At 46.0% G+C, this 71,448-nt stretch overlaps 1 protein-coding gene across 5 annotated transcripts; it reads left to right on the plus strand.

Annotated features, from left to right (window-relative positions):
* Nucleotides 1-8,165: 8,165 nt before the first annotated feature.
* Nucleotides 8,166-54,745, plus strand: LOC112230123 (axin-2). 5 transcript variants are annotated; one of them, XM_042310631.1, is made up of 11 exons: nt 8,166-8,616; nt 9,229-9,288; nt 33,364-34,294; nt 37,108-37,248; nt 40,561-40,663; nt 44,204-44,344; nt 45,054-45,469; nt 45,801-46,229; nt 46,479-46,574; nt 48,209-48,376; nt 52,872-54,745. In XM_042310631.1, the coding sequence occupies exons 3-11, from the start codon at nt 33,471-33,473 to the stop codon at nt 52,996-52,998; spliced, it is 2,445 nt and encodes an 814-aa protein (XP_042166565.1). In that variant the 5' UTR covers nt 8,166-8,616; nt 9,229-9,288; nt 33,364-33,470; the 3' UTR covers nt 52,999-54,745. The 5 variants fall into 5 exon arrangements, with proteins under 5 accessions (XP_042166565.1, XP_042166566.1, XP_042166564.1 ...); XM_042310632.1 differs by lacking the exons at nt 8,166-8,616; nt 9,229-9,288 and adding an exon at nt 31,233-31,345; XM_042310630.1 differs by lacking the exons at nt 8,166-8,616; nt 9,229-9,288 and adding an exon at nt 31,352-31,857.
* The last annotated feature ends 16,703 nt before the right edge of the window (nt 54,746-71,448 follow it).

Raw genomic sequence — 71,448 nt, forward strand, 5'->3', positions numbered from 1 at the left:
ATGCAAACATCAAAGGACAAAACGCTCCGAATGTACATTGTTGTTCCCAGTAACCACATGAAAAAGGAGAGAGGAGTGAGGAGACTGGGATCCCCCCCCCCTCTTCTCGACAGAAATAGGCAGCAACGGAGGATTGGGTTTGAAATAGGGAAAGATTGACTCTTTTATCTCTTCATTTCAAACGTCTTCCTCTTCTTTCTAACCACCTTCTTGATCTTAACGCCTGACCAGCTCTGCGACAAGGCAGAGGCCTCCTGTATGTTGTGTGTCAATCTTCCACAAACAGAGGAGCTGATGTGAGCAGAAAAAGCCACAGGGCCTATTAGGAGGAGGCTGATATTAGCTTCAACTAGTCATGTTCCCGACTCATTGTCATTAAACGAGCTCTGCGATGGGATTTGAACTTAGAGGAACACTTCAAGCTCTCTACGGCTCTACAGGCCGCAGACGTTCCACCCGTGTTGTAAAGAGGGCGCCGCTGCTAACCTGACACAACAGCCCCAACTTGTGCTTCTACTTAACAGAGGGCTTTAGCAGAGCTCGCCTTATCTTTACACAAGGACCACCCAGGAGTGACAAATCACTTCTCACCTTCAGTCGTTGTGTGTGTGTGTGTGTGTGTGTGTACGCATGTGTGGCCTAGGGTATGTGCAAGCTCATGTATGTGCGTGCCTAAACAACGGCAAGTGCGTATGACTGTGAGTCCCTAAGTAACTGCAAGCTTATGGAGTACGTGTGTGTCTGCATGTGTTTTATTTGTGTCACTGTCTACCTCCCACCATCTGGGACCTGTTTGGAGAGATTCTCTGTAAAACCCACAGTCACGCTGAGGAAGGATTACCACTGTGAAAGCAGCACCTGGAAGAAACTCTGCTCTCCTCTCTTCTCCTTGGCTCCTTCAGATGCTGAAAGAGGTTCTGGGTTCTCTGCTGGAGGCACAGGATTTGTGGCTGACCTACATGGGAGTCCTGGAGCGCTGTATCCTTCCATAAAAGCTACAAGCCACCATCTACCTAGCCAGCTTCCCCCCCCCCCCTCTACCACCAAGATAGATTCAAGTGTGGAATAAACTATTGTTGTGTTGTACTGTACATTTCTTGAACATTGAGTGACTTTTGAGATCGCTAGTGTTGTAATCCTATACAAGGCCCAGTTTTTTTCTTGACCACCTGACCTGACCAGGAAAAACACTGGGCCCTACAGATGTAGGATCTTAATTTGAGCCAGTTTGCTACAGCAGGACAATAATCCTGCAGCAACAGGAAATGTGAATTATTATGTGGATTCTAATTAATGGACATTTTTTGTCAGGGGAAATCAAGTCTAAAATGTTTGTGGAAATTACAAACTTCAGAAGCCTTTTTCAACCTCCAATGCACTACAAGTTTGAAATGCAACAGGGTGATCAAATTAAGATCCTACATCTGTAGTTATAGGTCATAACTCGATGCCCTGAGCTTTTCCCTGGTCAGGTCATATAGCCAGGAAAAACTCCAGGCCCTAATCATAGAGTATTTCCAGCTGTGATTGTCCCAAGAAATCCTGTTCTACTGGATGGAGGAACCCTGGTTGGGGAGCTGTGTTCGTATTGCCTGGCCTGGCCTGGGGTGTTGCCTCTGGGGCTGTGGCCTCTCCATGGTGGGTGGTGGATAGGGTGAACGCAGTGTGGCCTAGCATCCAGCGCTGTGTGCTGTAAGAAGGTGCTGAGTTATGCAGAGTTCCTGACCAACCCACACGGCTGGCTTATCGGACGTCACCATGCTACAGTTCAAAGGCAGGAACCGGGCCTCTCTCTGATCCATGTCTGAAACATGTATGTGTGTGTGCGTGTGCATGCATGCATGTGTATCTTTGTGTGTCGTCTTTGGACACACTGTCTCCACTAGCATGTACCACTGTCTCCACTATCATGTACCACTGTCGCCACACAGTCTCCGATATCATGTACCACTGTCTCCACACTGTCTCCACTATCATGTACCACTGTCTCCACTATCATTTACCACTGTCTCCACATTGTCTCCACTATCATTTACCACTGTCTCCACTATCATGTACCCACTGTCTCCACACTGTCTCCAAAATCCTATGCCACTATCTCTACACTGTCTCCACTATCATGTACCACTGTCTCCACACTGTATCCACTATCATGTTCCACAGCCTCCACTATATTGTACCACTGTCTCCACACTGTCCCACTATCACGTACCACTGTCTCCACACTGTATCCACTATCATGTTCCACAGCCTCCACTATATTGTACCACTGTCTCCACACTGTCCCACTATCACGTACCACTGTCTCCAGACTGTATCCACTATCATGTTCCACAGCCTCCACTATATTGTACCACTGTCTCCACTATCATTTACCACTGTCTCCGCACTGTCTCCACTATCATGTACCACTGTCTCCACACTGTCTCCACTATAATTTACCAGGGCCCTTAACCCTTCCACCCCTACCCCTCTGCCATCTTCCTCTCCACTGTTCCCCTCCTCCCCCAGCCCAGCCCTGCTCCTATTGACCTCTGTGGTGCCTGGTGTTGTCGGGGGGAGTCCACTGCCTCCTCCAGTTCTACTGTTAGAGTCAATGTCACTGTGTACTGTTAGAGTCAATGGGCAGTGTTGTTCTCTGCACCCTGACATTGGTATGGCACGCTCCTACTGTCATAATGAAAGAGAGAGGAGCATTGTGTGGCTGAAGTCATTATAGTCCCAGTTCTTCTGAAGGGAAGCTTGACTGCTGATACTGTTAGCTCTCTGGATACTGTGTAGGAGGAAGGTGTGTTTTTGAGGCTTATATTAGATAGAATGTACAGAGTTCTAACTTCAAATGTACTGTTTTAATTGCATAATGTCTGTGTATTACAGAACAAATGTGTGTATTTTTTGTTTTACTGTCCTTGAGGGACCAGAAGTCCCCCAAAGACTAGTAAAACTAGGACAAGTGGGGACATTTTGTCAGTCCCCACAAGGAAAAAGGCTTAGAATTAGGGTTAGGGGTTACTTTTAGGGTTAGGGTTAGGCTTAGAGGTTTGTGGTTAGGGTTAGGGTTAGGAAAATAGTTTTTGAATGGGAATCAATTGTTTGGTCCCCACATGGATAGTAAACCAAACGTGTGTGTGTGTGTGTGTGTGTGCGTGCGTGCGTGCAGGTGACTGCCCTTGTGTGTGGAGGCAGAGAGTTAAAAGTCAGTGTGTTTATGGAATTCAGTCTTTCCTGCGGGCCTATTTTTATGGCGCTGCCTTGTTTGTGTTGTCTTAATTAGTACGGGCCATGATTAGATCTTCACAGTAGCTAGAACAACCTCACGTAATTAAGGCTTTACTCGTAGAGCAAAAATAACCTTTGAAGATGGTAGACAAAACAGATGAATCCTTGAAAAAGGGCAGTTGCCCTTAAATCTATGCAATCTAGGTCTATTTGCCTCCGCTGTTGTTCTTCAGGCTGATTCAGTTGAAGGAGAATACTCATATGGAACATGTTGTGCTGTTTATCACAGACTACTTTGTGTCAAAGTTTAACAAGGACTCTCTCCTCCTCACCAGTGTCATGATCAAAGATATGATCAAGAGCCTCACATACAGTATATCGTTTGGTCATTGTGCTGCCACAGAATGAATTGTGAGCAAGGCCTCAAAAAAGCTTCATGTACCAGAACATAAATTAGGTGATAATATATGTATTATTATGATGTATGTTTCCTAATCTGTTGGTTTTTTGTTTTTACACATAAAAGACATTAGTAATGAATTCGGCGGGTGAACTGGGCGTAGCAGATGGTTAAAACAATGTTGTGAAACTCTTGTCCCTGACCTTCGCATTGTCTCTCGTTCACTCATCTCCACTGCAGACAAAAGTGTCCATAGAATCAAATGATAAGTACTGTGGACACATTTGAACCTTTATTTAACTAGGCAAGTCAGTTAACCCTCCTGTTGTGTTGGTTTCATGTTAATTCATTCTGTGTTCCCGGTCCAAAATGACCACCCCATTACAGCTGATTATAAATCCATAATAATACATATATTATCACCTAATGTTGTGTTAGATCTTTTTATCAACTTAAGTTCTTGTGAACATTACAAGTTTTTGAACTTCTATTTGCTATTTATGGCCTGTAGGCCTCATTGACCTGAGCTCATACAACTCGCTTTTGAGTTTAAAAAAAGCATAATGTATGGATTATTTTGACTATAACAAATACTCAGATGAAACATATTGTGCTGTTTATCACAGACTACTTTGTGTCAAAGTTTAACAAGGACTCTCTCCTCCTCACCAGTGTCATGATCAAAGATATGATCAAGAGCCTCACATACAGTATATTGTTTGGTCATTGTGTTGCCACAGAATGAATTGTGAGCAAGGCCTCAAAAAAGCTTTATATACCAGAGCTGCAAGAAAAGTTATATATTATTGAAACAATGCTGCGATTGTTTGTGAGAATGCCGACAGGTGTGGTTCCCGTGGGGGAAAGGTTCTATTGGGGAAAGGTTCCCGTGGGGTTGCCATGGAAGCCAAGAAGGTGTGTGTGTGTGTGTGTGTGTGTGTGTGTGTGTGTGTGTGTGTGTGCTCAAACACACATGCATGTGGGGGTCTGGGTGAGGAAGTGTGTCCATTTGATGAGTGGGCATGTTTCTGAACTCAATTTTAATTGTAGTCTCACCCATTCATTTCTAATGACCGGTCATTTTTGACCGGGAACACCACAGGTGTACAAAAGTTAAATAAAACACCCAAAATTGAATGAAAATCATCCAAATGTATTTTGTGTGTTCAGATGCCCTGTGTGGACAAAGTCCTGGAACCTTATGACAATCAGATTAAATTAACTACATTTTTCAGAGAGGAAACCCAGACGACGCTGGGGAAATTGTGCGCCACCCTATGGGACGCCCAATCACAAGTGGATGTAGCCTGGATTCGAACCAGGTACTGCGGTGACACCTCTTGCACTTAGACTGCTGCCCAACTCGGGAGCCCACATCCTTGGAGACAATTCCTCAGGGATTTACCATCGGTGTCGCACACACTTATTGAAGAGAAAATAATTCCCCCTCCCTTGTCAGGAAAGACTCCCGCTACTTTCATTCCATATGGAGAATTGTCCTAATTTCCCCTTCCTTTACCTCAAATCGAACACTTTAGAAGTCAAACCCGCCTTTTTTCGTTGCGTTTATCTCATGTGATTTGAGCTCTTTTGTGCTCTTCTGTGGCGACGTAAACGTTGTGAGCGATGTGACTTCTTCATATCCAGGGGAGAGGTGTCTGGCGAGGTTTTGTTACGTTCCCCGGTTTCTGAGAGTGGGCATATTCTTCCCCGCGGGTTCATTAGCATACATCAAGCCCCTGTCGTCAAACCGCAAAGTTAATTTGAATCTTCGTTCGGGAACGGTGTCTTTCAACAGGCAGCTGTCAGACACGTCAACCGCACGGCACACGGTAGAGAAGGAGGATAAGTTAAATCGAAGTACTCGCTCAAAGGCTATATTTAGATGACATGTCACTTTCTTTTTTCAAGAGAAGAAGCTCTTTCGAAGTCGTCAATACGGAGGGCTTTATCAGGAACCTAAAAAAAAGTTAGAACAATTGGAAAAGATGAAGTGATTTTCAGTTTTTTTTTTGCTTGAAAGACAGAAACGTGAGATTGTTCCCAAGTAGACAGGAGCGTTTAAGGGCCTCGCGTTTTGAGCCGCCCATCAGTCAAGGAGAAACGAGCAGCACCTCCCGATGTGGCGTCTGATCGTTAGGTGTCCTCAAAGTGTCTCAAAGTCTCTTTGTTATCGCTGAGCGCGGCGATTAAAGAGACGAATATAATTTATTCATCCTCGCCATTGAGGGAAAGAAAAAGGATTCAAGAGTTTGTGTTTCGTTTCCGTCAAATTCAGAGGCACCTTGATGAAGTCAGCTTTCTTTGTCAAGTTGTGTGGTGAGACGAGGCTGAAAGCTGTGGCCCATTTGAAAATGTACATTTTGGTGGGGGGGGCACTTTGAACGTTTTTTGGTAAGATAAGCGGTATTTAAACTTTTTTGTGGAACTTTGAATTGTAGGGCAGCAATACTGAGGAGAAAATACTACTAAAACACTGTTCCACTGTTTGTAGAGCAGATGAAGCACGCTAACACGTAACAATAGAACAAGAGAAATGACCTTGTAAGACTCTTATGTGTAAGTGTGTATATAGATAAATGTAAAAAATGGATTTCAGTGACGTGGACATTGTGGAAGAGTCAGCGTACACTGGATGGGTCTGGTTATCCTTTCAGTGTGGGACAAAAACATATTCATTTAAACCCCCCTTGAAGTCTGAAGTCTTGAAGTCTGATTCTTTAGCATCCTTGACAGTCTCAGTCCCATATGTTCCGACCTTTTACATTTCAAGATTACAATCCTGTTGTAAGGTTTCTTTTGGTGGTTGAAAAGTTATTTTCAAGCCGGGAAGTTTTGCCGTCTTCACTTTTCAACTGGCAAGATGAATATCGGTGGGACAAAGCAGAGAAGGGAAGGCTTTTGACTAGACTTCTAAGAGCCAGGAGCGAGTCCTGTCTTTCTTTTGCAATTCCCCATAACTGGCTGCCTCGCCTAGCTGCTGAAGAGACACTATATCAAATGCAAAGTGAGAAGTCAGTCTTTCAAGTTACATCAGTAGATCCTTGTGGAAATGCTCCTCTGCTATGCTTAGGTTTTTCAGAACTTTTTTCCATTTAAAAAGAGGAGATTGTTTCCTTTTCTCCATGTTTTTGGATGGTGGCTTATGAGCAGTTATGAGCAGTTATGAGCAGTTATGAGCAGGAAATGTTATAATAAGCCGTTATAAGCAGAAATTAAGTAAGTTATGAACAGAAAGTGTTATAACAATCAGTTATGACAAGTTATGAACGGGAAGTGTATGTTGTTTTTACTGTACTGCCATTAATGGACAGCACTCTTGTTTTAAAGAGGGATAAAGGCCTCTGTCTGTATCGTATAACCAAAGGACATTCACCTTAAAAAGTCCCTTGAATTAAGTGCAGTGGCTGTCATCCGATAGCTAGGTGTCAACAGAGAAATGGCAGATGTTGTAATAAGGAGATAACACGATTTAGCAACAAACCAAAAAACTTCAAGAGAAAACCACGATTAAGTGGATCTTTCTTGGGTATGGTCACATTTTTTTGTTTGAAGTATTTTGGTCAATGATAAGAAGCAAACCGTTCTTTCATAGAGACGCTAACTCGATTTGCCCCTGACACTTTCAAGTATCTCAGATCAGTTTAAAGACCGTCCAACCACATCAAGACTGCCTTTATTTCCCCCCAAATGCAGTATGGTTCCTGTTGAGAACTTGATGTCGGAACATTCTGTGTTAGATATTTTAAGTCTAAACAGTCCGTGTCTTGTGTTCACCAAGGTCGGGTGGCCAGTGGTTAACACTCTCAATAGCACTTTCCTGGGTTAGAATCTGGAAACAGCATGTAACTAGACCTCACTGCAAATAATCACCCCAGGCTCTTTCGATGTTCTTAGCCCGTTTGTTTACACATTGTAAATCGTGAACAGAAATGCTTGGACAGTGTGCGGCATGTATATTTCAAGGTTTGAACATTATATGGCATCTGAATTCCTGCCACATGACCGCAGGCTTTTGGTGCTTTTTCCTCTGAAGTCTTACTTAGATTCCTGAGGACAAAAAAAAAAAAAGAGGGATGTGTTCCGAGGTTTTGCAAAGAATGCATCTCCGACTGTTTCCCAGGGGGAATTTACTCAGAGCGCAATATATAGGCTCAGACATTGGCTTCTACACAAACTGTTGTGTCCACATAACTTTCTGACCCTTTTGAGGAAGTTTATGAATCCGTTTTGGCACCGTGCAGCAGCCAAACAGGCACACCGGTTCCCAACACTGGTATTCACCCCGGAATTCTCTCCCTTTGATCTGATGTCGGTTCTAGTTTCGTAATGTCTTCCTCTACTTCCTGTTTTACCGTCCAAAAGGCTAAGCCTCTTCAATAAGCGCAGCCCCGGTGATGTCATTATAGGTGACACCACCACCACCGCACCTGAGAGTATACTTGGCCATTACATCATCTCCGGGCTTCACTGAGCGCAACCCTGTGTGTGTGTGTGTGTGTGTGTGTGTGTGTGTGTGTGCGCCCGTGCGTGCATGCGTATGTGTCCCTCAGTGTCCTCCCCTGGTCTGTAGTATCACAGGGGGGGGACAAAAGAATCAAAAGCGTCCCATCACTCCATGCCCCCGGATAGTGTTACATGGTGTGTCGTGCCAAAACACAAGGGCATTGAACAGGAAGTCTATGAGAATCAAAGGACACCGAGGAGGGTAACAAACAAGGGGACTACCTTTGTACACTCTGACAGGAAGGTAGTGTGTAAGACAGGGGAGATTTGGGACTGGAAATATTCTAACCTGAAAGAAAAAAAATGCCAATCCCCCCCGAAAACTTGGCATTTCGTCAATGACCTTCTTCCAACTCCACATCAACACACACAAAACAAGTGACATCCTCTCTGTCGAGAGGCCAGGAAGATTTATATTGGGGAGAAAAGCAAGTAGGGTGACATTTTGAACCTTGGAGGATGATGGAGGCATTGAAAGGAAATATGATAAGGTATGCCTGTGGAATGTCTTTGAGAGTTGGCGCCTGGATCTGTTACTCATTTTGCATCCCAAACAGCACCCTAATCCCTATATAGTGCACTACTTTTGAGTGGAACCCATAGGGTTCTGGTCAAAGGTAGTGCACTATGTAGGGAATAGGGTGCTATTTGGGACACATCCCTCCGGGTTCCTAAATGTCTTTGTTGAACTCTGACTGCACTGGGCTGTGCATCCCTGATAATTAAGTGTTTGGTTGAAGCATTTAAACAAAATACTTATGCAAACCTCAAAGTATGTCACACACTATTGGGTTTTTGTGACACTGACACACGACTAATTGGATCAAAGAGTGGAACTGCAAACTTGCAGGGCCAGTAGAGCCAATTCACAGTAAAAGTCCAGTTCACAGTAAAAACAATGTCTCTTTCCCTGTCTATGTCTTCAATCTTTAGATCATGTCAACATCTAAGAGATTTTAGGCACTTAATACTAACCTTTACATTTTTGGAGTTAGTGAAGACATTTTGTGGCTGTAAACATAGAGTATATGGTACTACCCAGATATTACTATACTATGTACATATTGAGTAATACAATTACTAACTTCTGCATCTGGTTGCAGGTGGACTGTATCTAGAGGAGACTTTTGGAGAAGAGACTGCGGACCAACATACTGCCAGTGGTGAGTACCTGTTAACAAGTGATGCATCAAATCATCACAGATACAATTGGTGATACTGGCTAAAAAAGGCCAGTGACCAAGTCCCCATAGGACACCAATACTGACATCACACACACATTTTCAAACACACACACACACACACACACTCAACACACACGCACACACACACGCGCTCTAGAGTCCGAAGCCAGGCCAATCACTTCCCAGAAAGACACAATACAAAGAGAGGGGTGACCTTGCATGACCACACACACACACACACACACACACACACACACACACACACACACACACACACACACACACACAGTCTTGTATAACTAACCTTGTGGGGACATACAATTCAGTCCCATTCAAAATCCTATTTTCCCTAACCCTAAACCTAATCCTAGCTCCTAACCCTAACCCTAAAAGCAATCCTAGCTCCTAACCCTAACCCTAAAAGCAACCCTAGCTCCTAACCCTAACCCTAAAAGCAACCCTAGCTCCTAACCCTAACCCTAAAAGCAACCCTAGCTCCTAACCCTAAGCCTAATTCTAACCCTAACACTCATTCTAACATGCTGACCACACCACTCATGTCATGTGTGCTCGAGTTGCAAAATAAAATAAATGTACACATACATGTTATTCAATCATTGCATCCACACCGCTCGTGTGTGTCAATGAGTGTCCGCGTAGCCAGGCGCTAAAATAGAACTTGGTACTATTTGTGATGCTTGACACGCTGCAAGTCCTGCCTCTCCCATCTCCTCATTGGTTTGTAGGAGCATATACCCACGTGGGTGATTGAAAGATGAACTGAGGTACACACTCCAGTGGAGTGGAGGGATGGAGGGATATCTTCAACCACCAACTTACCATCCTGAGACAAGGCTGAGTATAGCCCACAAAGATCTCCGCTATGGCACAACGCAAGGGGGGGCGCCAACCCAGACAGGAAGATCTCGTCAGTGACTCAACCCACTCAAGTGAAGCACCCCTCCTAGGGACGGCATGGAAGAGCGCCAGTAAGCCAGTGACTCAGCCCCTGTAATAGGGTTAGAGGCAGAGAATCCCAGTGAAGAGAGGGGGACCCTGTGGGGGGGGACCCTCTCCTTGTTCTCTCACACCGTACTTTGGTGTGAAACGTGCAAATCAATCCCAGAACAACAGCAAAGGACCCTGTGAAGATGCTGGAGGAAACAGATACAAAGTATATATATCCACAGTAAAACGAGTCCTGTATCGACATAACGTGAAAGGCCGCTCAGCAAGGAAGAAGCCACTGCTCCAAAACCGCCATAAAAAAGCTAGACTATGGTTTGCAACTGCACATGGGGACAAAGATCATACTTTTTGGAGAAATGTCCTCTGGTCTGATGAAACAAAAATATAACTGTTTTGCCACAATGACCATCGTTATGTTTGGTGGAAAAAGGGGGATGCTTGCAAGCCGAAGAACACCATCCCAACCGTGAAGCAGCATCTTGTTGTGGGGGTGCTTTGCTGCAGGAGGGCCTGGTGCATTTCACAAAATAGATGGCATCATGAGAAAGGAAAATTATGTGGATATATTGAAGCAACATCTCAAGACATCAGTCAGGAAGTTAAAGCTTGGTTGTAAATGGGTCTTCCAAATGGACAATGACCCCAAGCATACTTCCAAAGTTGTGTCAAAATGGCTTAAGGACAACACAGTCAAGGTATTGGAGTGGCCATCACAAAGCCATGGCCTCAATCCTATAGAAGATTTGTGGGCAGAACTGAAAAAGCGTGTGCGAGCGAGGAGGCCTACAAACCTGACTCAGTTACACCAGCTCTGTCAGGAGGAATGGGCCAAAATTCACCCAACATATTGTGGGAAGCTGGTGGAAGGCTACCCGAAACATTTGACCCAAGTTAAACAATTTAAAAGGCAATGCTACCAAATACTAATTGAATGTATGTAAACTTCTGACCCACTGGAAATGTGATGAAAGAAATAAAAGATGAAATAAATCATTCTCTCTACTATTATTCTGACATTTCACATTCTTAAAATAAAGTGGTGATCCTAACGGACCTAAGTAAGACAGGTAATGTTTTACTAAGATTAAATGTCAGGAATTGTGAAAAACTGAGTTTAAATGTATTTGGCTAAGGTGTATGTAAACTTCTGACTTCAACTGTACATGTTTAATGCTTTTATACCAGTTCCAAAATGAATATAGTTGGTTCAGAGTTCGTTTTGATATTTCAACCTGCGTATCCTGATTGCATCTGGTGTGGGTGGACAAAATCAACAGGCGCTAGATCGCACACCCGCGGACAGACGAGCATGAGCAGCCTGGTGAGCATGTAAACCCCCTACATAGTATAAAGGGGGTGAACAAATTACAGTATTGACTTATTTGAACCCAGAGTGAGTATTTTCAACATTATGAGTCAATGAGCTCTAGTGTCTGAATTAAATCGGAGTGTACAATTATGCAGTCATTGCAGTGTAAATTCAACTAAATTCAGTGGAATTTTAACACCATTTTGAGTCAAATTAACTCTGAAAAGGTGACACTACCTGTATAGTAACTTTAACACTATGTAGACTGGGACCAAATGTTATCTGAAAGTGTTGAATAAAACTCTATAGGAGTTAAATTAACACTTTTATTTTCATTGTGTAGAAATAGCATATGACCTTGTGGGTACTAACAAATTGTCCCCAGTTGGTCAGTTTTATGTTTGTTTACTATTCTTAAGTCCCCACTAGTATAGTTAAACGTCAGCAGTCTTCACGCACACACGCACACACGCACACACGCACACACGCGCACACGCACACACACACACACACACACACACACTGGCTCCTCAACACTACAGCTGCTGTGGGGCGCTAAAGTGAGTTGGCCCAGTGTGATTGAAGGTCCAGCTGGTGGCCACCCTTTTGATCTTCTCCCTTTCATGAGAAAGACAAACAGCATCTCGTCGTCACTCACGCTGGCTGATTGATACATACACACACACACACACACACACTAATGGACGTCCTTTCTCACTGTAATCACTCAGCTAATGACCCGATTGAACTCTGAATGGAGCCTGACGAGGATGGTGAGAACAGAAGGTGGAGTCAGAGGGAGAAAGGGCCCAGCGAGGGATCAGAAGGGAGAATTTAGGGGGGACGGGATAGGGGGAGGGAGATCGGGGGGAGTGACCATGAACTTGGTTGGGAAAATGTTAGGCTGGATTTAAAACAAAGGATTCTGTTTCACATTTTCTTTTCTTTCACTGTTTGAAATAAGTATTTATCTTGCCATGGTTGCACAGGGTAGAGGTTAGCCTGAGTCTTGGGCCCAAATCAGTGTATCCTCGTGGTCCATTCCATCAACAAAGTGTTTCCCTTTATCACAACAGAAGAGTAGTTCTACCGACTGGCCAATAGCTCTACCTATAGCTCGTCATGATTTATGAGGTAATCGCCACCCTGGTGTTTGAAATAGAGACTCAAAACTATTGGCTTTTAAAAAAAAGTAATTGTGGGTATTTTTTCCCCTTTAGGCAAACAAGATAGTAAGACTGACAACAATGCTAGTGGAACAAGAGGGAGAGGAATGCTCAGCCGGATGCGAGCTTCCTGGGTATCCGCCTCCCTGGAGGCCATTGTGGGGCCTCTTGTTCCCTTGTGCCTCGTGCATTTCCAATGCATTTGTATTCCACTGGGTTTTGATGGAAGCCACTTCCCACTGCCCGTGCCCATGCTTGATCGTTGACCGAAAAATCACAAATGTTCTTATCCGCTTCTCAGCAGATGTTTTTTGTTCTCATTGGAAGTCGGCCTTTATGAAACATTTAGTTTGAAGTGTGAGGATTGTCCCAGTGTAAAAAGTTCACAGACAAGAAGGACAAGAGGGAAGGCCCTTTTAGAGTGGCTGGTGTCATATTCCTTGTGCCACAGGGGTCGAAGGGCTTGAGTTGGTCTGGGATGTTAGAATATAAGGTCTCTAAAAGGGTTATCCCGCTGTCCCCATAGGACAACCCTTTTAGGTTCCATGTAGAACCCTCTGTGGAAAAGGTTCTATATGGAACCCAAACTTGTTCTACCTGGAACCAAAGGGGTTCTACCTGGAACCAAAAACAGGGTTCTTCAAAGGGTTCTCCTATGTGGACAGCCAAAGAACCCTTTTAGGTTCTAGATGGCACCCTTTTTTTTAAGAGTGTATGTATTTTTTAACCTTATATCGTGTAAAATTGGGGGCAGGTGTGTGTGTGTGTGTGTGTGTGTGTGTGTGTGTGTGTGTGTGTGTGTGTGTGTGTGTGTGTGTGCGTGCGTGCGTGCGTGCGTGCGTGCGTGCGTGCGTGCGTGCGTGCGTGTGCGTGCGTGCGTGTGTGTGTGCGTGCGTGCGTGCGTGCGTGCGTGCGTGTGCGTGCGTGCGTGCGTGCGTGCGTGCGTGCGTGCGTGCGTGCGTGCGTGCGTGCGTGCGTGCGTGCGTGCGTGCGTGCGTGCGTGCGTGCGCATGTATGCGTGTGTGTGTGTATATATCCGTATATGTGTGTGTGTGTGTGTGCCTGCGTGTGTGTGTGTATATATCCGTATATGTGTGTGTGTGTGTGTGCCTGCGCATTTATGCGTGTGTGTGTGTATATATCCGTATATGTGTGTGTGTGCGCGAGCGTGTTTCAGAGAAAGATTCGTAGAAAGAGGTCTCTGTTACTGTAATCCCCCCAGTAGCAGAGAGCTGTTAGCCCCATAAACCACAACGTTTGTATGAAATACCAGCGGGAGCAGAAAGGTCAGAGGAGGAAATTAGCAGCTGTCTTTTCCTCTCCTTTCATGTTAGCCGCGGGGCTAATCGCCACCGAGCCATCAGCTCATTTCCACTTGAAAACAAACTCAGCAATGATACCAGGGAGGAGCTGTTTGCTCACATTTAATGGCACCGGATTTGATTCTGAAGGGAGGGGAGGGAACGATCCCCATGTTCTCACTCTCCTGTTCTGTCGCTCCCTCGTTCTCTGTCTTTATTTCCCCCTCTCTCTCTTTCTGTCTCTCTCCTTGTTCTCTCTCTTTCTGTCTCTCTCCTTGTTCTCTCTCTCTTTCGGTCTCTCTCCTTGTTCTCTCTCTTTCTGTCTCTCTCCTTGTTCTCTCTCTTTCTGTATCTCTCCTTGTTCTCTCTTCTTGTTCTCTCTCTCTTTCTGTCTCTCTCCTTGTTCTCTCGCTCTTTCGGTCTCTCTCCTTGTTCTCTCTCTCTTTCTGTCTCTCTCCTTGTTCTCTCTCTCTTTCGGTATCTCTCCTTGTTCTCTCTCCTTGTTCTCTCTCTCTTTCTCTATCTCTCTTTCTGTCTCTCTCCTTGTTCTATCTCTCTTTCGGTCTCTCTCCTTGTTCTCTCTCTCTTTCGGTCTCTCTCCTTGTTCTCTCTCTCTTTCGGTCTCTCTCCTTGTTCTCTCGCTCTTTCGGTGTCTCTCCTTGTTCTCTCCTCTCTCTTTCGGTCTCTCTCCTTGTTCTCTCTCTTTCTGTCTCTCTCCTTGTTCTCTCTCTCTTTCTGTCTCTCTCCTTGTTCTCTCTCTCTCTGTATCTCTCCTTGTTCTCTCTCTTTCTGTATCTCTCCTTGTTCTCTCTCTTTCTGTCTCTCTCCTTGTTCTCTCTCTCTTTCTGTATCTCTCCTTGTTCTCTCTCTTTCTGTATCTCTCCTTGTTCTCTCTCTTTCTGTCTCTCTCCTTGTTCTCTCTCTCTTTCTGTATCTCTCCTTGTTCTCTCTCTTTCTGTCTCTCTCCTTGTTCTCTCTCTCTTTCTGTATCTCTCCTTGTTCTCTCTCTTTCTGTATCTCTCCTTGTTCTCTCTCTCTTTCTGTATCTCTCCTTGTTCTCTCTCTTTCTGTCTCTCTCCTTGTTCTCTCTCTCTTTCTCTATCTCTCCTTGTTCTCTCTCTTTCTGTATCTCTCCTTGTTCTCTCTCTCTCTTTCTGTATCTCTCCTTGTTCTCTCTCTTTCTGTATCTCTCCTTGTTCTCTCTCTTTCTGTATCTCTCCTTGTTCTCTCTCTCTTTCTGTATCTCTCCTTGTTCTCTCTCTCTTTCTGTATCTCTCCTTGTTCTCTCTCTTTCTGTCTCTCTCCTTGTTCTCTCTCTTTCTGTATCTCTCCTTGTTCTCTCTCTCTTTCTGTATCTCTCCTTGTTCTCTCTCTCTTTCGGTCTCTCTCCTTGTTCTCTCTCTCTTTCTTCATCTCTCCTTGTTCTCTCTCTCTTTCTGTCTCTCTCCTTGTTCTCTCTCTCTCTTTCTGTATCTCTCCTTGTTCTCTCTCTCTTTCTGTATCTCTCCTTGTTCTCTCTCTCTTTCTGTCTCTCTCCTTGTTCTCTCTCTCTTTCGGTCTCTCTCCTTGTTCTCTCGCTCTTTCTGTGTCTCTCCTTGTTCTCTCCTCTCTCTTTCGGTCTCTCTCCTTGTTCTCTCTCTTTCTGTCTCTCTCCTTGTTCTCTCTCTTTCTGTATCTCTCCTTGTTCTCTCTCTTTCTGTATCTCTCCTTGTTCTCTCTCTTTCTGTCTCTCTCCTTGTTCTCTCTCTCTTTCGGTCTCTCTCCTTGTTCTCTCTCTCTTTCTGTATCTCTCCTTGTTCTCTCTCTTTCTGTCTCTCTCCTTGTTCTCTCGCTCTTTCTGTGTCTCTCCTTGTTCTCTCTCTCTTTCTGTATCTCTCCTTGTTCTCTCTCTTTCTGTCTCTCTCCTTGTTCTCTCGCTCTTTCTGTCTCTCTCCTTGTTCTCTCTCTTTCGGTCTCTCTCCTTGTTCTCTCGCTCTTTCTGTGTCTCTCCTTGTTCTCTCTCTCTTTCTGTCTCTCTCCTTGTTCTCTCTCTTTCTGTCTCTCTCCTTGTTCTCTCTCTTTCTGTATCTCTCCTTGTTCTCTCTCTCTTTCTGTATCTCTCCTTGTTCTCTCTCTTTCTGTATCTCTCCTTGTTCTCTCTCTCTTTCGGTCTCTCTCCTTGTTCTCTCTCTCTTTCGGTCTCTCTCCTTGTTCTCTCGCTCTTTCTGTGTCTCTCCTTGTTCTCTCCTCTCTCTTTCGGTCTCTCTCCTTGTTCTCTCTCTTTCTGTCTCTCTCCTTGTTCTCTCTATTTCTGTATCTCTCCTTGTTCTCTCTCTTTCTGTCTCTCTCCTTGTTCTCTCTCTCTTTCTGTCTCTCTCCTTGTTCTCTCTCTTTCTGTATCTCTCCTTGTTCTCTCTCTTTCTGTCTCTCTCCTTGTTCTCTCTCTCTTTCGGTCTCTCTCCTTGTTCTCTCTCTCTTTCTGTATCTCTCCTTGTTCTCTCTCTTTCTGTCTCTCTCCTTGTTCTCTCGCTCTTTCTGTCTGGTCTCTCCTTGTTCTCTCTCTCTTTCTGTATCTCTCCTTGTTCTCTCTCTTTCTGTCTCTCCTTGTTCTCTCCTCTCTCTTTCTGGTCTCTCTCCTTGTTCTCTCTCTTTCTGTCTCTCTCCTTGTTCTCTCTCCCTTTCTGTCTCTCTCCTTGTTCTCTCTCTTCTGTATCTCTCCTTGTTCTCTCTCTTTCTGTATCTCTCCTTGTTCTCTCTCTTTCTGTCTCTCTCCTTGTTCTCTCTCTCTTTCTGTATCTCTCCTTGTTCTCTCTCTTTCTGTCTCTCTCCTTGTTCTCTCGCTCTTTCTGTGTCTCTCCTTGTTCTCTCTCTCTTTCTGTATCTCTCCTTGTTCTCTCTCTCTTTCTGTATCTCTCCTTGTTCTCTCTCTTTCTGTCTCTCTCCTTGTTCTCTCTCTCTTTCTCTCTCTCTCCTTGTTCTCTCTCTTTCTGTATCTCTCCTTGTTCTCTCTCTTTCTGTATCTCTCCTTGTTCTCTCTCTCTCTTTCTGTATCTCTCCTTGTTCTCTCTCTTTCTGTATCTCTCCTTGTTCTCTCTCTCTTTCTGTATCTCTCCTTGTTCTCTCTCTCTTTCTGTATCTCTCCTTGTTCTCTCTCTCTTTCTGTATCTCTCCTTGTTCTCTCTCTTTCTGTCTCTCTCCTTGTTCTCTCTCTTTCTGTCTCTCTCCTTGTTCTCTCTCTCTCTTTCTGTATCTCTCCTTGTTCTCTCTCTCTTTCGGTCTCTCTCCTTGTTCTCTCTCTCTTTCTGTATCTCTCCTTGTTCTCTCTCTCTTTCTGTCTCTCTCCTTGTTCTCTCTCTCTCTTTCTGTATCTCTCCTTGTTCTCTCTCTCTTTCTGTATCTCTCCTTGTTCTCTCTCTCTTTCGGTCTCTCTCCTTGTTCTCTCTCTCTTTCGGTCTCTCTCCTTGTTCTCTCGCTCTTTCTGTGTCTCTCCTTGTTCTCTCCTCTCTCTTTCGGTCTCTCTCCTTGTTCTCTCTCTTTCTGTCTCTCTCCTTGTTCTCTCTCTTTCTGTATCTCTCCTTGTTCTCTCTCTCTCTTTCTGTCTCTCTCCTTGTTCTCTCTCTCTCTTTCTGTCTCTCTCCTTGTTCTCTCTCTCTCCTTCTTTCTATATTTTCCTTTGTTCTCTCTCTATCACCCCCATCGCAGGTGCGGGAGGGTAAACATGGGAGCATGCTCCTTTCAAACTGCTCTGTTGACACATCCCAATTCCGTTGGGGACTAACGGTGATTAGTTGTGCTTTGCCTTGGAGGTCTACCAAGTTGAAAGAGGCCACTAGAACGAGTACGGCATGAGTGTTATTGCAACACGGCCTTTTGAACGCTGTTGACCTCAACAATCAGGAAGCATAATGTACATTTGTTTCTCCATTTTATTCTCTGTTCCTCTGCCACCACATAGATGGTGTACTATCGTCAGACTTCTGTACCAAAAATCCTTATTTGCCAAGAGATATACGGTAGCCACAATAGAGCATGGATCTAATCATCATGAGGTTTACAGTCCTCATCCAAAGCGAAATGTGTTTTTTTTTTCCCCCACATCTAATAGCACGATACGAAAGGAATTTGAATGTTTTCCCAGCATGCTTTTCTTTACCCTCTCTCCCTCTCTCTCTGTGGGAATGTTTTCCCTATCTCCTGTCCTACAAGCACAGAGAGAAGCACCGCACCAATGCCTTTGTTGATGTTCCTTGCCTATCTGTGTGCACTGTTTTTGAACCCCCCCCCTATTCACACCTGTGGAAAAGGCTGACACAAAGCAGGGAAGCCAGCAACATCCCACAACACTGGTTGCAAAGCAAATCTCCCATATTCTCTCTTGTCTTGGACTTGTCTTGGACTACCTCAGAAGAAGAGATACTGACGAGATGATAAATCATTTGCAGCTGGCCCTGGTCGAGGTCACAGAAGCCTGCTCTGGCTCTCTCTTCCGTGTCTGTAGCTCCCACAATTCCACTGGATCCACCGAGCGTGTATCTACTGTTTAGAAAACACGATAACCTTGTGGGGACAGAATTATTTATATACAGTATGCAGTATAGCAGATGTTTAAATGGAAATCAACTTTAAAAAAATAAATAAAATTAAACTGAAGGATTAGGGCAATAGGGTAAATTAAGGATATGATTTAAGTTTAGAGTAAGTTCAAGTTTAGGGTAAGTATATCCTATTACCAAGTTAAGAACGGAATAGGGCGTATGTGTATTAAAAAAAAAAACGGTCACTGAGATATTTAATAGGTTTGCGATTAATACACAGTGGTGTGTTTGACTTTGTCGGAGGAGTCACCAACCCAGTGTAGACATTTGATAGGTGTATGACGATTACACGCTGGTTTACTTGACTTTAATTACTTTTCCGGGACATTCGACACTGCGTATAGACACAGTAAATATGATGAACATCTCCTCCTATTCGGTGGTCTGGTTAAGGTTTGATGTGGTTACTTCCCGGGTAACTTCCCAGCGCAGGACGGCCAACTGTAAACATTGTACTTCTACAGGTGTCGGGGTGTGAGTTTGATTACGTCACCTGGGTCTAAATACAATTTGAAATCTTTCAAATACATTGTGCGTTTGCTCGTCCGCCTGGAGTGGCAGGATGGGTGGGGTTTGCACTTTTGAGACTATTCTATCGGTTACTTTGTACCAGGCACGCTCAGTCCAGAACAGATCAAGTATCTGAAATGATTTCCAATAGTATTTGAACCCAGGTCTGTGGAGAACCAACGCTTGTGCAGTGGAGTTAAGAATGTACCGTAGCTTGAAATGTATCCGATTGCGCTGTCCAACTGGATCCTTTTGTATGGCTGAACATTTGGTACGTTGTCACGGGAGGGCGGTCACGTGTGTTGCGAAGAAGAGGGTAACTGGTTCGAGCCTGGTATGGGGACAGGGGCAGTGGAGGAAGCTAAACTGTTAGCAGCACACTGACGTCCGTTTCACTCGTCACGGCGCCAACCGTCATTGGACACTCATTTGATCAATAGGGACAATTTATTTGCCTGATCGCCTCATTGACTTCCTGTCAGGACTTAGCCTCAGAAGCACAAGACGTGGTTAAACATGGTACTTTGTCACTTTAGCAGAGCGGGCAGAACCCAAATGCTGTTTCTGCTCTTTATGTCCAATCCACTTTTCGTTTCCCTTTCAAGCGGGTCACTTTTCCGTCTCATTTGTCCGATTGTTATAGAAAATGAGTCACTGATTGGTTTGTTTGCGCATAAGTTAACCATGTAGTACCTTTCCACGCTACGTGACCAGCAACCCAACAAGTACTGTTCTAGTGCTGAGGCCTGTGGGTAGCAGCATCCATGCCGGGACTGCATGCTTATTAATACAACAGGGGTCATATTGCTGTAATAGATGGACAGTGGATTTGCAGACACCCTTTTTCACACAATATGCCCTCTTTAGTATATCAGGATTAAAGGACACACTTTTTTTAGTTCCTGCTCTAAAAGACACCTCTATATTTTCAAAAGGACACATGAAGGACACACAGGTGAGACTGCATGGACAGAGAGAAGAAAGAGAATGAGAGAGATAGAGAGATAAAGAGCTAGAGGAGAGAGGGAGAGGAAAGAGACCGAGAACGAAAACGAATGCCTATGATGACCCCGTACCAGACCAGCCTCCCTTGGCGCTGCCGCTCCTCCACATCAGAGAGTTTTGGCTATTCAAAGTAGATCAGCATCGGGCCAATAATCTCAGTGATCTTTCCAGGGGCATCTGCTGAATGCTGAAAAGGATGGACCTTTCTCCAGTTCAATTCCATCACCCCCACCAGGAGAGAGGAGGAGGATAAAATGGATGCCATATTGTAGGCACACACACAAAGGTTTCCTTGGCCAAACGGATTAGGCTGAACATCAGACATTGTTTCTATACATTATTAAACTTTTAAGCCACTGCAGAACAGGATTAAAACCCCCCAAAAAGAGTGGGAGAGAAAGCAATTATTTATCTTTGGTGCCAAAAACCCACCTACATGTCCTACCCACGTATGTACCTGGACAAGGACAACCAGTTTTAATACAACCATCATCAGGTTTCTTTCTGTCACGCCAGATATTGTTTACACATCCACATGTCGCCCACTCTCAACTTATTTGGAAATTAAAGTTTATTTTCTCAAATTGGCCCTCGAAAGAGAATCCTCTTAACAAACCTTAAGGAGGGTATGAATGGCGGGCTTCTCTAAAAGTTAAGGGTGTTATGCACCATGTCCAACTTCAAAGACCGTCTTAACGCCACACTCTAATTGTATCTTCGTCGAGCTAGCTGCCTTGAACGCCATCTGATTCCGCTGACAACTTCTCTCCTCTCTTCGATCTCTTCCCCCTCCTTCCTTCTCTCTTTTCGTTTATCTGTCATTATGGATGGAAACTCGTGTCTGTTTTTTTTCTTCTTTCACTCTCCCTCACTTTACCCCAAAAGACTGCCACCAAGAGTCCTTATCTCTCTATTCTTCCTCCTTCAGTCTCTCCCTGCATCCGTCTTTGTCATTATGGGATAACCCCCTCTTCTTTTTTCTCTCATTCACTGTCCTTCACCTTTACTTCTTCCTTCCATCTATTCCTCTTTCTCACTTTCCATCTATCCATCATGATGTCTGTCTGTCTGTCTGTCTGTCTGTCTGTCTGTCTGTCTGTCTGTCTGTCTGTCTGTCTGTCTGTCTGTCTGTCTGTCTGTCTGTCTGTCTCTACTTGCTTTTCCTCCATTGCCGATAGATAACCCTCTCTTTCTTTTTTTTCTTCACATTCCTTCAATTTTCACCCACAAAAACTCTGTCATAAGTGCCAACTCGGGCACGAGCCATAACATGTTTATCTTCCATAGGTGTTGACACCCCCCCAAAAAAACAACAGTTTAGGTGTTTCTTTCTGTTTTTCACTCGTGGCCCTTTATAAACAGACATTCACGCTCTTCTATCAAATCAAATCAAATCAAATTTTATTTGTCACATACACATGGTTAGCAGATGTTAATGCGAGTGTAGCGAAATGCTTGTGCTTCTAGTTCCGACAATGCAGTAATAACGAGCAAGTAATCTAACTAACAATTCCAAAAAAAAACTACTGTCATACACAGTGTAAGGGGATAAAGAATATGTACATAAGGATATATGAATGAGTGATGGTACAGAGCAGCATAGGCAAGATACAGTAGATGATATCGGGTACAGTATATACATATGAGATAAGTATGTAAACCAAGTGGCATAGTTAAAGTGGCTAGTGATACATGTATTACATAAGGATGCAGTCGATGATATAGAGTACAGTATCAACGTATGCATATGAGATGAACAATGTAGGGTAAGTAACATTATATAAGGTAGCATTGTTTAAAGTGGCTAGTGATATATTTACATCATTTCCCATCGATTCCCATGATTAAAGTGGCTGGAGTAGAGTCAGTGTCATTGACAGTGTGTTGGCAGTAGCCACTCAATGTTAGTGGTGGCTGTTTAACAGTCTGATGGCCTTGAGATAGAAGCTGTTTTTCAATCTCTCGGTCCCAGCTTTGATGCACCTGTACTGACCTCGCCTTCTGGATGGCAGCGGGGTGAACAGGCAGTGGCTCGGGTGGTTGATGTCCTTGATGATCTTTATGGCCTTCCTGTAGCATCGGGTGGTGTAGGTGTCCTGGAGGGCAGGTAGTTTGCCCCCGGTGATGCGTTGTGCAGACCTCACTACCCTCTGGAGAGCCTTACGGTTGAGGGCGGTGCAGTTGCCATACCAGGCGGTGATACAGCCCGCCAGGATGCTCTCGATTGTGCATCTGTAGAAGTTTGTGAGTGCTTTTGGTGACAAGCCGAATTTCTTCAGCCTCCTGAGGTTGAAGAGGCGCTGCTGCGCCTTCCTCACGATGCTGTCTGTGTGAGTGGACCAATTCAGTTTGTCTGTGATGTGTATGCCGAGGAACTTAAAACTTGCTACCCTCTCCACTACTGTTCCATCGATGTGGATGGGGGTGTTCCCTCTGCTGTTTCCTGAAGTCCACAATCATCTCCTTAGTTTTGTTGACGTTGAGTGTGAGGTTATTTTCCTGACACCACACTCCGAGGGCCCTCACCTCCTCCCTGTAGGCCGTCTCGTCGTTGTTGGTAATCAAGCCTACCACTGTTGTGTCGTCCGCAAACTTGATGATTGAGTTGGAGGCGTGCATGGCCACGCAGTCGTGGGTGAACAGGGAGTACAGGAGAGGGCTCAGAACGCACCCTTGTGGGGCCCCAGTGTTGAGGATCAGCGGGGAGGAGATGTTGTTGCCTACCCTCACCACCTGGGGGCGGCCCGTCAGGAAGTCCAGTACCCAGTTGCACAGGGCGGGGTCGAGACCCAGGGTCTCGAGCTTGATGACGAGCTTGGAGGGTACTATGGTGTTGAATGCCGAGCTGTAGTCGATGAACAGCATTCTCACATAGGTATTCCTCTTGTCCAGATGGGTTAGGGCAGTGTGCAGTGTGGTTGAGATTGCATCGTCTGTGGACCTATTTGGGCGGTAAGCAAATTGGAGTGGGTCAAGGGTGTCAGGTAGGGTGGAGGTGATATGGTCCTTGACTAGTCTCTCAAAGCATTTCATGATGACGGATGTGAGTGCTACGGGGCGGTAGTCGTTTAGCTCAGTTACCTTAGCTTTCTTGGGAACAGGAACAATGGTGGCCCTCTTGAAGCATGTGGGAACAGCAGACTGGTATAGGGATTGATTGAATATGTCCGTAAACACACCGGCCAGCTGGTCTGCGCATGCTCTGAGGGCGCGGCTGGGGATGCCGTCTGGGCCTGCAGCCTTGCGAGGGTTAACACGTTTAAATGTCTTACTCACTTCGGCTGCAGTGAAGGAGAGACCGCATGTTTCCGTTGCAGGCCGTGTCAGTGACCCTGTATTGTCCTCAAAGCGGGCAAAAAAGTTATTTAGTCTGCCTGGGAGCAAGACATCCTGGTCCGTGACTGGGCTGGGTTTCTTCCTGTAGTCCGTGATTGACTGTAGACCCTGCCACATACCTCTTGTGTCTGAGCCGTTGAATTGAGATTCTACTTTGTCTCTGTACTGGCGCTTAGCTTGTTTGATAGCCTTGCGGAGGGAATAGCTGCACTGTTTGTATTCAGCCATGTTACCAGACACCTTGCCCTGATTAAAAGCAGTGGTTCGTGCCTTCAGTTTCACACGAATGCTGCCATCAATCCACGGTTTCTGGTTAGGGAATGTTTTAATCGTTGCTATGGGAACGACATCTTCAATGCACGTTCTAATGAACTCGCACACCGTATCAGCGTATTCGTCAATGTTGTTGTCTGACGCAATACGAAACATCTCCCAGTCCACGTGATGGAAGCAGTCTTGGAGTGTGGAGTCAGCTTGGTCGGACCAGCGTTGGACAGACCTCAGCGTGGGAGCTTCTTGTTTTAGTTTCTGTCTGTAGGCAGGGATCAACAAAATGGAGTCGTGGTCAGCTTTTCCGAAAGGGGGGCGGGGCAGGGCCTTATATGCGTCGCGGAAGTTAGAGTAACAATGATCCAGGGTCTTTCCACCCCTGGTTGCGCAATCGATATGCTGATAAAATTTAGGGAGTCTTGTTTTCAGATTAGCCTTGTTAAAATCCCCAGCTACAATGAATGCAGCCTCCGGATAAATCGTTTCCAGTTTGCAGAGAGTTAAATAAAGTTCGTTCAGAGCCATCGATGTGTCTGCTTGGGGGATATATACGGCTGTGATTATAATCGAAGAGAATTCTCTTGGTAGATAATGCGGTCTACATTTGATTGTGAGGAATTCTAAATCAGGTGAACAGAAGGATTTGAGTTCCTGTATGTTTCTTTCATCACACCATGTCACGTTGGCCATAAGACATACGCCCCCGCCCCTCTTCTTACCAGAAAGATGTTTGTTTCTGTCGGCGCGATGCGTGGAGAAACCCGCTGGCTGCACCGCTTCGGATTGCGTTTCTCCAGTTAGCCATGTTTCCGTGAAGCAGAGAACGTTACAGTCTCTGATGTCCCTCTGGAATGCTACCCTTGCTCGGATTTCATCAACCTTGTTGTCAAGAGACTGGACATTGGCAAGAAGAATGCTAGGGAGTGGTGCACGATGTGCCCGTCTCCGGAGTCTGACCAGAAGACCGCTTCGTTTCCCTCTTTTTCTGAGTCGTTTTTTTTTTGGTCGCTGCATGTGATCCACTCGGTTACACTGGTTGTAAGGCAGAACACAGGATCCGCGTCGCGAAAAACATATTCTTGGTCGTACTGATGGTGAGTTAACGCTGATCTTATATTCAGTAGTTCTTGTCGGCTGTATGTAAAGAAACCTAAGATGACCTGGGGTACTAGTGTAAGAAATAACACGTAAAAAAACAAAAAACTGCATAGTTTCCTAGGAACGCGAAGCGATGCGGCCATCTCTGTCGGCGCCGGAAGTACTGTGGGCTTCTACATATGGGCTTTCATTTTCCATTGTCCTCCAGATATTACTCCTCGGTCAGGCTCGAGATAAAGGGATAATCACTTCAAAGGGAGCCAGCAGAGAGTAACCCCCCCAGCTGAAGTGGACAATGAGCTAATTGAGAGGGGAACCGATCACAGAGCCTGTTCAAAGGGAAGCCTGGGCCACGCCCCCTTCTGATACACTTCATTTTATTAGTGTTTACGGGGAGGCTTCAACCAGAGTTATCACTCCTCCAACTGCCACACTCTTTAAACTATCAATATCGGCGTTATTTATAATGATACCCCCCCCCCCACCCCTCTCTCTCTGTTTTCGTCTGTTCTTTTGGGGCTAGGGTATATGGGGTGTAGGAATAAGAGGGATGACATGAATTTATTGTTGTGCAATTTGATGTTGTAACTGTTCATACGTGGCAAGAAGTTTTCACATTTTATTGCAGCTCGAAGAAACATATAGTCTACAGCTTGACTTGTACCACTTGTAACCTTAGAGTATGCCTGAATAGTAAACAGTGGTGGAAAGAGTGTTCAATTGTCATATTTGATTCAAAGTAAAGATACCTTTCCCGAAAATACTACTTGAGTAAAAGTCTAAAAGTATTTGGTTTTAAATTTACTTAAGTTTCGATGGTAAATGTAATTGCTCAAATATACTTAACTATCAAAAGTACAAGTAAAAGTGTAAATCATTTCTTATTCCTAATATTAAGCCAACCAGACGGCACAATTCTCTTGTTTTTACTTATTTATGGATAGCCAGAGGCACACTCCAACACTCAGACATCATTTACAAATAAAGCATGAGTGTTTAGTCTGCCAGATCAGAGGCAGTAGGTGACCAGCGATGTTCTCTTGATAAGTGTGTGAATTGGACCATTTTCCTGTCCTGCTAATCATTGAAAATGTAACGAGTACTTTTGGGTGTCCGGGAAAATTGAGTAAAAGTTGTCAAAAATATGAATAGTAAAGTAAAGTACAGATACTCAACTACTTAAGTAGTACTTTAAAGTATGTTTTACTTAACCTCTTAGTTAAGTACTTTCACCAGTGCTAGTAAACCTCTGTTGGTTGTTAGCTACTGTTTTCCATACAGACAGTATGAGCTCTTTCTGTAGGCCTAAATACTAATTTCCTATTTTGAGTACCACCTGTATTTACACCGGTAAAGAACTTTCCTTATGTTGTTCAATTCAACACCTAATTAGAGGCATTATTTCCAGTCTGTGGTGGTGCAGCAGTTGCTTTTAATTTGACACCGTAGCACGGGGCCTCAATTAGCCCCTGGGTCACTCCGTTTTATTGGGGCTTAATAGCAAGACGGTGGTGGTCTCATCCTGTATTGTGCTTTTAAAGCATTGGGGTCTTCCTGTGAAATGGTTAGGGCCCCTACAAAGGGGTCAGGGTAGGGTCAACATAAAAAAAAAGGGCCACTGCCCCTTTCACAGCACCCTCCTTGGCTGCCACAGCTAGATAGTAGTGTGGGGCTGTGGGCACTGAGTGGTCAACTGGTGCGGTCACATGGTCCTACAATGCAGTATGTCGAGTCCTATTTCTGTTCAATCATTCCAATATTTTGGTTCACACATGTTTAAGTAAATAAATGGATATTTTTGAAACAATGCCCCCCATTGAGAAGTATTGAGAGAAGAAACAGACTAAAGAATGATACTTGCAAAATGTGCTTGAGCATCTTGGTTTTTCAGTTCTAGCAAGTTCTGTCTGTAGTGCCAACTACAGTCAGGTCCAACATTATTGGCACCCTTCATGAAGATGAGAAAAAATATTTGATAAAATAAAGAATACAAATACTGAGCTAAGTTGCATTTCGCTACACCCGCAATAACATCTGCTAAGTATATGTACTGTATGTGACCAACTAAATTTGATTTGATATTGTATGCAAAAAACTATGGAAAAATCATATTATTATATACTAATACAATTACGTAGAGAAATAGATCTAAAAAAGACAGTGCATTCGGAAAGAATTCAGACCCCTTCACTTTTTCCACATTTTGTTAAGTAACAGCCTTATTCTAAAATTGATAAAATTATTATTTTCCCTCATCAATCTACACACAATACCCCATGATGACAAATCGAAAACTGCTTTTTAGACATTTTTGCAAAGGTATTAAAATTTAAAAAACTAGAAATACCTTATTTACATAAGTATTCAGACCTTTTGCTATGAGACTCAAAATTGAGCTCAGGTTCATCCTGTTTCCATTGATCATCCTTAAGATGTTTCTACAACTTTATTGAAGTCCACCTGTGGTTAATTCAATTGGACATCATTTGGAAAGGCACACAACTGTCTATATAAGCTCCCACAGTTGACAGGATTGTGTCGAGGCACAGATCTGGGAAAGGGTCAAAAAAATGTCTGCAGCATTGAAGGTCCCCAAGAACAGTGGCCTCCATCATTCTTAAATGGAACAAGTTTGGAACCACCAAGACCCATCCTAGAGCTGGTCGCCAAAACAAACTGAGCAGTCAAGGGAGAAGAGCCTTGGTCAGGGAGGTGACCAAGAGCCCGATACTCACTCTGTCAGAGCTTCAGAGTTCCGCTGTGGAGATGGGAGAACCTTCCAGAAGGACAACCATCTCTGCAGCACTCCACTAATCAGGCCTTTGTGGTAGAGTGGCCAGACGGAAGCCACTCCTCAGTAAAAGGCACATGAAAGCCCACTTGCAGTTTACCAAAAGGCACATAAAGGACTCCCAGACCATGAGAAACAAGATTCTCTGGTCTGATGAAACCAAGATTGAAGTCTTTGGCCTGAATGCCAAGCGTCACATCTGGAGGAAACCTGGCACCATCCCTACGGTGAAGCATGGTGGTGGCAGCATCATGTTGTGGGGATGTTTTTCAGCAGAAGGGACTGGGAGACTAGTCAGGATCAAGGGAAAGATGAACGGAGCAAAGTAAAGAAATCCTTGATGAAATCCTACTCCAGAGCGCTCAGGACCTCAGACTGGTGTGAAGGTTCACCTCCCAACAGGACAACGACCCTAAGCACACAGCCAAGACAATGCAGTCTCTGAATGTCCCTGAGTAGCCCAGCCAGAGCCCGGACTTGAACCCGATCAAACATCTTTGGAGAGACCTGAAAATAGCTTTGCAGCACGCTCCCCATCCAACTTGACAGAGCTTGATAGGATCTGCAGAAAAAAATGGGAGTAACTCCCCAAATACAGGTGTGCCAAGCTTGTAACATCATGCCCCAAGAAGACTCAAGGCTGTAATCGCTGCAAAAGGTGCTTCAACAAAGTACTGAGTAAAGGGTCTGAATACTTACAGTATGTCAATTTGTTTTTTTTAACCTTTTTATTTAACCAGGCAAGTCAGTTAAGAACAAATTCTTATTTTCAATGACGGCCTAGGAACAGTGGGTTAACTGCCTGTTCAGGGGAAGAACGACAGATTTGTACCTTGTCAGCTTGGGGGTTTGAACTTGCAACCTTCCGGTTACTAGTCCAACACTCTAACCACTAGGCTAAATGTCCTATTTCAGTCATTACGGGGTATTGTGTGTAGGTTGATGAGGGAAACAAACTATTGAATCAATTTTAGAATAAGGCTGTAACATAACAAAATGTGGAAAAAGTCAAAGGGTCTGAATACTTTCCGAATTCACTGTAGGCTTCAAAATGATTGGCACCCCTGTTCTCAATACTCCAGCACTCTTCCCTTGTGAGGATAACGACATTTAGACGTTTCTAAAAATGTTGTATGAGATTGTAGAACACATTGGGGAGGGATCTTAGACCATTACATGATACAGAATCTTTCCAGATCTTTGATATCCTTCGCCTGAGCTTATGGACGGCCCACTTCAATTCAAACCACAGGTTTTCAATGGGGTTCAAATCCAGAGACTGAGATGGTCATTGCAAAATGTTGATATTGTGGTCAATTAACCATTTATTTGTGGGTTTTGTGTGATGTGCTAAATGTCCTGGTACTTGGTAAAGTTCATGATGCTCTTGAACTTAACAAGAGCACCAAGACCAGTGGAAGCCAAATAGTTCCATAATATCAAAGATCCACCACCATATTTTACAGTAGGCATGAGGTACAGTATCAGCATTTGCTTCCATTTTTCGAAGCCACACTGGTATGTGTGGCCTCATACCTACTGTAAAATATGGTGGTGGATATTTGATGGTATGGGTCTATTTGGCTTCCACTGATCCTGGGGCCCTTGTTAAGGTCAATGGCATCATGAACTTTGCAAAATCTCTTTATCTGTGCAATTGTATAAGTACAAAACAATATGTACAGTAGCATACAATTTAGCTCAGTATTGGAATTATTTATTTTATAGTCTTTTTTTGCTCATCTTTATGTGTACATGCAGTAGGAACACAGTCGATCATCAAATGCATTACATGCAACTTGGGACAATTTCTCCATGTCAGCAGAAAATCCCACAGCAATCTTTATTCAGAGAGGCATGGTATATAATTTAATTTGACTGAAGTTAAGCATCTTATCCTACAAGTCAAGTATCCCACTTAAAGAATATACTCCTATTCAGAAGAACCCCTCTCTATCTCAATCCTCCTTTCATTACCGCCGCTGGAGAAGCCACTGGCCGATAACGATGCGGCTTACATATTTCAAATATCACATTGACTTAAATTTAGACTCACAGATCACTGAGTTGGTGCTTTTCACTTCACAGTGTCTGCCAACGACCTAATTTTTGCGTTCCATCGCCCAGACAAGACTGTAGGCACATCCCATTTAGAAGTGATGGAAACCATTGTGTGTTTTGGGCCTGGGTTGTTTGTTTTACAGAGCTCTCTCTGCATAAACAGTGGCAGTAGATGACCTCCTATGACATTCATCCAGACCAAACAATGCGGCTATTGTTGTTGGGTTTGAGGAAATATGATAGGCAAAACACTTTCTGTTCATTTCTGGACAATATTTCTGTAATTGTATTCATTTAGGGAACCCATTTAGAGGACCCTGATTGGCTCAGGAGCACCCCTAGAGGCTACAGTTCCGTACAGCTCCTTTATTAACACAGTGGCTGTACTGACTTTGCTACTAAACTTGCACAGAGCTGAAGGTTTAGTATCAACGGTGGAAAATAGTTTGGGGGGCAGACTGTGGGGGGCAGACTGCCCAAAAGGTAAGCGCTTCAATTCAAAATGTCCACATGCGAAATTAAATTCTGCTGCAGAGGACAAATTGCTATGGAAATGCTTGGACATTACATCCTGACTCAACATGGAAAAAGTGACCCTCATCTACAGTGCTTTAGCCTCAAGCATCTGTGTGGGGTATGGAACTAAATGCATTTTAGAATGTCTATACATTCCTGTGTATAGGAGTGACTGGACTAAGTTGAGATGTGATTGTGATAGGAGAAGTAGGGGTTATAGATATTTATATTGGAGCCTGACATGGCCAGCTGTCACAACGTATGCAAATTAGGTGTACTATAGAACCTATAACCTGTAGAATGCATGATTGTACAGACTAATGAGCGTCAATGGACGAGTTATATTTGAGTAATAGTATGTTAGTTCTCCTCTCCTGCGCCATGATTCAAGTGTTGTGTGGCTGAATTCTCTTGTATAATTATATTTTTTCCTTCAACATCAAAGGGACAATATAGTCTTTGAAGTACCATGGGATAGGATCACTGTCTAACCCTTCCTTTAAGATGCCTTCACATTGACATTAGTGAAAGTCATCTGAATTAAAAGCCCAGGAAACGTGTCGTGTCTGTCTTCCATAGCCAATTTCAGCTAATGTCATAGTAGGCTATGGATTCTCCGTGTGTGGGAATGCACATGTATGTTATGCTGGTTCCTGAATAGATAGGCTAATACAACAAAAAATATGTTGAATTATTTGTCAGTATCATCACAGTGTCTCAATGAAAATATTGAAATATATTGCTCGACAACTACCTTGTGATTATTTGATATATTATGATTATTATTTGATATATTATGATTATTATTTGATATAATATGATATATTATATTATATTCCTTTGGCATTTTAATGGCAAAAAAAAAACATTAGCTTTTGAGAAATCCAAGTGAAATGCAGGCAACTTTGTTTACGGTTTACAGGAATTTACATATGCATTTTGCGTTATTGTTTACCATGCAGAAACCAGGAGGTTAAAATACCAAATATTTAGGAAAGGGGGTATGTCTCTTTAAAGTGTATGTAGCAACAGAAGGAGTGCAGGGATAATGCTATTGGGGCGGTAGATCACTTACTTCAGACGTTCCAAAGCCTCGGGGAGTTGGTTCGAGATTGCCAGTCTTTGATAAGGTCCTTACAACCTCACAACTTTGTCGTTCCAGAAAACCTACTGACAGCTTTCTAAATACCACCGACTATTATTCAATCGTGTGTTTTGGAATCTATATATTGACTCAAGCGTCTGGCGATGTCATTCAGTGAATTTGATTTGCTTCTATGTAGTTGTTTTTTTTTGTTATCGGAAAGACGTTTAGATGTTTTTTTATGTATCTTCCGGGACCAGGCCGGCGGTTCTTTACTTTGATGTCCACTGTTAAACCGTCAGCCGGTTCGTTTTGAAATAGCCTAGAGGAGATCTGCTGCTTGCTATGACTGCTTGAAACAGTACCTGGGGAAGGGGAAACGAGCTTTCATTTCAGGGTTGCATTTTATGTTCATCTTCTTTCTGAGATAAAAAATCAGAGCGGAGTAGACTAACACCAGCAATCTGGTTGCGTTATTGTAATACTTTCTGGGGTTGTTACTTTGTTTCTGTGTGGACCATTTCTGAGCAGACGGGAAAGGACTCGTGTGCATCGATGGTAAGTTGCAAGAATGCTGTTCTGCAACCTTAACCAAGGGCCCCCCCTCTCTTGGTCGCTTTGATGTGTTGCTGCAATGCTTTGAAGTTGAGAAATGTAGGCTACACTTGTTGTTTGTGGGCGAGAAAATACCGTAGAATGGCTAAGTAAGGCCACTCTGAGACCGGGGATCAATGCTTTCGTGATCGTGACGGCTGTAGAAGAGACTAATATTGGTTGATGTAGTCGACCGTAGTCTGAAAGAAGGGGAAAAGTGGGATGTAAATTCGGAAAGGTCCCCCCTTCTCCCGCCTCCTCGAAATGTCGACCCCCCCCCTCTGATCTACATAGAAGCAGTGCCTGCGTACTTTGGGGTCAGTTGTTGAATGGGACAGGGTACATTAGACTATTCCTATTGCATCAAGGATACATGTGGCGAAGTAAATCTAGTCCACCGTCGGATTACCACCGTTTCCATCGAACTTTTTGTTGGATATATATATATACCACTAAAGAGGACGGGGCAAAAGCAAATGGGAATAGCTTTTTCTTCACTTTCTGCTGGACTCGGGTTTCGTTTTACAATGGTATGTGATGTGGCGAGCTGTTTTCTTTTCGTATAGCACGATGTTCATTTCTGAGTAGTTGGGACACATTGGTTGTTTATGCAAATCCTGCAAACAGACTAAGCGCTAGTAGAGATGTTACAATGTAACGTTGTTTTTATTGCGCAAAATAGTTTAGTGTAGCGTGGGCTTATGGAAAATTTGGCACAATATTGACAGTTCTACTTGAAAATGACGTAAAGTACTTAATAAAAAAAAAACGAATAAGTATATCTCTTGTCTAGTCGCCTAGTAATATTTTATTGTGCAGGGTAATCATGTCGCGTTGTTCAGACACGTTGCCTAGTGCTCGCTGCCGCGATTATGTGTTGTAGCCTACATGTCAGCTGACATTTAGTAGGCTAGCTGCAAATGATTTCAGGAATTATGAGCTACTGTTGATCGTGGTCATTGTACGGGGGGCTCTTACCCTCATCATTATAGGAACCTTAGGCCATTGTGGCGCATAGGATGTGTTTTCACTGTCTTAGATGGCAGGCTGTGTGATGTGCAACACTGGATGTATGAGGACATGGTGGTTCGTGGGAACGCAATCCTTATGCATAATGCAGGTAACAGTATCGGAAGCACATTTAGACTGATAATTCATTTGAAATGAAAGCGGTTTCAGGTGATCGTTTTGATATGCGTAAAATATATTTCTGGTGCGTACTTGGTGAGGAGTGTTGGCGATGTGAAACGATTGTTGTTGTCAACGGTCGTTTTGACGTGACAAATCGATGCAGACTGTAAATATAGGTTGCTAAACCCCCATTTAGATTATAAATAGATTGATGAGACTAAACCTTTCATTTTTCTTTCTTTGCAAACCGGCGGGGATCTGAAAGGGACTGTTTACTTCATGTCTCCCTTTGAAGTTAGCTGGATCTGGCTTTGATTAGATCAACACTTTCTGTTTCAGAGTGAAAAGGAGCAGAGAAGCTCCCCCGCGGATTTAAGAGAGTGAGGAGGATTACAGTGGAGCTCATAGCAGGCACAACGGTACACACGGCAACCGGAGCTGGAGCCATGAGCAGAGCGCTTACAGACCATATCAGCAGTAGCTTCCGAGAAGATGCTCCCCGTCCCCCGGTGCCGGGGGAGGAGGGAGAGGCGTCATGCCATACTCCCAGCAAACATGCCAAAATGAGAGCCCAAAATAAGGCTAAAGCTGTCACCGTCGCGTCTCCCTGCTCCACGCCGAGGAGGAACGAGGATGGACTCGGGGAACCTGAGGGTAGCGCGTCGCCGGATTCACCCCTCGCCCGGTGGACCAAGTCGTTGCATTTTCTCCTTGGTGACCAAGACGGTGCTCACCTGTTCAGGACCTTTCTGGAGCGGGAGAAATGCGTGGACACTTTGGACTTTTGGTTCGCCTGCAACGGTTTTAGGCAAATGGACCTCAATGATACCAAAACGCTGCGAGTTGCCAAAGCTATTTTCAAGCGGTACATTGAAAACAACAGCATTGTTGCCAAGCAGTTGAAACCTGCCACTAAAACCTACATAAGGGATAGTATTAAGAAGCAACAGATAGACTCTGCGATGTTTGACCAAGCACAAACGGAAATTCAGTCAACCATGGAGGAGAATGCGTACCAGATGTTTTTAACTTCCGACATATACCTTGAATATGTGCACACGGGGTGCGAGAACACGGCTTATGCCAACCATAGCGGTCTCGGGAGCCTCAAGTTGATGTGCGGATTTCTGCCACCTCTCATTGAGGAAGAGGAGTGGAGATGTGACTTGAAGGCGAAAACGTTAGCCTCTGTGGTTGGACTATCTGCCAATGCGCTACGGGCCACTGCTTCCATTCGGACTGCGGCGGAAGTGCTGGAGAATGGGTACAGGTAAGAGAATGTCTTAATTGAATTGATTATGTTGACTCTCTATCGAGTAATTTAATTGTTCGTTTTTAATATGACTGTTTATCAACATGCTTATGTCGAATAGAGATCCTAAGGTTACTTAAGTGTATAGTGTTAGTGGATGAATTAGTTATTGGGCGTGTTGTCTGGTAGGTAATAGCATATAACTTGCATATAATTCAGTTTATTAACGTGTTGTAAAGAGCAGATATGCATTTGAACTAGTTATTGCCCAGCTATGGTAATACAACGTTCCCCCCCCCCCCTCGAATGCCATTATGAGATAAAAGATGCTTAATGGACAGAAAAAAATATGGAGGTTTGAAACATGTCTGTTTCTCCTCTCTGCCCTGCTGTTAGTCAGGGGGTGCAAAACATCAACAGATCTGGTCTTTCCTGTCAAGTAAATGTTGTATTGCAGTCAGCCCTTTGTTGGCTTGCTCAAGTTTCCTGTGCTTTGAAATTTCTCCTCCAGTAGAGGCATGAATTCAGACACTAAGCCTGCCTGGCTGGCTGTTGCAGCTAGTACATGAAACTAGTGATTCCATTGTGAAGTTATGCAATATTTCTACATTTTTTTTCAGCCTATTATTAAGTAGTCCTATTATTACAGACTAGAATGTAACAACAGACACACACACACACACACACAGAGAGAGAGCAAGAGAGTGAGTGAGTAATGCCCAGAAGAGATATTGGCCTCTTTGGTCCCGAGATCAAAGACATTGTTTCTGGAGAGCATTTTTGGGTTAGTTTCTTGTAAGATCTCGTCCCACATATTGTCCAACAGCTGCAAACTCTTCAAGTCAGGAACATTGTGAGAGTGTGGATTTGTATGCATGAGTGTGCATCAAAGAGAGCCATACCAATGCTTTTTTTTCTCTCTCTCTGAACTGTTCCCCTAGTTTGTCCATACAATAAAAACAACATCTGGACACAATTATCACAGAGTGGTTAGAGAGGGTCCTGTTCCTTTCGGTGTCCATAGGAGAGGAGAGAACAAAAAGTGATTATGAAAAAGGGGAAGTTTTCAAGGAAACACATTTGTCCTCTTAAACGAACCAGCAATGCTGTGAAGCAAGAGACGGAGAAATGTTTGTTGAGAGGAGGAGAAAAGTGTATGATAGTTTCACGACAAGTTTTAAATGACTCGCATTTTCCTCTTTAATTCATATTCAACTTTCATGCTAAAATGGTGTGCCAGGTAATTTGACCAGAGTTTTGCAGTGGGTTATGGGTTGACCGTCAGGAATATTAGCTCCTATGGCATGATACCTCTACACGCCACAGCTAGCTATCAGGCTTGGGGACAAGTGTTACTGTGGGAGATATGATGTTCAGACGGGGGCCATGTTGAGTTGGGAACTGATAGGGGGGACTCGGGGGTTGTTGACATGAGGGCACCTCCTCAGCTTCCTGGTGTGATCCGCACATTCTTGTGTTTCGCTGAAGAAAAGGGATAGCCCCCACCCTTCCCTCTCCTCTCTTCCCCACCTTTCCCCTCTCATCTCTTCTTTCCCCTGCCCCTCACCAACTGTTTAGGTCAACACATTTCCATCTGAAACATGTGGAACTCATTTTGCTACTGCACTCAGATTCAATCCCCCCTTTCAGAAATGTAGCCACTCTCCTCCGAAAATAACGTGAAAAAACATAGCCGGGCGCAATGTCCATACCCCGTTCTCCCTTTCGCTTGTGGTGTCTTTTCCTCGTCCTTTCCACCCACTGTGTTTATCTCGTCTTTTAGAGGAATCCCTCTGACAGAGCCTAAGCATGTGCTTTGGAGGGAGACAGAAGTGGGGGAATCATGAAAGAAAGGCAAAAGAGGGGAGGGGAACCGAGAGCCCAGCTGCGCTAAATACCTGACTCTTTGCGCGAACCTCCAAAGGTCAGGCTTGAGCTGGGGCCTACGGCTTTAGTCATCCTCCCAGGCAGTAGGCATTCTCATAAAGAAAGAGGCCCTCCTTCCCTCTCTCTCTCTCTCTCTCTTTATTTTGCGCACTCTCTCCCCCTCAAGCTCAAGTTCTCCCCTCCTTCCTCCCGGTCCACCCCCTTCACTAGTGGAACAGGAATGCAACACAGCAGGAGAGAGTAGAAAGAGAGGGAGGGGAGAGAGACTTTAGAAGGATGGGAGGGGGGTTCGGTTGTAGGAGAAGAAGGAGGGGGTATACAGAGAGGCCTGGATTTAAGGAGAGGAGGGAGGGAGGGAGGGAGGGAGGGAGGGAGGGAGGGAGGGAGGGAGAAAAAACACTCTAAGAAAAGAGTACACTGCTTCAGAGAGTGGAAAAGTGCGGGAGTAGGGGCCTTGCCCAAACAAAAGGGTAGAGAGATAGTAGGAGAGCGAGGGGAAGTGGCTCTGTTGTCCATTCACATACAGCTGAGCTGCTCACTTCACTCAACCCCCCTGCCTGCATGATGGGGGAGGGGACATGAAAGGGAGAGAGAATTTTTAAAAAGAAAGAGAAAAACAGCTCCTCAGAGACGGTTGTCACATTCCTGAGGCCCCAAAGTCTTGCGAAAGTGACTCTAATTATTCAAATCTGTTGGAACTCGGACTCTAAACACTTCAAAACAAACTTCAAACTTTTCCTCCAAAGCAAAGACTCTTGCTAAAACATGTACACAAGTCAAAAACACAAACTCCATTGACACAGCTAATACAGGTTCACCAATGTAAGTCTCTGCACGGCACCGACGCTTTTGTCTGAGGGTTTCCGTAAAGAAATGCTGGAATATGTCGTGTGAAAAGGACTGTGTCAAGGGCTCAAGGACAGTTGCTGTTGTGTTTTGAGCAGGTCACACAGACGCGGAGACGCGGCCAGTCCCTACTTTGTCAACTCGGGCTATGTGTTCGCCCCCGCCACCAGTGCCAACGACAGCGAGATCTCCAGCGACGCCATGACGGACGACTCCATGTCCATGACCGACAGTAGTGTGTAAGTGTTCTCTCAGCATTCCCTTACGGGGGTTTTCTCTCTGGCGTTTCTCACCGTTTGACCTGGGTCGGGGGTCAATTCCATGTCAACTCCATGTCCATTCTGAAAATCATTTCACATTCAAAAGCTGGCTCCAGGCCTGCCTTTCGGAAGCATGTCTGAACGTCTATATATTTGGATTATTTAGCCATTCATTGAATACCCTTCACGGATACGTATATGCGGGAAACAATTGGGCTAAATATGAAGTTTATCTGGGAAGCAGGCGCTTGTGTTGTGAAACGGAATGGGATGTTTAGGTTTGAATGATTCTCTCAGATTGAGTTCAGGTAATTCTATTAATGTATAAAGCGCCTCTAGGCCTCGGGGGAAGGGGGGGGTGTGTCTGTGAAAGTCATTATGTTGAAAAATCTTTTGATGTCTATTCTGTTACAGGCAGAACTTCTTGATGGGGGTGTTGTGGAGTGTTGCCTCAATTTTCCTCAAGTAGAAATGTATCCATCCCACCCACCCACCATTCTGCCACAACAGCCTTGTTTTTTTTTAAAGAAGGGAAAGAGAGGGGGGGAAGGGAGAGAGAGAGGGAAAGCGAGAGAGAGAGTGAGGGGAAATAGCCATTTGGACCTTAAGACAAACTCATTGAAACATTTTGGCAGCAAATGAAAGGGAGCTTACTCACATGGTGGCGCGGCTTCCTGCTCTGCTACTGGCCCTCTCTCTCTCTCTCTCTCTCTCTCTCTCCTGCAGTGCCGCTGCGATCATGTGTCAGCGAGGCTTTCATGGAAGTTACTCATTCCTGAACCCCAGGATAGGGTCAGGAGGGACTCCCACTGCCCAGATTAGGACACCCCCAAAAATCCACCCCCATCCCCCACCCTCTCTCCCCAACCTTCCTCCAACCCCAACCGTCACCCTATTTCCCTCCACTCCCCTCTCTCCGTCCCTCTCCTCCTGCACTCGGAGCCAATAGCAGGGGAACGGTGAGGGTTTGGCGTTGCAAGGGAGTGAGAAAATAAAGTGCACGGAGGATAAAAGGCTTAACCGAATCGCTTTCAGCCTATTGTTAGCCGAGGGGAGCTTAGGGGGATAAGAGGGGTGGCTGTCTGCTTTGAGAATGACTTGCACAACTGAATAGGAGATCCCCATAAAGTAAGGGCCCGTGAAAGAGTGCACGGTCTGTTTTCTTCTTCTTTGCCCATATGCATCGCCACCACAACCGTCACAAATTGCCTCGGCCATCGCGTAGGGCTGGCACGCTGGTGACGGGAGCTGGGGTTGATTAAAAACGCAACAGGAGAGAGGGAGAGAGAGGTGTTTTTGTAAGGAGTTGGGTGTTTGTTTGGTACGTCGTTTCGTTGTGGGGAAGTATCGGTTTTGATACTTGTAAGAAGTGCGCCGCTCGTCAATGTGCATTATTAGCAGTGCTATCTAGGCTCCATCTGGTAACGCCAGTGTAAGTAGAACCCCGAGGCATACAAACCCAGAGTCATTTGACCAAATGATGTATTCATCGGGAAAAAAATAGATCCCACTTGAATTCAGTCACGTCTTTTTCCTACAAACGTCTTCAGGTTAATTATTAAAACATCTTACGTTACAAAGTGTAGCGCCTCGCATCGGCCTGCCCTGCACAGAGTTCTTTGAGCCTTTGACAATCTCATGTCCGCCTGCTCTCTCTCGCTCTCTCTCTCTCTCTCTACCCCTCACCGATTTGTAATAAAAACCACAGCTTCTTCCTCCTCATTGGGGGGAACAATTTGATTAGTGTGTCCTTTTATAGTTTGTTGTAAGGCACACTGCAAATTTGAATCTCATTTCCTGATAAAGAACAAGAGGGGGGAGGGGGGCAAAAAAATTCTCTCTCTTTTTGCTTATATCTTATTTATGGATTTACTTGGACGCTAGGGAATGCTGCTGCGCTAACTTCAAACATTACCTTATCTTACAAACCAGCCTTTTGATGTTGGCGAGATCAGAGGCTTGCTGGCGGAATACTTGCCAAATGAAGATGGCAGCGGGTGCATATGTGCATGAGTGTGAGATTTCAAAGAGGCAGCGGAAAAACTAGCATTTGGGCTAGGTCAGACACTTCTGAGCAACCAAAAAGGCCAAGATAATTGGCCAGGCTTAAATGGCAGCGGACTGGAAAAGCACACATTGGAGGGCGAGAGAGAAAAATCTGTATTTTCTTCCCCCTTGCCACTGCCTAAAAGATGAACTGTCCAGAGGCACTTTTTTTCAGCCACATTATGGCCATTTCTTTCTTTATGTCAAACCTGCATGTCTTACACCGCTTTAAAGCAAGATCGCTAGCCCCTCGCTAGCCCCTCGCTAGCCCCTCGAGTAGCAGCGTTCAAGGCTTCTCCTCTTAGCCAGCGTTCTCAAGGTAGTCCTGGCTGCCATTTTGAAAAATCAGGCCCTTCCAACGTTGACAAGGACTGATGGGAACTTATCAGTGGGACACTTTTGAACCCCAGTGCCGGGATTTTTAGCATATCTCCCCCCCCCCTCCATTGTCCCGGTGAGTTTTTGTTGCCTTGGCTTCAAGGGCTCCTCTGGTCTTTGATTTGGGCTGTGATGTGCCCACCCTGGGGGAAAGGGGGGGGGGGTGGCAGTCAGGGTGGTGCTGTGTTGTTCACTTCAGTGATGATCAGCCTCCCCTCAGGGTTCTGTCCACAGCCTCCCCTCAGGGTGGGCACATCGCTAGGCTAATGTCTTTCACCTCACTAGTACATCGCTAGGCTAATGTCTTTCACCTCGCTAGTACATCGCTAGGCTAATGTCTTTCACCTCGCTAGTACATCGCTAGGCTAATGTCTTTCACCTCACTAGTACATCGCTAGGCTAATGTCTTTCACCTCGCTAGTACATCGCTAGGCTAATGTCTTTCACCTCGCTAGTACATCGCTAGGCTAATGTCTTTCACCTCACTAGTACATCGCTAGGCTAATGTCTTTCACCTCGCTAGTACATCGCTAGGCTAATGTCTTTCACCTCGCTAGTACATCGCTAGGCTCATGTCTTTCACCTCGCTAGTACATCGCTAGGCTAATGTCTTTCACCTCGCTAGTACATCGCTAGGCTAATGTCTTTCACCTCGCTAGTACATCGCTAGGCTCATGTCTTTCACCTCACTAGTACATCGCTAGGCTCATGTCTTTCACACCGCTAATACAGTGAGGGTATTACTTGGTTCTAAGCAAAGAGAAAGGAAATTGAAATGTTTATATTGAGATAGATATGCAGGGGACATTTTGAGTGACCTGTGACTGTGTTATTGACCCTGTTTCCTACCTGTGTCCCTCCTGGCAGAGATGGGATCCCTCCATACAAGCTGGGCACCAAGAAGCAGCTCCAGCGGGAGATGCACCGCAGTGTTAAGATCAACGGCCTGGTCTCGCTGCCCCACTTTCCCGTGAGTCCCGCTTCCTGTTTACTTCCTGTTTCTTGATGTCTGCTGTCTTTATACACAGTGTCTTTATATCTTTAAAACTCCACAAACTTTTCTCAATCCCCGTTTACAACCGGTTCCCTTTCTCCCTTTCTCCCCGGTGGGAACTGTGTTTTCTTCTCCTTCTTTTTATGATGTTGTGATAGAATACTATATTTTTCTCCCCCCCCCCACCTGTTCATTTTCCTATAAAAAGTCAGGGTAAATGAAAGGGGGAATTTGCATATCACTTATTTTCTCTCCTGCTCAACCCCTCCCTTCCTCCCATCCAACAGCTGACATTTTTATAGCTGTCATATATAGACCCCTGTTGCTTTACTTCCTCGTTTTTCACCTCCATAACTTAGTCAAGAATGTTATAAATGCATAATGTTAAAAAAAACATTGGTAATAATGATGATGGTGGTGGTGATATTGAGGATGATTATCATTAGAGGTCAGGGGTCACAGAACCAAGCCTTGTGATGCTCCCTAAATCAGCCAGCTTACTACTCAGCCCTGTGCTTTGATCATGGCGATGAATGAATGGGACCCAGGTTGCCTGGCCTCTTTATTGACAACCTCCAACAGAGCCCTCCCCACACACACACACACACACACACACACTCCCATTTTGTGACAGTAGCCCCCCTACCCCCAACCCAACCCCCATATGGCTCTCACCACCCCCACTGCCTGTAGTGTCATGTGCAAGCAGGGGTCTCTAAATGCTTGGTACTTCACGGCACAGCTCCAGGGCTTTGGAGTGGTTAGATTGACACTCAGTGCTGGGGCACCCGTGTCTGAAAACAACCAATGCAAATAGTTTTGTCCTCTTCCCTTCACAATGTGTTTGTGTACCGTCTTCGTGCGTAGGGAAAGCTTTGTGTGTGTGTGGGTGTGTTGTGTTGTGTAGGGAGGGTTGTAGCCAAGTAGAAGGGGCCCTTGTTGTCTGTTCCTCGCTCCCTCCCTTCCCCACTTGCTCTCCTTTTAATGTCTCCCTCCTGATTTGGAGATGGCTCGGGCTCCCAAGATGCACCAGCCCCAGGCAGCGGGGGGAGGGGGGTCTCTGCGCGGCGCCGGCGCGCCTTTCTTCTGTCTTCCCTTCATCGTCTCTACAAAGAGATGAGAGGAACAACAACAAAAAAAGAGAGAGTCAAATCACGAAAGCCAGTGTGCCACATAATAATACAGAACGGAAGATGAGAGAAGCACATATAGTGAGAGAAATATAGGATAATGCATCTATGGTACCTCAGAGGTGCCCTGTGTGCAGTCAGGAAATAAATGACCACTTCCCTCTTAGATCTCTGTGTGCAGTCAGGAAATAAATGACCACTTCCCTCTTAGATCTCTGTGTGCAGTCAGGAAATAAATGACCACTTCCCTCTTAGATCTCTGTGTGCAGTCAGGAAATAAATGACCACTTCCCTCTTAGATCTCTGTGTGCAGTCAGGAAATAAATGACCACTTCCCTCTTAGATCTCTGTGTGCAGTCAGAAAATAAATGACCACTTCCCTCTTAGATCTCTGTGTGCAGTCAGGAAATAAATGACCACTTCCCTCTTAGATCTCTGTGTGCAGTCAGGAAATAAATGACCACTTCCCTCTTAGATCTCTGTGTGCAGTCAGGAAATAAATGACCACTTCCCTCTTAGATCTCTGTGTGCAGTCAGGAAATAAATGACCACTTCCCTCTTAGATCTCTGTGTGCAGTCAGGAAATAAATGACCACTTCCCTCTTAGATCTCTGTGTGCAGTCAGGAAATAAATGACCACTTCCCTCTTAGATCTCTGTGTGCAGTCAGGAAATAAATGACCACTTCCCTCTTAGATCTCCCCGGTATTTGACTTCTCTATCCTCCCTCCCTTCCTCGCACCCTCCCTCCCACCCTCCCTCCCTCTCTCCCACCCTCCCACCCACCCTCCCTCCCTCCCTCCCTCCCTCCCTCCCTCCCTCCCTCCCTCCCTCCCTCCCTCCCTCCCTCCCCCTCCCTCCCTCCCTCCCCCTCCCTCCCTCCCTCCCCCACCCTCCCTCCCTCTCACCCTCCCTCCCTCTCACCCTCCCTCCCACCCTCCCTCCCTCTCACCCTCCCTCCCACCCTCCCTCCCACCCTCCCTCCCTCCCACCCTCCCTCTCACCCTCCCTCCCACCCTCCCTCTCACTCTCCCTCCCACCCACCCTCTCACCCTCCCTCCCACCCACCCTCCCACCCTCCCTCCCTCTCACCCTCCCTCTCACCCACCCTCCCTCCCTCCCACCCTCCCTCTCACCCTCCCTCCCACCCACCCTCTCACCCACCCTCCCTCCCACCCACCCTCCCTCTCACCCTCCCTCTCACCCTCCCTCCCACCCTCCCTCTCACCCTCCCTCTCACCCTCCCTCCCACCCACCCTCCCTCTCACCCTCCCTCCCTCCCTCTCACCCACCCTCTCACCCACCCTCCCTCCCACCCTCCCTCCCACCCACCCTCCCTCTCACCCTCCCTCCCTCCCTCCCTCTCACCCTCCCTCCCTCCCTCTCACCCTCCCTCCCTCCCTCCCTCTCACCCTCCCTCCCTCCCTCTCACCCTCCCTCTCACCCTCCCTCCCTCTCACCCTCCCTCTCACCCTCCCTCCCACCCACCCACCCTCCCTCTCACCCTCCCTCCCTCCCACCCACCCTCTCACCCACCCTCCCTCCCACCCTCCCTCCCACCCACCCTCCCACCCTCCCTCTCACCCTCCCTCCCACCCTCCCTCTCACCCTCCCTCCCACCCTCCCTCCCTCCCACCCTCCCAGCCTCCCTCTCACCCTCCCTCCCCCCACCCTCCCTCTCACCCTCCCTCCCTCTCACCCACCCTCCCTCCCTCTCACCCTCCCACCCTCCCTCCCACCCACCCTCCCACCCTCCCTCTCACCCTCCCTCTCACCCTCCCACCCACCCTCCCACCCTCCCTCTCACCCTCCCTCTCACCCTCCCACCCACCCTCCCTCCCTCCCACCCTCCCTCCCTCCCTCCCACCCTCCCTCCCCTCCCTCCCTTTTTCTTCTTCCTCTTTTTGTTTTAATATTGTCTCTCTCTCTTTTTTTTCTCTTCTTTTTTTCTCTTCCTCCTCCGACTGTCGATATCTGTCTTTTTAAAAAATGTATTCGGGGAGATTTAAAGCCGCGTGTCTGTCCCACCCCAAGGGTTGGAGTGTTTGATGTTTGACAAGGGCCCCTTTTGAAGTGTGCTGACTTCAGAGGCTGCCTCTGCTGATGGCTTGGTCGGAGTACAGAGGGAGCAGGCGGGGGGGCCCTCCTCCTCGGAGCCAGGCCAACTGCTACCCCACCGACGGGGCAGGCGGTGCCAAGGACAGCGGGCATGGGGGGAGGGGTATCGGGCTAGGGGTTAGCCCAGGGGCAAGGGCATCAAATGAGGCCTATAGAGTTAGAGTAGAGGGCACTGGAGGAATCGGGGGGCAAACTAGGGACAACTAACTAACTCACACTCACTCAAACACACACTCAAAAGTGTCCTTCCTCCCATCTCGCCCCTACAGAGGACACACAGGCTGCCTAAGGAGATGACGCCGGTGGAGCCCTCGGCCTTTGCCGCCCAGCTCATCTCCAGACTGGAGAAACTGAAGAGGGAGCAGGACACCATGAGCTCCCTGGAGGAGAGGCTACAGCAGATCCAGGAGGTAAGAACCCCCCCCTTCCCACTACATTGGTACAACCCACCTCACCTGCAATGAGCTTTGGAACGTTCCATTGCAACCTAGTTTTAGGTGACTCTCCAGTCCTAAACCCTGTCTTTGCTACCTAGAAAGACAATGTAGCTAGGAGGAGCCATGTGAGAAGTTAGTGTTGGAGCTAGCTAGCTGACTCTTCTTCCTTGATTCAAAGAGACTTTGCTTGCGGTCCTTGCTTTGGAAAGATTTGAACTGACTAAGGCTCTGCCGTGCAGTTTAGCGACTTCTTTGAAAGTCTCTTCTTCCGAGGAAGTTTCAAACTTATGTTTCTTGACACACTTGAAGTCTCTTCAAATGTTTAGCGCTTAGCGCTCAACTCTCCAGTGGCGTATTGCTGAGTGTGTGTCGTGCCGGTCTCTTTGTGTGTCTGGGCTTGCTGTGCATTATAGATGAAGAAAGAAGAAGCTAGCACAGAAACCGAGAGTCAATTCAAGTTACGCCATCGAGTTTCTCTCAGCTTACTTCACAAGGCATTACAGTACATGGTGTTCGTCGCAGCGTGTCATTTGGTTTAGCAAGCGAGCAATGTTTGATATTCGTAATGTTATGGACTTGAGTAGGTTATATTGTCCCTGTTCTTCTATATTGCGTCCACGTTCTAAAGCATTACGTCTTTGTGTGTGTGTGTGTGTGTGTGTGTGTGTGTGTGTGTGTGTAGGAGGAGGAGAGGGATGAGAGTGACCTCTCCAGTGCCGTCCCGCTCCACCACCCCCTGCTTCACCCCTCGTCCGGCGCCGACGAGGACGCCCAGGCCATCCTAGACGAGCACCTGTCCCGGGTGCTCAAGACGCCCGGGTGCCAGTCGCCCGGCGTGGTCCGCCACTCGCCCCGCTCGTGCTCTCCCGACCGGCCCTCCGCCGCCTTGGTCCCCTTCCTGGGGCCCTCCTATCCGGGGGCCTCCAAGGGCCCGTTGGCTGGGAGCAGGCAGTCGACCAAGTACATCCACCACCACTACATCCACCACCACACCGCCACCGGCGCCAAGAGCAAGGAGCAGATCGAGGCCGAGGCGGCGCAGCGCATTCAGTGCCTCTGTCCCCCAGGGGGCGCCGACTACTCAGACTTCACCCCTGGGTCAGTTCACGTACAATATCACCTGTACCGGGGTCCGTTCCCCATTCACATTAAGTACACTACATTTACTTTAGAGTTGCTCTGGGGTCATTTCCCCTGCACTTCACATACGACCACAGTTACCTTAGGGCTGTACTTGGGTCAGTGATGTAAACTGTTCACTTATCTCATGGATATGACTCAGCATAGCGAGTTATGAGGGCTTTCCGTGAGTTTCATTTTAGACTGACGTGACGAGCGGCATTGTTCCTGTCACTAGTGCTTGTTGTAGATGTAGCCTCTCCTCCTGGAAGAGTCCCATGTAAACCCTCTCCTCTCTGTCTCCCTCCAGCCACTGCAGCAGTTTGCCCAAGCGGCCAGGGAAGCCGTGTGAAGGCATACGCCTGAGCCAGGCCAACGGCGGCGACGGGGTCACGTCCCCGCCTCACCTGCCCCTGGACGCCACGGACCGCTCGCAGAACGTCTGGCAGTGGATCCTGGAGAGCGAGAGGCAGGGCAAGAACAAACCTCACGGCGGCACTCCGGGCCCGAAGAAGAGCCACCTCCCGGACCCCTCCACGCCCAAGACGCTTCCCGGCCGAACTCACTCTTCCTGGGGAGGCGTGGGCGGCGTGGGAGGTCACCTCCGTGGAGGTCACCATCCGGCCCACCCCTTCATCCAGGACCCGGCCATGCCCCCCCTGCCCCCGCCCAACACTCTGGCCCAGTTAGAAGAAGCCTGCAGAAGGTTAGAGGAGGTATCCAAGCCCCCCAAACAGAGGTAGGCACACACACACACACACACACACTCATATAGCCCCTCTTTGTCCTAGCTTGTGATGCATAGTCAATTTACAATGAGCCAAATGACTCTCTCCGAATTAAGTGAGGGGTTTTCTGAAAATGTTTGACTTCAGGCGACTGTTGAAGCCTACACCTGTTTTTCCAGTGTTTCCTCCCTCTGTGTCGTGAACACTGATGCCGTCTATCTCATTCTATTGCATCTTTTGTCTTTCTCTCTGGCTGACAGGCATTCAACGTCCAGCCTTCAAAGAGACAGGAGTCACCCTCTGCCTTTCCCCAGTGGATACCCGCCTCTGATCAGCCCCGCACTTCAAACAGACGAGTGAGTTCACCTCTCTCTCTCTCTCTCCTTCTCTCTCTCTCTCTCTCTCTTTTCCCCCCCAGTTGCTCTCTCTGTCTCTCTCTCTCTCCGTCTCTCTCTCTCTCTCTTTTTCCCCCCAGTTGCTCTCTCCGTCTCTCTCTCTCTCCGTCTCTCGCTCTCTCTCTTTTCCCCCAGTTGCTCTCTCCGTCTCTCTCTCTCTCTTTTCCCACCCAGTTGCTCTCTCCGTCTCTCTCTCTCTCTTTTCCCACCCAGTTGCTCTCTCCGTGTCTCTCTCTCTCTCTCTTTTCCCACCCAGTTGCTCTCTCCGTGTCTCTCTCTCTCTCTCTTTTCCCCCCAGTTGCTCTCTCCGTCTCTCTCTCTCTTTCCCCCAGTTGCTCTCTCCGTCTCTCTCTCTCTCTCTCTTTTCCCCCAGTTGCTCTCTCCGTCTCTCTCTCTCTTTCCCCCCCCCCAGTTGCTCTCTCTGTCTCTCTCTCTCTCTCTCTTTTCCCCCCAGTTGCTCTCTCCGTCTCTCTCTCTCTTTCCCCCCAGTTGCTCTCTCCGTCTCTCTCTCTCTTTTTCCCCCCCCAGTTGCTCTCTCCGTCTCTCTCTCTCTTTCCCCCCCAGTTGCTCTCTCCGTCTCTCTCTCTCTTTCCCCCCAGTTGCTCTCTCCGTCTCTCTCTCTCTCTCTTTTCCCCCCAGTTGCTCTCTCCGTCTCTCTCTCTTTTCCCCCCAGTTGCTCTCTCCGTCTCTCTCTCTCTTTCCCCCCAGTTGCTCTCTCCGTCTCTCTCTCTCTCTCTTTTCCCCCCCAGTTGCTCTCTCCGTCTCTCTCTCTCTCTTTCCCCCCAGTTGCTCTCTCCGTCTCTCTCTCTCTCTTTTCCCCCCCAGTTGCTCTCTCCGTCTCTCTCTCTCTTTCCCCCAGTTGCTCTCTCCGTCTCTCTCTCTCTTTCCCCCCAGTTGCTCTCGCCGTCTCTCTTTCGCTCTGATTTCCCCTCGATAGGGATATTGTGAGTCAGCATGTCTCTCCCCTTTGAAGTCCTCTTCTTCTCCCTCCGCTTTTAATCATTTAAGATCAAACATGATGGGTGTAGTCTGACACAGTCCTCTCGCACACACACACACACACACACCGGCGGATACACAGACGTACACATGGAAGTTAACGACCCCTGGTTGTTATTTTGGCCCTCTCTTCGCTACCTCGGCCCTGTGTGTGTGTGTGTGTGTGTGTGTTTTTGGGGCAGCTTGGTTGTGTTTGATGATAGGGCCGTAGCCACCTGACTACCAGGGTCTTTTTGAGATTTAATTGGCTGACTTTCAGCGGGCCAGCTGTCTAAGGCTAGCAGGCGCCCGCATCTGAAGTATAGGACCCCGAAAAGGCCCCCTGGAAGTGAACGAGGAAGTGTGTGTGGGATGAAACGCACACCTGTAATCGGGTCAGGTTCACCTTACCTGAGCTAAATCCTCGCTAAATTCCGCGTATTCAGTTCTGCCTAACTTCCCAACCAACAGTTACACACGGCCCGTGTTAAGAGTGTCCGTCGCTCTGGATAAGAGTTTCGGCTAAATGACTCAAATATAATGTCCGTGTGAAGTCTTGGCTATGGCTACGGTAATGCTTTCTCTATCTAATGTGTTGCTTGTCTCTGTGTTTCCAGGTGGAAAGAGCCAAAGAAGTCGATTAGCGGCGCGAGCGTGTCTGGCTGTGACCTGGTGGTCACCTACTTCTTCTGTGGCGAGGAGATCCCCTACCGCAGCATGATGAAGACGCACAGTCTCACCCTGGGACACTTTAAGGAGCAGCTTAGCAAAAAAGGCCATTACAGGTGAATGCCTAGACTAACACACCCACCACACACACACACCTGTAATACACCTCTACGGGTAAACACACACACACACACATCTTTCCTGCACAACACACCTTTAATGTACAACTATAGTTGAACACACCCCTTTCAAACACACATTTCATGCACGGCACACGCTCTCTTTCTGAAGAGCAAGTGTGTGTGTTGTCTATGTACATGTGTGTTTGTGTAGGGACTAAATGTGTGTGAAAAGCTGGAGTTCCCAGCTTTGTATGTGGAGTAGTGGGAAAGAAGAGTAGAACTCTGGCTGGGTGGGGGGAGGGGGGGTGTGTGTGATCCACTGTACAGAGAGGAGAGGAAAGGAAGGGGGGTTGATCCACTGTACAGAGAGGAAAGGAGGGGGTGATCCACTGTACAGAGAGGAAAGGAAGGGGGGTTGATCCACTGTACAGAGAGGAAAGGAGGGGGGTGATCCACTGTACAGAGAGGAAAGGAAAGGAAGGGGGGTGATCCACTGTACAGAGAGGAAAGGAGGGGGGTTGATCCACTGTACAGAGAGGAAAGGAAGGGGGGGGTGATCCACTGTACAGAGAGGAAAGGAGGGGGGTGATCCACTGTACAGAGAGGAAAGGAGGGGGGTGATCCACTGTACAGAGAGGAAAGGAAGGGGGGGTGATCCACTGTACAGAGAGGAAAGGAAGGGGGGTGATCCACTGTACAGAGAGGAAAGGAGGGGGGTGATCCACTGTACAGAGAGGAAAGGAAGGGGGGGGTGATCCACTGTACAGAGAGGAAAGGAGGGGGGTGATCCACTGTACAGAGAGGAAAGGAAGGGGGGGGTGATCCACTGTACAGAGAGGAAAGGAAGGGGGGTTGATCCACTGTACAGAGAGGAAAGGAAGGGGGGTTGATCCACTGTACAGAGAGGAAAGGAAGGGGGGGGTTGATCCACTGTACAGAGAGGAAAGGAAGGGGGTGGGTTGATCCACTGTACAGAGAGGAAAGGAGGGGGGTTGATCCACTGTACAGAGAGGAAAGGAAGGGGGGTTGATCCACTGTACAGAGAGGAAAGGAAGGGGGGGGTTGATCCACTGTACAGAGAGGAAAGGAAGGGGGTGGGTTGATCCACTGTACAGAGAGGAAAGGAAGGGGGTGGGTTGATCCACTGTACAGAGAGGAAAGGAAGGGGGGTGATCCACTGTACAGAGAGGAAAGGAAGGGGGGTTGATCCACTGTACAGAGAGGAAAGGAGGGGGGTGATCCACTGTACAGAGAGGAAAGGAAGGGGGTGGGGTTGATCCACTGTACAGAGAGGAAAGGAGGGGGGTGATCCACTGTACAGAGAGGAAAGGAAGGGGGGTTGATCCACTGTACAGAGAGGAAAGGAAGGGGGTGGGGTTGATCCACTGTACAGAGAGGAAAGGAAGGGGGGGGTTGATCCACTGTACAGAGAGGAAAGGAAGGGGGGTTGATCCACTGTACAGAGAGGAAAGGAAGGGGGTTGATCCACTGTACAGAGAGGAAAGGAGGGGGGTGATCCACTGTACAGAGAGGAAAGGAAGGGGGGTTGATCCACTGTACAGAGAGGAAAGGAAGGGGGGGGTTGATCCACTGTACAGAGAGGAAAGGAGGGGGGTTGATCCACTGTACAGAGAGGAAAGGAAGGGGGGGGTGATCCACTGTACAGAGAGGAAAGGAAGGGGGTGGGGTTGATCCACTGTACAGAGAGGAAAGGAAGGGGGGTGATCCACTGTACAGAGAGGAAAGGAAGGGGGGGGGTTGATCCACTGTACAGAGAGGAAAGGAAGGGGGGTGATCCACTGTACAGAGAGGAAAGGAAGGGGGGTTGATCCACTGTACAGAGAGGAAAGGAAGGGGGGTTGATCCACTGTACAGAGAGGAAAGGAAGGGGGGTTGATCCACTGTACAGAGAGGAAAGGAAGGGGGTGGGGGTTGATCCACTGTACAGAGAGGAAAGGAAGGGGGGTTGATCCACTGTACAGAGAGGAAAGGAAGGGGGGGGTGATCCACTGTACAGAGAGGAAAGGAAGGGGGGGTGATCCACTGTACAGAGAGGAAAGGAAAGGGGGGGATTTACTGGAGTGATATTTGGTTCACATCTGCTATTGATTTCCATAGTAAGGCACTCTTAATAAGGATGGCTTTGAAGTCCAGGCCTTTTATTCTGTGCACAGACTCAACACGCCACTGCGAGGCCCCCAAATTCCTCCGCCTCCCAAGGATTACATCAGGCAGAATCACGGGCACCTTTTTTTCCTTCTTAGATTCAGTTGTGTGTTGATTTAACATTTTGAAGAAGGGTTTGCACGAGTTGTCGAAATGACCGGTGTTTTGTTTCGTTGTTGAACGTGGCTATGACTAGTTAAGAATTCGAGAGGGACGGAATCGTTTCGCACAATGTCTCATTCAAGGAAACTACACCTAAAGGGGACACTAGAGTATAGGTTGTAGCACACCAAAGAGACCAACTATTCCCGAGACATCAGTATCTCGATTCTAAAAAATAAAATTAAAAAACATCCACATCTGCCTGTCAGTCCGAGCTGAACCCATCCAAACAACTCATCACACCCCTCACTATACCGTAACTCTTCCGCGGGAAAGAAAGGGCGATTTTGAAGCCGATGGCTCTAACGGCTCAGAATGTGTGGAGTTGGTTCATTTCAACATGGCAGGAGAGCAGTACTCGGCCACGCTGCCAGACCATATCGGTGCCAGATGTTGCACAGAGAGAAATCCTTTGCCACATATAACACGATCCAATGGAAATACTCCTTTTCTCTCCCTCCCTATTCTCCATCTTCACTTCTCTCTTTCTCCCCCTTTCTCCCCCCCACCCCCTGTTCTCTCGCCCGCTCTTTGAAAAGAAGCGCCAATGCCTTGGAACTGTTTGTTGGTGAAGATGGAGCCCATTCCTTTAAAGAGTAGGGGTTGTGATTTAAATGGCAGGAGACACAATCATCTATTTCGATTTGATAAAACGCCGCGAAGACGCACTTCACTAAGGCCTCTCTGCCTCGTTCGTTTCCGTATCTGTAGTTTCAGCGTTCAGGCTTTCAGAAATGTTGCGGGGCCCTTTCTTTCACTACAGCCTTCAACCACGTTGAAAATGCATCATGCCAACAAAACAAAAACATAGCGACACCCAACCATCCAGACCACACCCTAGCAGCTGTACGACGCTTCCTCAACCCTCCCTCGCCATTAACCCGCCGTTTGCCAACCCTCTCTTTAAGTACCACTAAAAACACGAAAAAGTGGAGGTGGGGGAAAAGTGTTGTTTTTTTCACGCGCTACACGTGTTGTTTGTATGACTTGTAGGTCGGCCGTCGCTCATAAAGACAAGGGGGGATACCAGGGCACAGGCATACATGGGTAAAGTGAGGCATTTTCCATTACAAAGCTTATCATTAAATCTCCCCCGCTGGTCATCACTGCCTGTAAGCTAGGGGAGAAGAAATCATTAGGAAAACTAGTCAGTAGACTTCATAGACCTGAGCCGAATCAACCCTGGGACTTTGGGGGGGAGGTGACTCCTTGACCTCCCAGGAGACTGTCTGGATTGGTGTCCTCCTCCTCCTTGTCGTGGGGTGTCGGCCTTCGGGCCCGGCCTGCGTCCAATTTATCACACCCACGGAGGGGGTCCGGGAGACCTGCTCCCCTCTTCTCCTCTCGCTCCTCTCTTTCCCTCTCCCTCTTTTCTCTGCTGGTGATCGGAAAGCTGCCCAGAATTTCTGTGTGTGTGTGTGTGTGCGTGTGTTTTATTGCCTCTCTCTGTCTTTCTCTCTGTGTGTCTCCATAGTTGTCTGTTAGTAGGTGTGTGTGGGGCGTGCAGTGACAGGCAGACTCTCAGGCACCTGAAATGTCAGCCCCAGTGAAAGGAAGGCCCTTCATTTGACAGTAGGGCACAATTAAAAGGCCAGGCTAGACAAGGGGAGCTCAGTGCTAGGGGGCGGGCTTAAGACAGGAGAGGAAGGGGGGGGCTTAAGACAGGTCCTAATTAGCCCTTCAACTTTAATGAGACCTTCCAAGACAGATAGGCATCTGTACAATGGCCGGCAGTCAAGTTCCTTTAGCTCCCTCTCTCTCTTTGGTCTCCGCTGCTGCTGCTAATTCTTTGAAATAATCACTGTTAGAGCTCAACCCAACCTGGCAACACAAACTAGTTGGAGTGGTTGGGGTTGCCAGGTTGGGTTGAGTTCTGTTTGTTGGTGGTGGTGCGGAATGTAGTCAATCTTTTGTTCTTTGAAGTGAGAGGGATGGCGCTGAACTGTGTGACCTAAGGCAGTTTGGTTACGGGGTTGAGTCATCGTGTGTGTGGAGTTGGATGTGTAGGTGTCGAGAAACTGTTCTTATGGTACAAATACTATTTTTAGCACTCGCTCGTCCATAGTGTCAAGTTAAAGAGGAAGACACCATGCTAGTTATTTTTTTACTCTCAAAACACATTTTCTGACCATGCCCCTCTCTCTCTCTTGTTTCTCTCCAGGTACTACTTCAAGAAGGCCAGCGACGAGTTTGAGTGCGGGGCCGTGTTCGAGGAGGTATGGGAGGACGGCGCCCTTCTGCCCATGTACGAGGGCAAGGTCCTGGGTAAGGTGGAGAGGATGGACTGATGCCACCCTTATGCCCACCCTTACCCAACCCTACATTACCCATCAACCAAATACCCAACCTCCAGGGCACAGACTGTCGCGAGGAACTGGAGTGATTGACTTGATATGGGGGGAAACACTCCAGAATTTCTTTCCTACTATTAAGCTAAATAAGAGTTAATATATCCAGCACAAGAGGAGTGTGATTGAAGGAACACGAGCCAATGAAGTATGCCGAACCCAGAAGAGGTCCCGCCCCCCTGACTGTCTTAACCAATCAGCCTTAGAAACACAAGGGAACGACACTACAGACAGAGAGAGACGGCGACTGGAGGCCTCTAGGCTCCCTGAATTTAACCACTGAAGATGCAGATGACTGTTTGTCCAATACGAGAGACCAACGTTGCGATTAAATAGTGGTAACGTTGTGAGAACGTTGCGTCGCTCCCTGGTCGCCTGCAATGGACTGGCGACAGCGCCAGAAGCCCCGCAAATGCCACCACCTGCTCTTATAACGTTATGCGAATGTTGTGCAAACGTTGTTACAACATGAAACGTCTATACGTGTGCGTATACATACATGAATATATGTGTGTATATACATGTATTACATTATATTGATGCGTTCTTGTCATGATTTGAAAGTTTGTGTATTTATTGAAAAAAAGATCCTCTCCCTCCCTCACCTTCAACTTGGCTACCCAACCCAACCCAACCCACCCAACCAACCCAACCCTGTCCCCTCATGTCCAGTTGATGGACAAGCTGCTTCGAGTATTGGGAGAATACTGTGGTGATTTTTTTTTTTAAATGTACCTTGTAATGTCACAAAGGTCATGACACTAGTCTAGTGCTCCCCCCTTTACCCCTGTCCAACCTCACTGTACCAGGGGTCTGCTGAGACTGAACCTTCCACTGTCATAGTCAACCAACCAACCCAGTCTTAATATATGCTGCTGCTGATATGTGTTCTCTTCCATTTGTGAGCCAGAGTAAGAGTAGTTGGTTGTCTCTCACTCCAGCACCGAGCTCTTATCCTTTTTTTTAGGTTGTTGTGCCTTTGTTTGTGGACCAGGCACCACACAGGGAAAGACGCGAAAGAGAGATGAGAAAGAGACACGAATTAGGATGAGATGAACAGAGAGGACGTGGAGAAAAGAAGTGTTTACAGTGAGCACACCAAAATAACCTTGTCGCGCTTCAATTGAAATGAACCACCTCTCCAGGAAGCAGTGGCTTAATATCGCCACGTTTCAAAACTGCTTCCGTACCATATTTATTAGCAATGGAGAAAAGGAAAGAGAGAGAAAAAAAAGTTTTAAGAAATGTTGCTCCAATAGCTTTTGAATGTTGTGAAAAGAACATCTTCAAAGACGGAGTTCCTTGTATACATTTGTAGTTCTGCATTTTTTTGAAGTATGGATTAAAGGACACAAACACTAGTGTTTTTATGAGTACAGCACCTGTGCCTACATGGATGCCATACCATGTACTACCCTGATTCAGGGTGTTAATCATTATTCCCTTGGTTTTCAGAAGGGGTTTTTATGTTGAAAATATGATTTTTTGAATGCATTTAATAGTATCCTGTAATCATGTCATTTGTTTTTACGCCACGGCTTTTGTGTTGTTGTTGTTGTTCTATCTATACTGTAAATTATACATTATATACAGAGTTTCATTTAAAGATTTACACGGACCTATAATTATTGTAATTATTAAGAGATTGTAGCCTTTATTAAAAGTTTTACTATTTTTCAAATGAAAATGGCCGCTTTTGTTTGTCTGCTCATTTCTGTTGCTCAGTTGCAAACGAGAACGGGGGATGATTTACGTGATAACGACAAAACTCTCCTCTTTTGGAGAAACATTCAAGACACAAGATGACATTTCGACCTATTTCTTCAGATCACTCCGATTTGAGCTCTTCATTCAAGTTAAGATTCCATAGTCCTGTACAGGATTGGAATCTGTCTGATCCAAAGAGTTTGTACAAGACAACTGCAGAATGATGGGGCTCAATACTGACGGAAGTGGGCATTGCGTACTCATGGCCCATGGGGTAGACACATGTGTCCCAAATGGAGCCCAATTCCTTATATAGTGCACTACTTTTGACCAGAGTCCATAGATTTTACATAGGGAATAGGGTGCCATTTGGGATTTGACAGTAGCCTGGCATTCAAACCGATTTTTCTACGCTTCAGTGAAATGTTCAGTTTGGACGCCAGGCTAAGACAGATGTCTGGGTAGAAATAAACTGCCTGAGTCCTAAATGGTATCCTATTCCCTAAATAGTGCACTACTTTTGACCTGAGCGCTGGTCCAAGGTAGTGCACTATATGGAGAAAAGGGTGCCATTTTGGACGGATCCCGTGTTCAATCCCTAAGTCCCCTCTAGTTACAAGGCAACCGTTGCCTGTTGTGAGATCCCCATGGGCTCTTCTTTATTTTCTAATTCTCTCCATTAGAGGAGAGGAATGGCAGATCACCATGGCAGCTGGCACCTCACAGGGAGAAACCCCTAGGAGAACCCTACCCACTGGGCACAGACTTCAGTTCAACGTATCGTTTTGATTTACGTTTGGTTGAGTTGTCAACTAATGTGAATTCAATGTGAAATTCAATATTTTTTTAAATTAAAAGTTGGGTGGAAAAAAAAGATGAAATGCCCTTTGACCTTTTTGCAAATCCAATTTGTTTTCCACATTGATTCATCACATAGATTTATTGGGTTAATATTAAGTGGAAAAAAATATAATTCAACCAGTTTTTTGCCCAATAGGTAGCTATCCCTTTTCTACTGTGGTCTTTAATCCCTCTTCGCAGACTTGGGTCATGTTCAATAGGGCGCAACCTCTTGCAACGATAAACACAAAGCTGTGCTCTCATTGGACAAGATCCGGTCGTACCTCCCCGTTGGGGAAAATAATGTCCTGCTTATTGAACAGGACTCAGGTACACTCTGCAGTCTCCACTGTGGCCTAATGGGAGACATTAGTGATCAAAATGGGGCCATTGGGCTAATTGGTAGCCTAGAGAGCAGAACTGGGAGAACTGCTTTCCCTCCTGCAGTCAACACAAACATTTAATGAAGTACCCCAGATCCCAACGAGACGGCTCAGCCATATTTGCGTCAATTATCTGTCTTTTATTTGCAGGAAATGATTAAATACCCTACAGAATTAATTCAGTCACTGCAGTCCTGCTACATTAGCGAATCAGAAAGACGTTGTCCAAGCCAAGGCGCACTGACTCAATTGAGCTGAATTTGAAATAGCTTAAAATAGCCTTAATGACATGAAAATAGATTTTTCATTGCCTCAAGCAAATGTGCCTGGTGACACACATTACTGACAAAGTGAGGATTATATTCTATTATTTTCAACAGCTCTAGACACACGGGCACAGGTTGCATTAAATGGCACCTTATTCCCTATATAGTGCACGACTTCTGACCAGAACTCTATGGGTCCTGGTACAAAAGTAGTGCACTAAAGGAAATAGGGTGCCATTTGGGATGCAAGCAGGCTCTACAGGAAAAACTGTCTATGGTTCTGTTGAACTGCAAGTTTAAAGGGGGCAGATGGAACCCTTCACCCCTCACCCCTGTGCCCTTTCCTCCACCCCTAACCCCCCTGCTCCTAGCTCTATATTTATAGCCTCTCTGGGCTCTCGCTTTGAAGAGAAACCTAAATTGCTGGCATTTTTTCCCCACAAAGGTGTTGATAGACAATGACTGTTGCATTCCCCTCTCCCCACAACAGGCCCCAGACCTTACCCCATCTCCCATCTCATCTCTCTGGTGAAGTTTAGAGTCCTTGGACAACTCCATGCAGGTGCTTTTGTAGTAGAACGGTTTTCATTTATTAAGAATGACGGAGAACTTCCATTGACTTTCATGTTGACCCTCTTTGCAAAGTTTCCTCGTAGTTTGTGTTCTTTCACCTTCATAGTACGAGATGAATGAGACAGGTTTTTACATTGATTCCGTTGGCAGCGTTCACTTTCCTCTCTCTCTCTGCTTCTCTCTCTCTGCTTCTCTCTCTGCTTCTCTCTGCTTCTCTCTCTCTGCTTCTCTCTCTCTGCTTCTCTCTGCTTCTCTCTGCTTCTCTCTGCTTCTCTCTCTCTGCTTCTCTCTGCTTCTCTCTGCTTCTCTCTCTGCTTCTCTCTGCTTCTCTCTCTCTCTCTGCTTCTCTCTGCTTCTCTCTGCTTCTCTCTGCTTCTCTCTGCTTCTCTGCTTCTCTCTGCTTCTCTCTCTTCTTCTCTCTCTCTGCTTCTCTTGTCTCTGCTTCTCTCTCTCTGCTTCTCTCTGCTCTGCTTCTCTCTGCTTCTCTCTCTCTGCTTCTCTCTCTCTGCTTCTCTCTGCTTCTCTCTCTCTGCTTCTCTCTGCTTCTCTCTCTCTGCTTCTCTCTCTCTGCTTCTCTCTGCTTCTCTCTCTTCTTCTCTCTGCTTCTCTCTGCTCTCTCTCTCTCTCTCTCTGCTTGTCTGCTTCTCTCTCTGCTTCTCTCTGCTTCTCTGCTTCTCTGCTTCTCTGCTTCTGCTCTCTCTCTGCTTCTCTCTCTCTGCTTCTCTCTCTCTGCTTCTCTCTGCTTCTCTCTCTCTGCTTCTCTGCTTCTCTCTGCTTCTCTCTGCTTCTCTCTCTCTGCTTCTCTCTCTCTGCTTCTCTCTCTCTGCTTCTCTCTCTCTGCTTCTCTCTGCTTCTCTCTCTCTGCTTCTTCTCTCTGCTTCTCTCTGCTTCTCTCTCTGCTTCTCTCTGCTTCTCTCTCTCTGCTTCTCTCTGCTTCTCTCTGCTTCTCTCTGCTTCTCTCTGCTTCTCTCTGCTTCTCTCTCTGCTTCTCTCTGCTTCTCCCTCTCTGCTTCTCTCTGCTTCTCTCTCTCTGCTTCTCTCTGCTTCTCTCTTCTCTCTCTCTCTCTCTCTCTCTCTCTCTCTCTCTCTCTCTCTCTCCTCTCTCTAAACAGTGTGCTAACTGTGCCATTCATTTCTCCTTGTGTTGTGGTAATTGGCATTTAGCATGGTTGAGGCTATTGTAAACATGCCTCTGTGAGACTGTTAAAAGCGGCACCACTCGCTCCACGGGCTACGCTAGCTCGCGAGGCAGATGAGGGGGTACTATTGTACTGGTGAGCCTTTGGGCTTTTTAATCGCCTTCTCATACCGCAACCTACTCCGTTTACATATTTAATTGCCAGGTAAAATCATTTGTCAGCAATCCGTTTAATATTTTGATTGTAGAGTAACCATAAAGAGTGAAAGAAGAGAGAGAGAGAGAGAGGGAGAGTGGGAGCAGCAGGCAGCAAGAGGAGAGAGAGAAGGGTCTGCCGCCAGAATAGACATCAAAGGCCTGCCTTGATGTTGATGTTGAATAGGCATTAATGGTTTCTGAAGGCAAGAGATTGCATGGAAAAAAATGAAACCTCCTCCTCTGACAATCCCGCCAGCAATCTGAGAAAATGCATAAACATTGGAACGCTGTGCCAGAGAGAGAAAGAGGGAGAAGAGGAGAAAGAAAGGAAGGAAGAGAAAATAAATGGGTTGGGAAGTGGAACGTACATTCTCATTTACAGCGACCTGGGGAAGAGTTACAGAGGAAAAATGAAATGAGCCAATCGGAAGCTGGCGGTCATGGCTGCATGAGAGGACAGGTTGGTCATTTAACCAGGACAACGGGGTTAACACCTCCAGTCTTGCAATACGTCCACCGGGATCTTTAATAGCCACAGAGTCAGGACCTCTCGTACTCTCATCCAAAAGACGGCACCCTTTGCAGGGCAGTGTCCCCAATCACTGCCCTAGGGCATTGGGGTTCTCCATTGACCAATCACAGCAGCGACTGGTCTCCTATACTAACCAAGCCCAAACCTGCTTAGCTTCAAACGGAAGCCATCATAGAGATGCAGAGTTGTATAGCTACCGACAGAATAGACAATGTTTATTTACAACAATGTTTGTTTACAACAATGTTTATTTACAACAATGTTTATTTCAGGAAAATATTAACGCTATGGGCTGTGAGACCTATTTGAAAATGTATATGCATTTCCCATGCCATTTTTAGAGTCAAGATCATATCACATTGTTGTGAACAATAGCAACCGCCCGTGGTTATTTTAGGACTTCTTCTCTGTGTGGGAATATGTTGTCTCCATTTTTATAGGTAACATTTCCTGTATAAAAATACCAAGGGCCTCAAAGAGCGCCGGGATGACATCATATCGAGAAAATGTGTTGCCCATCAGACTTCATTAGGTCAAAGTGTGTGTCTGCTTTGTGTTTACATGTGTATATGTGTGTGTGTTATAGTCCAAACTAGGTCCTATTGTGCTCATGGTCTTGCAAGGAGCAGAGCTGGTAGACGGCTTTAGAAAGCTCTGTGTCTTCACCTGCCGTAGTGCCCTTGGTCTCAACCTAAACGCAGTCTCATTTCATTGTATTTGTGGAGGGACTAAGCTTTTGCGTGTGAACGGTCCAGGCTGGTGGTTATAACAGGAGCTTACGTCTGAAACTCAACCAAAACCCCCTTTATCCTCCACCGGCGAGCACAGAGATGTTCTCTCGCTCTCTCTGGTTCTCCCTCTCTCTGGTTCTCTCTCTCTTCCTCTCTCTCTCTCTCTCTCTCTTTCTTCCTCTCTCTTTCTCTCTCTCTCTCTATCTGGTTCTCTCTCGCTCTCTGGTTCTCTCTCTTCCTCTCTCTCTCTCTCTCTCTCTATCTGGTTCTCTCTCGCTCTCTGGTTCTCTCTCTCTGGTTCTCTCTCTCTCTCTCTCTCTCTCTATATATATATATGTATATATATATATATATATATATATCCTGTCCTTTCTTTCTCGCACGCTTATTTTTTCTTCTGTTTCCTTCTTTTCCTCTCTTTCTCTCCCTCTCCCATTCCTCTCTCTCTCTGCATCGTTCTCTTTATCTCTCACTTGTCTATTCTCTCTCTTTCTCTCCTTCTCGTTCACTCCCCCACTCTCTTTTTGTCTCTCTCATGATATGGATATGCCACCATGAAGGGGGAGTGTGGTGGGCGGGGTCTAGGTTCAACATGATCTTGTCTGTGGTGTGTTCTATTGAGTGTCCTTAACAGCACTCCTCTTCCTAAACTTTAGGAAGTGAAGTAAGCAGACCTTCTGTAAGAGGCTCGCCCAGTATTTGAGACACAGTAAACATATCCATATGAGACAGGATATACAGAACAGGGTGGATCTGCCCAGTCCTAGATCTACATAGACCAAAATAGAGAGTGATAAAAGAATACTTTCGGGCTTTGTCGATTAAAGAGTTGTGTGAGTGCCATGAAGGCGAGCAGAAAGATAGGCCCCATTCGGATCGCTAAACAAGTCCCCCGTGGAGAATTGATAGCATTTAGAGTAACGCTGATCACTGGTTTATGGTTAGGTGGTCTCTCCAAACCACACAATGTGATATTGCATTTCAACGTACTCAAACCACAATATCTTTAAAAAGATGAAGTATTATCACGCTCCTCTGATTCTAGTGAACCCTTTTTGGACGTTCGTCTTCCCTCTGTTTGCTCTCTTTATTTTGGGGCGCATCAATCTTCTCCCTCCTTCTCTCTCTCCCTCTTATTTTTACCCCTGTCAGTTCTGAAATGAGCCTTAGGCCCAAAACCACTGTCAACAAGGAGGAGCAATTTGGCTGGCAGAGTTCGTATTCACAGAGGGGTGAACCACAGCCGTATTTAGCAACGCGCTAGCTCCGTTCGGCTAAACACTACCGGTCGGTGTGTCTCTCTCAGATCTGGGGAGGCAAGCGGAGAAGGGACAGGACTCGGCGGTCACCGCAGACTGCCGCTTAGGACTCCATTGTTTGGAAGACCGGAGTGCCAAACTTCAGAATGTCCCAAATGATCTGATAACCAAAGCTTTATGGCCCGCAACGAACCCCCAGCATTCCAGACCGAGCCATCGGAATGCGCTTGTCACCGGAACGACTTCGCCTGTGGCCTCAAATTGATTGGTGTGTGTATTTTAAAACCTACCACCCGTCCGTCTTTTCTCAGACAATCCCAGATATCAAGAACGACGTTGCCGAGAATAAGACGATCAAACCGCTGTGGTTTTCCCCTTAAATACGATGTTCTGAGCTTTGCCGGCGTTGTCCATACATTGGTATGTTAATGTGTAAAGATATCGCAACCTGGTGTCATGTAAATACCTTGGCCCTACATCACATTGTGGTCAGGCTCGTACACCATGGGGATTTGGAGTCAAAGCCATAGCCTTAGAAAGCAAACATACAGTGCTTTGTCATGAAGTTACATAAAACCAAAAGAGTCAGATGAGACCAATAAAAACAAGTCAAATCTGGATCAGAACCGAAACCAGCATGTACTGTGGTCCTTGAGGACCAGTTGTGAACCCCTGGCCTAGATCAATAGTAGATGAAATAACAAACCTTGATTGAGTAATACGAGGAGCCACACTTTTACTGATTGATGAACAAAGCACCAAGAAACATAATCTACACGTCCACACCTCAATACTACTAGTAACATGGGAAATGCGGATCTCTTTGAAGGCCCGTGACCTTACGTTGACATCATACCATAGCAGAGTGATCGGGCGTGGCTGCAGAGGAGAAGAACACGGTGAACACCCCTGGGTTCCTTTTGGGAAACAACCAGGGACTTTCTATGGTACGTATGAGCCTTAATCTATGGAGACTCTGAGTAGTGCTGCAGTACTGCGGCTCGCACATACGTACCTCTGGGCCCACAGTCCATTCCCCAGACGGCTGTGGGAGCTGTGGTGAGGCCACTCTGGGTTTGGAGGCCTCCCAGGCACCACAGGGATAAAACAAACCCCTGTCATGTGAGCTGCTCATGTGACCCGCCGGCGCTTGGGGGAACTTGCCCTGCAGCTAAGGCAGTATGGCCTTCTTCAGCCAATCGTGTGGGTTAATCTTGCGGTATAGGAGGATGCATGTTCATCGGTCAGAGACAGAAAAGGGTACAAAACCAGACAAAGACAGCGTATTCTTTTTTAGGTAATTTTTTCAGGACTTCTAGTTCAAGTAGAAGTTTTCGTTGGATGTGCTTTATCTTCAAGATATAATTTCCGCACATACAGCAGCAGAGCAAACTGACGGCAACCAACCGTCAGTTAAACGCGAAAGGACGCGAACTCTGAGTGATTTTTATTGATTCTTGCCATCTAGAAACGCTTTGAGTCAAACGAGGCCTGGTGTTTACACACGGCTAAATTGATCCTCTCAAACCACCTGGGTTGTGTACGTGGGAGTCCTCTGCATCTGACTGGTTCTCATCATAGGCACTCTTCTCTCCGCCCGAAAGACTACAGGCTCTGCTGCCATTGTTTACACAACCCAGCTGCAAGCCATTTCAGCTAACACCCAAGAAGATAACTACCTCCAAAGCACTAACGATCTGGCTAATGAAGAAGTGATCCAGCTTCTAAAAAGTCCAGAGCCTTTTTCAACGATGGGAAAGCTAGGGGACTTAGTAGGGGGCAGACAGTGAACAGATGGATCCACCACACTGTGATTTGGCAGGTAGGAAGGGTGGTAAAAAGAGGGTCCCAAAAGACACTGGGGAGAGGGGGTTACAGACAAGAAAAGGGGGCCTCTGAGAAAATCTATCCATCTCCATGCTATGGGGAGACTGACCACAGAAGAACAGTAGAACACAGTTGTTCTGAAAGGAGGACTGAAGCGGCATTGTCTTCCCTGTTTGTGTTTGTTCGTCCCACACAGCACTCCCTGCCGTGTGCCCCCCCCTGGCGCGACATAGCCGGGCATTGTGAGGAGACTGCATTGGAGTCTCAGAGCCCACAGCTCCTTGTCCTTTACCCTCCTGCCTCTCTGTCGCCAGTCCTTCTTCGCACACATGCAATTAAGTCTGTTTCCCAACGCTGTCATTTCCCCACGTTCTTTGTTCTCTCATTTTCGTTGTTTTCCTTTATCCGAGCCCTATTTTTTCTTATTTTTTATGGTCTTGCTTTTGCGGGTTTGTTGCTTGGGCGAAGGGTAGAGGCTGGAGGTGGGCGCGTGAGGGGTGTGGACGTGGGGGGGGGGACGAAAAAGTACAATTTGCAGGCTTTATGACTTACCACATGTGTTTCTGTGTCCTTGTATTTACATGTTTCTCAAGGAAAAGAGGCGGATGGTGGAGAATGAGGGGAGGAGGTAGTGGATAAAGGGGGGGTGGGGTGGAGAAGAAAGACAGGCATATGGTTCTTGTTTGGTGGGTTAGGGCAGAGCTGGTCTGTTTGTTCTCTGCGATGAGCAGGGGATTACATTCTCATAATTATCTTCAAATATGGCTTCTTCCGTTCAGAGATGAGACTTTTTCCTTTAAATAAGGGATGTAAATACATCAACAGAGTTGTGAGAAGTCTCCGAAAAGTCTGAATTTGGATCTTTAGGTCAAAGGAGGCAGCAGATTCTTCCGTTATTTGAATGAAACGTTTTGGTAGCTTAAGAGGTTAATTATTTGGCTTGTGAATCATGAGAATTCTCAAACTCAGAGGTGGGCAGTCTCCTGCTGTAACAGATTCACCCTGGATGCCCTGGGGCACCTAAACACTTGGCACTGAGTTGGCTATTATAAAGTGTTCATGAGAACCAGCACCAGGTATTATGCTCCCCTGTGCCCCCACATTTCTGAGATGGGCCGGTCCAGAGCCATAGAGTTCTGGGCCCACCCAAAAGGCCTGTAGGGGTGAACATTTAATTCCCTTTCGCGCACATCTGGCTTGTAATTCTCTCTGAAAGCTCATACCTTCATGTGGAAAAAGTGGGGGAAGCAATCGTGTTTAAGAATCTCTAAGTTGTGTCACACTACAGGAAGTAAGGGTCATATCAATTAAGTAGATCCCTTTGATAGATGGCTCAAACATACTACAGACAAAAGGAAGAGCATCAAAACATTTCTAAATGAATTCACAAATGCATATATCAATATGTATGTCAAAAAAAATGTGATAATGATGGATAGAAAGATAGATTGCCCGAAAGAGAAGTGCACCCACTTGTCAGTTTAGCGTTGTTAAATGGCAATGGAGGCCTTCCCGGTTTCCTGAAGAGAGGGGAGTCCCCGGGGCTCCTGAAATGGGACACTGGAAAACCAAACAGATCATTAATTTATACTGTAAGTTGCTTTGGTGGTTGTTTGTGTCTCCAATGTCACATTCCCATTTCAAATGTCAAGAGAACTAGGCTACATTTGGTTTGTGTCGAAATCCCCACTCGAAGTGGAAAAAGAAGTCACCGGAACCTCTTCTAAAAGAGGGCTGTTACTGATGGAAAAGTTTTGAAGGTGGCGATGATGAACTCTTCGAGTCACTTCCTGAATTTCCTGAAAGTGGACCAACTTGAGAATAGAGGAGTGCGGGTTTTAGCTGGCAAGATGAGATCTCTTTGTCAGGTCTCGATGTGGGGGCGTTTCTTGGAAAAAGAGTAAGAACAGGTACAGTGAGGAGGTGTAAAAAATAGGGGAGGGGGAGCTCATTTGAGACGAGGAGGGACACGAGCCAAAAAAGTGAAGGGGAAAGATAATCAGTGTGGCTTTCTGCTGGGGTGGAGGCTGATGTAAACAAACCCAGAGCTTATGCAAGCTTTTGATCTCGTGAACCGTGAAATCTTCCCAGCAAAAACAGGAAAATTAGGCCTCGCTGAGGGGAGGAGGGGCACCCGGGCAAAGGCTCATGGGGGAAAAAAAGATATTTAGCCTGACATGGAGAGATTCCTTAAGCTATTAATTGAGCTTTTTTTCCCAACATAATTTTCTGCTACGTTTTTCCTCAAGTGTTTAAGCCCAAGGTATTCCAAGTGGGTTGGTTTTTAGATTAGAATTTATTATTCCCTGATGCAAAAGTGGCGGACTTGTAATCGAGCCCCTTTGTAGTTTAATTGTCTTTATTCAATGTCAAGTCCTTACTGCTAAAATACCATTGGGCTAGGGCATATTGAGAATAACGAGCCAGATGCCAATAACTAGAAGATTAGTTCATTTTCACTATAGAAACGGCTTATGATAATGATAGTTGGGGGAATCTGTTTGTTCTCTGGCGCTGTTCTTTTCATGTGAGAACCCCATTGAGCAAGCTGATTTTCATCAGAGGGCCACATTCCCACTCCCAATTTTGTTGACATTCCAAGGGGGCTTGAGGGGATGGGGATGATAAGAGGAATGGGGGGGGCAGCGGAGGGAGAGAAGAGAAGAAATCGACTGCTTTGCCCGTGAGCTGCACTTTTAATTCTCCCCCCTCGCGCGGTTCCCTGGTAGGATGTGAGTTCGGTACAGAGGTGAGGTAGCTTCCCTCCTACCCCCCTGCAATGCTCGTGCCCGAGAGCTATCCATTTGAACTTCAATGAGAGGCTGCCTTCTTGTGAGGACTTGAAACGGACGTCTTTGGGAGGCTGATAGAAGTGCCCGGGCATGCCTTCTTTACCTGATGTGATGTGAAGCTTACTTTTGTTTGATGATTTGATACATAGATACAAACTGGTAGACGAGGCTAAAACAAAAATGTGTGAAAGGGAGGGAGGGAAGAGATGGATGAGAAAAAGAAGGAGGGAGAAGAAGGGAAAGTGGACAGAAAGATTGCCACTTGCGCCACCACACCTGCTATTGAGTTGTGACCACGATGGAAGGGTGTTTCTCCACATATCCCTCAGATCAGTGGTTTCCAAACTTTTTATAGTCCCGTACCCCTTCAAACATTCAACCTCCAGCTGCGTACCCCCTCTAGCTCCAGGATCAGCGCACTCTCAAATGTTGTTTTTTTGCCATCATTGTAAGCCTGCCACACACACACACACACACACACTATACAATACATTTATTAAACATAAGAATGAATGTGAGTTTCTGTCACAACCCAGCTTGTGGGAAGTGACAAAGAGCTCTTATAGGACCAGGGCACAAATAATAATATAATAATGTTCAATAATTGTGAATAACTCACCATAGGTCAATGAGAAGGATGTGCTTGGAAGGATGCACATAACTCTGCAATGTTGGGTTGTATTGGAGAGAGTCTCAGTCTTCAATAATTTCCCACACACAGTCTGTGCCTGTATTTAGTTTTCATGCTAGTGAGGGCCGAGAATCCACTCTCACATAGGTACGTGGTTGTGTCGGGCATCAGTGTCTTAACAGTGCGATTTGCCAAGGAACTAATCTCTGAGTGCCGCCCTATCCAGAAATCTGGCAGTGGCTTCTGATTAAATGACATTTTCACAGAACCGCTTGTTGCAATTTCGATGAGGCTCTCTTGTTCAGATATCGGTAAGTGGACTGGAGGCAGGGCATGAAAAGGATAACGAATCCAGTTGTTTGTGTTGTATGTTTTGGGAAAGTACCTGCCCACGTAGCTCACTCAGGTGCTTCGCTATATCGCATTTGACATTGTCTGTAAGCTTGAGTTACATTTGCACACAAAAAATCATACAATGATGGAAAGATTTGTATGTTGTCCTTGATAATGCAGACAGAAAAGAGCTCTAACTTCTTAATCATAGCCTCAATTTTGTCCCGCACGTTGAGTATAGTTGCAGAGAGTTCCTGTAATCCTAGATTCAGATCATTCAGGCAAGAAGAAACATCACCCAGACAGTGTGAGAAACTTGTCATCATGCAAGCGGTCAGACAAGTGAAAATGTTGGTCAGTAAAGAAAACTTTAATAAGCTTGTCTCTCGATTAAAAAAAACGTGTCAATACTTTGCCCCTTGATAACTAGCGCACTTCTGTATGTTGTAAAAACGTTACATGCCCATATCATTGCATAATGCAGAAAATACACAAGAGTTCAGGGGCCTTGCTTTAACAAAGTTAACCATTTTCACTGTAGTGTTCAAAATGTCTTTCAAGCTGTCAGGCATTCCCTTGGCAGCAAGAGCCTCTCGGTGGATGCTGCAGTGTACCCAAGTGGCGTCGGGAGCAACTGCTTGCATGAGTGTTACCACTCCACTATGTCTCCCTGTCATGGCTTTTGCACCATCAGTACAGATACCAAAACATCTTGACCACCAAAGTCCATATGATGTCACAAAGGTGTCCAGTACTTTAAAAATATCCTCTCATGTTGTCCTGGTTTCCAGTGGTTTGCAGAAGAGGATGTCTTCCTTAATTGACCCCCCATAAACGTAACAGATAAACACCAGGAGCTGTGCCAGGCCCGCCACATCTGTTGACTCATCCAGCTGTAACGCATGTAATTCACTGGCTTGAATGCGAAGCAGTAATGGCTTCAAAACATCTCCTGCCATGTCACTGATGCGTCGTGAAACCGTGTTGTTTGATGAAGACATTGTCTGTATAGTTTTTTGGGGTCCTTTTCCCCCAGCATTGTCCCAGCCATATCCGCGGCAGCAGGAAGAATGAAGTCCTCCACGATAGTATGGGGCTTGCCTGTCCTAGCCACTCGGTAGCTCACCATATAAGATGCTTCTAGCCCTTTCTTATTAATGGTATCTGTTGCATTTATACATGTCTTACTACTCGTCTTTATTCTCACTCAAAAAATCTCCTGTGGAAAATGGTCATGTTTCGTTTCTAAATGTCTGCACAAGAGTGAAGGTTTCCTGCGAGAGAGTAACGCTTAATGTGATTGGATGTTAATTATTTGACTAGACTACCTGTATTTGACATTGTGTTGTTATTTCGCTGAACACTAGATGGTTTCATTTTATTTTTGTCAGTGAAACAAGGCTACTTAGGCGAGAAAAAAACCTCACTCAAATGTATAGCCTCGTATGTACTGTTTGAATGTACTGTTTGAAAATGTAAAAAATATACAATTAAAATAAATAAATACTAATAATATATATTTTTTAAAATGTGAATCACATTTTTATTTGGTGTACCCCCGACAGCATTGCGCATACCTGTACCCTAATTTGGGAATACCTGCCTCAGATCCTGCTGAGAGGTTGAACGAAGGAAGTGGGGTAAAATGTATGTAATAAACCTCAGACATGGTTTTGTAACAGGTTTGAACTGCTGAGATAGTTGTTCTTGTCAGTCCCAGGTGTGGTTTGTTGTAATTAAGGGTGTGGCCCAAGGTATAAATGCTTGTCTGTTTCTTTTGTGGTTAGAGCGTTGGGCCAGTAACTGAAAGGTTGCTAGATTGAATCGCCGAGCTGAAAAGGTTAAAAAAAATATATATACAAAAAAATATATATATATGTCGAGTGGTTAGAGCGTTGGACCAGTAACTGAAAGGTTGCTAGATTGAATCCTAGAGCTGACAAGGTAAAAATCTGTCATTCTGCCCCTGAACAAGGCAGTTAACCCACTGTTCCTAGGCGTCATTGTAAATAAGAATTTGTTCTAAACTGACTTGCCTAATTAAATAAAAATGAATTCAGGGGATCCTCTTACTGTGCTGGTCACCTTGCCTTGGGATGACGGGAGTGGTGATGTTTTTTTAAACAAAGTTATATAAGAGTATGAGAAATAGGAATTATTGTACATGTACTGTAGTGTTTTTAGGCGTTGGCGCTCATATTCCACAGACCTGCTCTCTTTCTCTCTGGGCACTCCCTCCCTTGAGGGTTGCAAAACATTATTATTGTCTGTTTTGAGTATACAAACCCTATTGACCTAGTTTGTTTGAGAAATCTGATGTTGCCATCTGTTGCAGTCTCTTGTAGGACAGTTTTATGGAGCTCCTGGAGCTGATGTATGTCAATAATGTAGGCCTATGGAAATTGTGCCTTTTTTTTATGCTGAGAATTAAAATAAATTGTTGCATCCTGGCATTGTCTGATTCCCATGCTCCACTCCATAATGCAAATAACCTGTTATGTTTAGCTTAGTCTTGAGTACCTCACCTCGCGTATAAAAAACAAAAAAAGGTGGTGTATTACGGCTACAGGAAATGGATATTTATGTGTAAATCCCCCACGTTATATTTAGTGTAGTCGGCGGGATCAGGAACCTGAGCATGGGAAAATGTTAAGTGTTTATTTATTTGGCAAGGGAGCGTGTTACTATATGTTTTGGTGCACTTAGTTTTAGTATGCAGCCCTGGTTGGCCTTGGTTTTGGTGGAGCCTCTGAAGCCTGGTATATGCAGCTGTGCGCTGTTTTTTTTTTGAGTGAGTGGAACAGAGTTGCCCTGAGGCCCTGTTGGGGCCACAATGGCTGTGCCTTCTGCTGCTGTATATGTGCGTGACCTGACGGCTGGGTGAGTATGTGTGTGAGGTTTGCAGTGTCACTTCCATGAGGGAAGTCGGAGGGGTGCTGAGAAAAGTGTGCACCCCTGGCACCAAGCTTACGGCTGTCTCGGTGATGGTGAATCATGGCTTGTAGAGGAGCTGGGTTCAGTTGCTCTAGTGTTTGTTCGGTTGAGGGGTGGAGGACTTCAAAAGGCAGTACAGCCCGGTCCAGGGTCCTTGTCATGAGAAATGTGTAAAAAAGCCCAGTCACTACACCCAAAAGGGAGGGGGTGCAATGCGCCCTGGTCAGTGCCATGAGTGTACCCATATGAATTGTTCTGTGAGCATGCATGTAGTTGACAGGAAGCTCCAGGTATGTGGCAACTGATTTAATTGCACCAAAAATACTGAACAAAAATATAAACGCAACATGCAACAATTTCAAAGATTTTACTGAGTTACAGTTCATAGAAGGAAATCAGTCATTTGAAATAAATTCATTAGGCCCTAATCGATGGATTTCTGTATAACATTGGAGGTGGCTTATGGTAGAGAAATTAACATTCAGGTAGCTGGCCACAACTCTGGACATTCCTGCAGTCAGCATGCCAATTGCACGCTCCCTCAAAGCTTGAGACATCTGTGGCATTGTGTGACAAACCTGCAGATTTTAGAGTGGCCTTTTATTTTCCCCAGCACAAGGTGCACCTGTGTAATGACCATGCTGTTCAATCAGCTTCTTGACATGCCACAACGGTCAGGTGGATGGATTATTTTGGCAAAGGAGAAATGCTCACTAAAAGGGATGTGCACAATTTGAGAGAAATTAGCTTTTTGTGCGAATGGAACATTTCTGGGATATTTTATTTCAGCTCAAGAAACGAGGGACCTTGTTGACATGTTGCGTTTATATTTTTGTTCAGTACATTGTATTGTATTATCACATTATTGTATGGAGAAAGAAAACACTGATAAATTGAGGAATTTTAGAGGTGATTAATAACAATGATTGAGACATTTGTGCAGTGTGACTGTATCCAAGTTCATATGTTGCAGAATGGTGAGCTGTGGTGATGGTCCCCTGGTAAAACCTGATATGGCAGTGTGAGAACCAGTGGAGAAGCCATGCTTCCCCCCAAAAATTTAAAATTTTTTAAATTTATTAGTAAAATGTATCATTCGTCTTTCTGTGTTTTATCATTTTCTTTCAATTCGCAAGATGCTGAATGCATCTCACAGGAGAAAGCATCCAAGCGAACAAAACAGAGCCCCTCTGTCTCTCTACTTGTAGGACATTTAAAATGCATTTGGAAAGTATTCAGACCCCTTGACTTTTTCCAAATATGTTACATTAAAGCCTTATTCTAAAATAGATTAAATTGATGTTTTCCTCATCAATCTACACACAATACCCCATAATAAACAAGTTTTAATAAATGTTTGCAAATTTAAAATACTGAAATATAACATTTACATAAGTATTCAGACTTTTTACTCAGTACTTTGTTGAAGCACCTTTGGCAGCGATTACAGCCTCGAGTCTTCTTGGGTATGGCGCTACAAGCTTGGCACACCTGCACCGTATCTGATGCTGTCTGGTCTAAATGAGTTTGACATTGTTGCCGCCCTTAAGGAAAGGGCGGCAACACGCGCTCCAGCAGGTGTATCTCACTGATCATCCCTAAAGCCAACACCTCATTCGGCCGCCTTTCGTTCCAGTTCTCTGCTGCCTGTGACTGGAACGAATTGCAAAAATCGCTGAAGTTCACCAACTTCAAACATCTGCTATCTGAGCAGCTAACCGATCACTGCAGCTGTACATAGTCTATCGGTAAATAGCCCACCCATTTTTACCTACCTCATCCCCATACTGTTTTTATTTATTTACTTTTCTGCTCTTTTGCACACCAATATCTCTACCTGTACATGACCATCTGATCATTTATCACTCCAGTGTTCATCTGCAAAATTGTAATTATTCACCTACCTCCTCATGCCTTTTGCACACAATATATATAGACTCCCCTTTTTTTTCTACTGTGTTATTGACTTGTTAATTGTTTACTCCATGTGTAACTCTGTGTTGTCTGTTCACACTGCTATGCTTTATCTTGGCCAGGTCGCAGTTGCAAATGAGAACCTGTTCTCAACTAGCCTACCTGGTTAAATAAAGGTGAAAAAAACTAACAATGTTGAGCTAGATTGAGCAAGTTCAACTGTGAATGGTCCTGACGCACCAAAGAAAAGTGTGAAGAGAAACAAGCTTGGATTTTGGTGTCACTCCTATCAAATCGCATTTAGAGCATGCAGTACAACATTAACAGAAACA

Source organism: Oncorhynchus tshawytscha, linkage group LG32 (genome assembly GCF_018296145.1).
Source record: "Oncorhynchus tshawytscha isolate Ot180627B linkage group LG32, Otsh_v2.0, whole genome shotgun sequence".
NCBI classification, from domain to species: Eukaryota; Metazoa; Chordata; class Actinopteri; order Salmoniformes; family Salmonidae; genus Oncorhynchus; species Oncorhynchus tshawytscha.

Excerpts from the sequence above, each read along its gene's own strand:
- LOC112230123 (XM_042310631.1), top strand. The coding sequence starts at position 33,471 with ATGAGCAGAGCGCTTACAGACCATATCAGCAGTAGCTTCCGAGAAGAT. Across the intron at positions 40,664-44,203 it reads TCTCGCTGCCCCACTTTCCC|AGGACACACAGGCTGCCTAA; the intron begins GTGAGTCCCGCT and ends TCGCCCCTACAG. Across the intron at positions 46,230-46,478 it reads TCCAAGCCCCCCAAACAGAG|GCATTCAACGTCCAGCCTTC; the intron begins GTAGGCACACAC and ends TCTGGCTGACAG.